Genomic DNA, 72089 nt, shown 5'->3' with positions numbered 1-72089 from the left:
ATAACATATCTTATCATCTAAAATCCCTCACACACGCACACATCCACAAATATATTACACATATGATGTTCATAGAACATGCACATATACATATAAGAAAATACATTATTAAAGAGAGGGTACCAATAAAGTTTTAGAATTTAAGTGCTTCATGTTTTGTTAATTTTCTAATCGTATTGAGTCAGTAATAACAAGTAGTACTAAAAAATTACCCCAAGGCTGAGTTCCCACAAACGTAAAATTTTGGGCGAGTCTAATAGGTATGCCTATTCATCAAATTTCTTATAATACTAGCATATATATATAAGAAAATACATTATTAAAGAGAGTACATATAATAAAGTTATACATAATTAAAGTGCTTCTAGTTGCTTTGTTAAATTTCTAATCATATGAAATCAATACGTAACAAATACTAAAAGGCTACTCTAATAGTATAATGTTTCACTACTTGAATAATTTTGGCTGAGTTTTCCACAAATGAACATTTTTGGGTGAGTCTAATAGATACGTCTGTTGACAAATTTGTAAGAACAGAAATAAATGGAGTAGCATAACAGGTGAAAGTTAAAACTCAAATAAAAAATAAACAAAAGCAAGTAATGAGAGGAAAAAAGGAACTTTTATTAGAGGAAAAAAAAAAAAACTTAACCTTAAAATTAGACATCTATCTACATGGGATTCATTTCACCAACAATTCCCCTCAGAATTAGAAAACATTAAATTAGAAAGTCATTTTTTTTTTCTTAATCCTCCTCATTTTCATCGTTCTCCTCTGCTTGAACTCTGCTACTATTATGTAAATTACCATTAGGTAATACTTTCCTTGACGACGACGACGTCGTATTATCAACAAAAGTAGCTGAACTCATCTCCATTTGACAAACCCTAACAGCACCAAACAATTTCTCCGGTAACTCCTCTTCCGTTTGTGCCTCCACTAAAAACCCCATATCGATCGTAACAGACGTTACGTAACCTAACGCCAAATGTAAAATTGCACTAGCAATTGTTGAGCTACCAATGTCAACGTCAATTTCTAAATAATTAGGACCTTTATGGTAATAACAATTTAAAGCTTTACCTAATATACAAGCTGAGTAATTCCCAACTGCTGCTTTAACAATCCATGGACCTTTAACGATCCGGTTCACGATTTTGAACCGGGAGTTACGGTACACGTCATCACCGTTAATGAACCGGTAGAGTAATGAACCCGGTTCGATCGGTTCGTCGTTGTTTGTGGCGAAGTAGAAAACCGCACTGTGGTGGTCCCTACCTGGGACTTGTAGATTAACAGCGATTATGAATGTTTTGAGAGGCGCGTGGGATTTGCGAAGCGCGTGCATGACGCGGTTGTCGGGTCGGGCGAGGACGTGGTCGAGTTTGGAGTTGGATCGGAGCCAATCGACACCAGCGGGTTGTAAGAGCCACGCGCCGGAGGGTATTTTTGTCTTTTTGGTTAAGTAGTTTGGGCCACGTAGGTTGAATAGGTTTCCTGGGGGTGATGCCCAGCCGTTTTTGCCTTTGTCTAAATCTACATGTTTTAAGGATCCGCCGGCGATGGTTTCTTCACGCCAGTCGCCGCCGTTGTCGGCGGAGCGATTTTGCGTTTGTTTTTGCTTAGTGGAGCACATTTTTTTTTCCGGGACTGCTATGCTACAGTTAGCGTATTGTGAATGGAATGTAGTAGTAGTAGCAAGTAATGGGAAAATTCTCCGATGAGAAAGGGCAATTGAGTACTACTTTTGGGTGTGTTTATATGTGAGAGTAGTGGAATACAAGTGCCCTTGAGTTTCCAAGAAACTACAATAAAGCCCCTTTTTTTAATGGGATTGACAAATCACAGCTTAGGAAAAGGATGTAGCAAATATTTGCGCAATTGTTTTCCTCTTTCAGCAAAAACTCTTTCTAGCATGTATTCTTTCCGTCCATTTTTACTTGTCCGGTTATTATAATTAAATGTCAATTATTACTTGTTTACTTTGAAAAATTAAAAGATAATTTATTATTTTTTACCTAATTATCCTTATTATTAGTTATTAAATTGAAAAATTCATAAAATTATTAATGATGCATAACTTTTAAAGTATATTCTATTAATTTAAATTATTTTAAATGATTTAAATAATTAAGAATAATATAATAAATTTGACATATTATTTATTACACCTTAATCTTAACGGGGGTGTTAAGTCAAGCAGAGATAAGTAAAAATGAACAGAGGAACTAGTATTTTGGAATATATTAATGAAAGGTCCCTCACCTTTATGGCAGCCTGACCGACCAGCCTAGCCTAGAGATTGGAGCATGAGCCACCGGTCGGGGTTGACGTAAGTTGTTTAATTGCGTGGTCCAGGGTCCCGGGTTATTTTGGGAAGAGGTTCAATTTCACCATATCCCATTTAAATTATAAGTTAGGGGTGGTTTGTTTTAAGTTTTAAAAGATCTAATCTCCACATACAAATTATCATAAATTTATAATACAATGTTTTATTAGGATTCGAGGAGGTTTAATTTCCTTATAGAAATAACATTAATTAATACTCCCTCCGTTTCAATTTATGTGAACCCATTTGATTGGGCACGACATTTAAGAAAGAGGGAAGACTTTTGAAACTTGTGGTTCAAAATAAGCCTTGAAAATTTATGTGGCTGTAAATCATTCATAAAGTGAATTTATTTCCAAATTAGGAAAGAGGTCATTCATTTTGGCACGGACTAAAAAAGAAATAGGTTCAAACAAATTGAAACAGAGGGAGTATAATATTTGATCACTCCTTTTTTTTTTTAGGAAAAGGGTCAAAAATACCCCTTTACTTTTGGAGAGGGGTATTTTTGAAAACTTTAATGACGGGAGGAGTATTTTTTACCCAAATTTGCAATGGAGGATATTTTTAGCCTTTTTCTCAGAATAGAGGGGCAATTTTGACCCTTTCCCCTTCTTTTGTTTTCCTCATAATAGTATGTGGATAAGTTACGATGCAAAAAGTTATGTAGTATTATTTTACCAGAGATTAAATCTATATATAATATAAAGTTAGGCATAGATAAGGTGATGTGACACCTCTCTCTATGACCACCATTCCTATTTATCTTTTTTCTCATTTTTTTTAGAATTTTTATACATAATTTATTAACTAAATGGCTTTAAAAAAGCCTCACATGATATATGTTGAACTAAAGCCCACGTATCTGTTTATCAATAATGTCATTTAATCATATCAGTTACATGTGTTCTTTTGTTTTCCAGAATTAAATAATATCATTTAATCACTAACTGTTTTGGGTTTGGTAAGTAAATATCCGAAAAAATAAGAACTAAGCATTTTGCTAATTCCAGCATCTTCAACAACTTCCTTCTTCTTGGTGCAAATTTCAAGAAGAATTGAAGCTTTGCGGCATATAAGGCATGGGGAATGGGAATGGGATTGCTTGGATGAGAAGATGCCTACTCATTCAAGTAGTTTCAAGGATATCTATTTGTTTTATGAGTTGATGGATACGAAGCTTAATCATATGATTAAGTCGACGTTGCCTTTATCCAATGACCATTGCAAGTATTTTCTTTTTCAGGTATTGGCTAGCTGTGAACTCATTTCTATTTGTTGGCTTCTTCTTTTCGTCTTCTTTTCCCCTCATCACATGTAAAATTCTTCATTTCTTCTTCAATATTTTTTAGTAACAATGGTGTGACGTGTTTTTGTTAGTAGTAATTCGACAATATTATAACACTTTTAGTATGACGTGTTCAATTTGTTATGGTTGTTATTATAAATTCGAGAAATTTTATAAAGAGGCAAATTGTTTTCTTATTTATGTTTCAAATTTATTGGAGACAATTTGATGTCTATTTTGCAGGGACATCGACGAATCAAATATTGAATCATGATGAGTATTTATCTCAAACACGTCATGTAAATATTATTATTTGTATTTTGTGTGATATAATACACTTTTTTCCTTTTCCTCAAATGCTTGAACACTTCTATAATAAGGGAATGATGTGTGTGTGTATATATATATATATATATATGTGTGTGTGTGTGTGTGTGTATACTGTTTTTATTTGTAATTATAAGTTCAAAAATTTTGAAATTCATCGGTGAGAACTTATTTCTTACTAAGTGCATAGAGTAATAGTGACAATAATGTTTTTTCCAATAAGTCATCCTTTTGATCCTTTTTTCTCTCCTTTCAATTCACTTCTTTAAAATAATGGAGTAACTAATTCTCAATCGCGTCTTACAAACATTGTGCGCCCTCCCCCCCCCCCCCCCCCCCTCTTTTTGGTAATCTCTAACCGTTTTAAGGCTCCTATAATTTTATTATGTTATTAACATCATACAGATTTATTTCTACTTCAGCTACATAATTGGTGATCAGAGTAATTAATTGAGATACAGAAGTAGTGATTTGCAATATACATATATCAAGACTTTTTTGTAAAAAAATTATATAAATTAATTACGTATGAATTGTCAAACATTATTATCCTTTTTTGTCAAGCCATTGTTTTCTTATTTGAATGGAAATATCATATGCGATTGCCGTGTCTTTTTTTTCCGTGATGTCATTTAATTAATTTTGGGTGTTATTATTCTTATGAATAACTTTTTTATTCTCTTATACTTTTCGTTTTCAAAGGCTCTGGGTACTCTATATGTCTTGGAATAGTTTTAAATTAATAAAAAAAATCACGAGATACGAAATATATGTATTGTTCAGTTGCCTTATATATTGTCTTTAATTTGGTAATTAAGCATCTTATATTATAAGAAGTTTTAGATAAATGAGAAATTTCATTACATGACTTTCTTGACTAATGCTGTATTAGACCGCGCAAAGCGCGGATAAATTCACTAGTATGGAATAAGAATGTGCATATAAGTGATACATGTACTGAAAATGTTCAAATGTCAAAACTAACATGTTAAAAAGGAAATTCTATTCTGTTTAAAAATAAGTGAATGTGTTAAATTACACACTATATATTATAGGTTATCTATCAAACTAAACATCTAATAAGAAATATTCATGTTGACTTGAGAGGGGTTTGAATTTGGTTTATTCAACCCCGGTGTTGTAACTTTTCCCTGGTAATTAATAAAATCGTTCAATTGCCCAAAAAAAAAAGAAATATTCATGCATTTTAGAATCCATGCATTACTAATTTCTACCTTTCTAATCTCTGCATCATTAATTCTTGCATTGCTAAGTCCTACATAACTTCTTGTTTGGTTGTTGGTCAGTAAGTAAACTATTCATGTATTAAAAGCAACATAATTAGTACCATGTTTCGTAGTATTTTAGTTGTTATGTATAAAATTCAGCACACCAAGTACGGTCATTGGTTACCAACTTACAGTCCCACATGACTAAGAGCCCGTTTGGATTGGCTTACAGCTTAAAGCTGTTTGCAGCTTATAAGCTGAAAAAAATAAGTTGGGGTAGTCCAAACAGCTTATAAGCTGCTTTAGATAAACTAAGTCAAATGGGTCCAATTATTTTTTTGAGCTTATTTTAAGCATAAAATGACTTTAAGCTGGCCAGCCAAACACTCAAAAAAGTTGAAAACAGCTTATAAGCCAACTTATAAGCCAATCCAAGCGGGCTCTAATACACTTTGATAGACTATGTAATAACTCTACGTAAATATTGTAAATATTCTCTTCCTTATGTATAGTAATTAGGTCCTATAATTTAGCCTAGTATTATGTTGCTAGTGAGATACCTACTTTGTATATAATGAATTTCATACATCAATACAGATCACGGATTGATTTCCTACATGGTATCAGACTAGGTTTCTCCTAAAAACCCTAGCATCCAAAACCCTAGCCGTCCACCTCCCTCTCTCCTAACCCTAGCTGTAGCCCCCCCCCCCCCCCTCCTTTCTCCTCCCTCTTCTCTCTTCAATGGCTGACAACAAAAAATTTCATTCTGCTTTAACCGTCACGAATGTGAAATCTTTAATCCCAATCACTAGACATGGAAACCGGCCATTATCACGAATGAGCGACACTATTCAAAGTTCTAGCCCGTGTCCACTCCGTACTTGAGCACATCATACCACCAACTGACACCACTGAACTCACCGCATACAACGCAACGAAGGCGGCTAATCTTCCGCTCTGGAAACGGCTAGATGCGGTGGTCCTTCAATGGATATACGCCACCGTATCCCATGATATTCTTACCTCTATTCTTGTGGCGGATGATGTTGCGGAGAAGGCTTGGAATCGAGTTGCTCAACTTTTCCAAGACAACAAGCACTCAAGGGCAGCGTACCTTGAAACCGAGTTCACCACCACAAAAAGGGCCGACTTCGGCTCAGTTATGACCTATTATAATAGGCTCAAGTCTCTCGCGGATCAGCTTGCCAACGTGGGGTCGCCGGTGTCCGACCAACATCTGGTCTTGCGCCTCCTAGCAGGCTTACCGGAGACATATGCACACTTTGTCACCACTATCCAGCAGAACGATGTGCTGCCCTCTTTCTCTGAAGTGTGCTCCAGACTCAAGCTCGAAGACACCGCAGCCAAGGAACGTGCCCGCGATTCTAGTCCCGCGGCTCTACTTATTGATAATGATACTCCCTCCCCGCCACCTGGCGGCAACACTAATTCAACTAACCGTCGTGATAATAATCGTGGCAGGAATTCCAACAGGAACAAGGGAAAGGGGAACAACAACAACACCAACCGCGGGAAATCCAGCCGCCGCCGCGGCGGATAGACCAGCCACGGTCAGTGACCGACGGGCCAGCCACCGGCAGGGGGCTACTATTGGCCATCCTAGCCGCCCCAGCAGTGGCCACTACCCCCTTGCCCGTATCCGACCATACCGTGGCAGCAGCGTCCCACCACACCGCGGCCCGGCAGCGGCATTCTCAGTACGGGTCCACGGCCTCAGAAGGCCTATTCCATGCATGGTCCGACGTATTCTGGGTACACTCCAACAGACGTGGAGGCAGCCATGCACACTCTGTCCATGCATCAACCGGATGATAATTGGTACATGGACACCGGAGCGACTTCCCACATGACTGCCAACTCAGGTACTCTCACGTCTTATTTTAATTTGAGCAATAATTCTGGAATCATTGTTGTTAATGGTAGCACTATTCCAATTCGTGGCTATGGTCATACATCTCTACCCCCACCTAATCCCCAATTACGTCTCCAACATGTCTTGCATGCTCCAAAACTCATTAAAAACCTTATTTCCGTACGTAAATTCACTAAGGACAATAATGTTTCTGTTGAGTTTGATCCTCTTGGGTTTTCTGTGAAGGATTTACCGACGGGGAGCCACCTAATGAGATGTGAGAGCACCGGGGAATTGTATCCTATCACTGCCACAAAACGGACCACTCCACCATCCACCTTTATTGCCGCATCACCTAGCTTGTGGCATTCCCGACTCGGCCATCCGGGAAATGCTATCCTTAGTTCTCTTCGTAGTAATGCCTTAATTGAATGTAATAGGGCCTGAACTTCTTTTTGTACCTCTTGTCCTTTGGGGAAACATGTTAAATTGCCATTTTATGATTCATTTTCATCTACTACTATGCCATTTGATATCATTCATAGTGATTTATGGACATCTCCTGTTTTAAGTTCTAATGGGCACCGCTATTATGTTTTCTTTCTTGATGATTATAGTAATTTTCTTTGGACTTTTCCAATTTCTAACAAGTCCCAAGTCTATTCCACTTTTCTATCTTTTAAGGCATTAATACGGACTCAATTCGAAAGAGACATTAAAAACATTCAATGTGATAATGGGCGGGAGTTCACCAATGGGCATTTTCAATCTTTTTGCACCTCCAATGGTTTAAATTTCCAATTTTCTTGCCCCATACCTCTCCTCAAAACGGCAAAGCGGAAAGAAAAATTAAATCCATTAACAACATAGTGCGCACTCTTCTTGTCCACTCTTCCATGCCCCCTCCTTTTGGCATCATGTTCTCCAAATGGCCACATACCTCCTTAATGTCCTTCCCACCAAAGTCCTTGGGTATAAATCACCAATGCAAGTTCTCTATCAACGAAACCCCTCCTATTCTCATCTCCGGGTTTTTGGGTGTCTATGCTATCCACTTTTCCCATCTACAACTATTCATAAGTTGCAAGCAAGATCCACCCCGTGTGTATTTTTGGGTTATCCGTTGAATCATAGAGGATATAAATGTCATGATTTATCCACCAACAAAATCATCATATCAAGGCATGTCATCTATGAGGAAACTCAATTTCCCTTCTCAAAGTTGCACTCCCAACCCAAACTTCTTATGATTTTTTGGACCATGGGATTTCTCCATACACCCTGCATTTTCTATCGCAGCCTACTCCACCCGTCGTTCCCTCGGTACAACCCGACCCCCCCCCCCCCCACTGCCCAGCAGCTCCCCCCTCCTGCTCCACTCGTGACTACTTAGCATCCCCCTCACTGCCCAGCAGACCACCCGCACGGCCACTGCCCAGCAGCCTCTCCCCACTGCCCCACCCGTGCCTGCCCAGCAGCCCATCCGCATGGTCACTAGAAGCCAACATGGGATTTTCAAGCCCAAACAACCATTTAACTTAAACACTGCCACCATCTCGCCTATCCCACGAAATCCTATAAGTGTTTTAAATGACTACAATTGGAAAGCTGCCATGGTTGATGATTATAATGCTCTAATTAAAAATAAGACGTGGGAGTTGGTTCCACGTCCCATTGATGTGAATTTGATTCGTTCTATGTGGATTTTTCTTCATAAAAAGAAATATGATGGTTCTTTTGAGAGGCACAAACCCCGTCTTGTCTGTGATGGCAGGTCTCAACAGGTTGGAGTTGACTGCGACGAGACTTTCAGTCCGGTTGTCAAACCGGCTACTATTCACGCTGTCTTGAGCATTGCACTCGCACACTCTTGGCCCATTCATCAGTTGGACGTAAAGAATGCCTTCTTACATGGTAATCTTAATGAGACTGTTTATATGCACCAGCCTATTGGGTTTAAGGATCCAAATCATCCCCATCATGTCTGTCTTTTGAAGAAATCGTTGTACGGACTTAAGCAAGCTCCCCGTGCATGGTTCCAACGCTTTGCAGACTATGTCTCTACTATTGGTTTTTCACATAGCCGATCTGATCACTCTCTCTTTATTTATTGTCGAGGTTCTGACACTGTTTACATTCTGCTATATGTTGATGATATTATTCTCACAGCTTCTTCAGATGCCCTCAGAAAATTCATCATGTCTCTGCTTAGTGCCGAATTTGCTATGAAGGATTTGGGTCCTTTAAGCTATTTTCTGGGTATTGCTGTTACCCGGACTTCACACGGCATGTTTATCTCTCAGAAAAATTATGCAGCAGATATTATAGAGCGTGCGGGCATGACTGCCTGTAAGCCTAGTCAGACACTGGTCGACACCAAAGCCAAACTTGGTGCCATGGCCGGACCTTCTTGTGATGATCCCACACAATATCGCAAGTTGGCCGGCGCGTTGCAGTACCTTACATTCACAAGACCAGATATCTCCTATGCGGTTCAGCAAGTATGCCTTCACATGCATGATCCAAAGGTTGCACATATGCATGCTCTTAAACGCTTAATCCGATACATTCAAGGTACTATTGCGTTTGGTCTCCATCTGTACAAATCCTCCATTGCCTCTCTAGTTTCTTATACAGATGCAGATTGGGGTGGTTGTCCGGATACTCGCCGATCCACATCCGGTTACTGTGTTTTCCATGGCGATAATATCCTCTCATGGTCATCGAAACGGCAACCTACTATGTCTAAGTCCAGTGCCGAGGCCGAATACCGTGGCGTCGCTAATGTCGTCTCTGAGTCCTGTTGGCTTCGCAACCTTCTGTTGGAGCTCCGTTGTCCCATCCGGACAGCTACATTTGTTTATTGTGATAATGTTAGTGCCATATACCTATCAGGTAACCCAGTTCAGCACCAACGCACTAAACATATTGAGATGGACATACATTTCGTACGTGAGAAAGTTGTCCGTGGAGAAGTCTGTGTTCTTCATGTCCCGTCCCGTTACCAGATCGCAGACATCTTCACTAAAGGTCTTCCGCGCGTGCTCTTTGATGATTTCAGGGACAGTCTAAGCGTACGACAACCTCCCGCTTCGACTGCGGGGGTGTGATAGACTATGTAATAAGTCTACGTAAATATTCTCTTCCTTATGTATAGTAATTAGGTCCTATAATTTAGCCTAGTATTATGTTGCTAGTGAGATACCTACTTTGTAAATAATGACTTTCATACATCAATACAGATCACAGATTGATTTCCTACACATTTATAAGTTATGTGGAAATCTATGTATTATATTATGCAAGGTAGAAGATAGAATAACTAGTACATGAATAACTAAATCATGTATGACTAATCCTTGCATTACTAATACATGCATAACTCTAACCATCAACCAAACGATCCTATGGTTCGTTCTTTAACGAGTAGGCTTCTATAGTTTTTAGTTTAATGTAATTTCTTAAAGTTAAAATATAATCTTTGCAAAGTAAATATAAAAAGTAAAGTATTGGATGCACAAATGTGAAAACAAAATCTCAAGGTTGATTAATCTTCAATATATTTTTGCATTTTGATTTTCACCTGGCCATTTACAGTCTTATAACATTTGAAATTAAAAGTAAGAAATATTACAACTTACTACACAAAAATAGCAATTGTGTTCTGGCTAATTGTGTGATTTCAAAACTTCCACTTCACATATTGATACTTGATATCAAATTCAGTTCCTCCTTCTACTTCTCTTTTCAGACTTTTCGAAATAGCATATCCTTCTTCTGCCTCCACCTCTGCTGCCCCCCCCCCCCCCCCCCCCAAAAAAAAAAAAAAAGGCCTATTAGAAACTAAAAGACATTAGAATGACGAAATTGAGACGAAATTTTATTTCAAATAGCAAAAGTACCAAATATTTTATTAAAAGAAGAAGTAGGAATAAATGGTCTAACATTTTATACTAATTGATGATAACAATGATACGTGGCACTAGCATATTTATTTATATTAAACTTAGTAGCTTCAACGTCTGATTATACCTCTGGCTCAACTTCTAAATATTGATAGAACATATCAATTATTTATTCTACATACCTTAATTTTAAAGTAAGACCTAATAAACCATCAATTTAGAAAATAGGTGAAATTGCAAAAAGATTAATTATTTTCATCGAGAGGCCACTGACGCAGTGAGGCCCCTAATCAATCATTTTTTTGACATTCTTGTCCTGTTTCAGTCACCATCACGTAAGATCCTAAACGTTTTTTTCTGAATAAGAATTTAGTTCTTCCATTAATATATATTTTTTTAATAGAAGTGCTCAACTCAATTTTCAATTAGAGCTGTAATATTGAAATTAAGCTGTTGTCTAAATAAATTTAAAAACATTTAAATACGAAATAGCCTCAGATCAGAACGAAAAGACATGTTATTAGTGCACGCTACAGTTTTGTCCCAAATTTGTCTTTTGCCCATTAACATATATCGGGGCAGACCCAATTTGGATAAACTTGTAATTTGATGAAATAATAGGGGCAGAAAAAGAATTTGAGGACGCACGGAAAGTAAAGAGAATCCTCGGTGACGTAGTTATAAGTTTGAGAAATTGTTTGACTTCAGCGTAATGCAATTCATAGACACGTTGCTAATCGACAGTGACTCTTCGCGGGTATCAGTGGATTGAACAAAATTTGAGCAGGTCAAAATTAATTTTAATAAGAAAAATTTATGCAAATCGGATTGCATTAATTTTGACCTTAATTTGAGTAGGTCAAAATTAATTTTATTATGATAACAAAAATTTATGTAAATGTACCTCTTTGGCCATCTAGCCTATCAAACATGGTTGAAATAGGAAAACTTACAAAAATGACTATATAATTAGAGTTGTTAACAATCCGTATCTACGTTTTGTGCATCTATATTTCGTAGCTAGTTTTCAGGTGTATTCGCGTGTATTTGAATATACTTTTTAGTTGTATTCGTAGCTAAGTTTTAGGTATCCGCATGTATTTTTGAGTGTATTTGAATGCATTAGAATACACTGCTCGGTCATATATATATATATATATATATGAAACAAACAACAAATAAAATCAAAAATTTAATTCATTTGGCACATACAATCATAATATGTGTTCAGCGATATACATATGTATATAAAATACACATACAATTGTATTCAACTTTTGCAATACGTAACTAAATACATTCAAATACATATATACAACTGTATATAGCTACGAAATGTAATTAACTCAAATAACATTTATTACCCATAAATACCTCTTCGAGTTAGTTATGCCATGTAAATTTTTCATTGAAATATACACAGCTTATATTCTTGGGAAAATAACACTCTATGGCATTTTGGGTAAAGTATTTACCTGAAATGGCCATAGTTTTTTTTTATATATATATATTTTGTAGCCTTCATCCCATTTTTTTTAAAAATAATTACCCGAGACAGCCACCCCCTTCCCCCCATATCAAACTCCAAGATGCTATTTTTCCTTCCAAATCTCTTTCTAATGTTGGTGTTTTTTTTAAGGATAAAGTGTGTATAAAACACATACATTATGTTACACTTTTAACACTGTATAAACACTGTATAACACTGCATAACACTATAGAAGTGTGTATAAACAACTCTTATACGTTATTATACATTTTTATATAAGGTTTATACATTGTCTACAGTAGGTGTATAAAGTTGTATATTGTTGTATAAAGTTGTACATTGTTGTATAATGCTGTATATACAAGCTGCGGCCATAATTTGTTGGGTCATAGGTTTGTGATTTAAAAATATGGCTACACAAATGTAATTTTGTGTGCTAAATTGTACATTACTGAAATTCTCCCTATATTCTTAGGTTGTATAGGTATATATAGGGGTGGGCATGGTATGGTAGATACCGATTACCATACCGAAATCAAAATTTTTTATACCGCGGTTTCGGTATTATGATATTTGGTATGGTATTTGGTAAGAATTTTTAAAAAGTTTGGTATTCGGTACGATATTCGGTATAGATACAGAAAATACTGAAAAACCGAATACCATACCGAAGTATATAATTACATATACAATTCATATATCTTAGTATTATAATACTAACAAATATATAAACTAGTATTATTAGAAAACTAGTGGTTTAAACATTGGAACTTTGATTACTCTATCTAGATTTAAATGTATTTTTTGTGTAATTAATTTACGAAGGGGATTGCTTGTACTTTCTTTTGAATATTTTTACATGAGTATTGCTTGTACTTTCTTTTGAATATTTTTACATGAGTAAGGTGTTTAATACATAATAATTGAGACGTTTCTTAAGTAGCGTAAGTCATAATTCTCCACGATATGAGTATATGTAAGTCGAAGTCGGACAAACTATGATACCGATTTACCGTACCGTAAAATACCCAAACCGAACTTTAAAATACTGAACCATACCGAATTAATTTGGTAGAAACGGAAAACCGAAATTACCGGACCGAAGTTTCAAATACCGTACCATGCCCACCCCTAGGTATATGTGTGTGTATGTATAGTATATGTATATTTAGTATAAACTATACAGTATGTATATTTGACTGTAATTGTCCCTTATAATAAATGGGCGGGTCAATGTGAATTTGAACTTTATTAATAAATGAGCAGGTCATTGACTCGCCCAAAAGTTACTTAAACTGATTTGTTGGGCTCAAATGAGTTAAGAAACGAGTTATAATTCATCTGCGTAACTATACTAAATTTTAATTTTTTTGTTTAGTTTGCTATAATTTATTTAAGTACTGCTATCTAGTAATTTTTTTTCTTTATTATGGCTATATAACACAAATAAAAAAAGTCTTTTTAAAAATATTTTGACAAGATTACTCATGAGTTAATTTGAACTACATATCAGTTAAATTTTAAGTAATTTAAAATGAACGGGTAAAAATGAGTTAAGCTAACAAATGAGCTAGTGATATGCACAAATTTCAACATGTTAGGGAGTCATGTTTTCATGGATTATGACACCCTTACTCTCCGGTCCCTATGTGGTCATTTTAATTTAATGGTGCAATACAATGTCATGCATAGAGGTTAAATTCATAAAATGATCAATTTATAATAAACGTACATGTTATATTAAGTTACTTTAATTTAATGACTAAGTCATCGGACGTCCCTTAAAGTTGTCCAGAGATTCTACTTAGGCACCTCAAACCAGGCTTGTACCTATTGAACACCCGTACCACTTCGAATATGAACCATTTAGACAGTTTTTTGACAACCAACAAAAAATATAAAATGAGTGTGATACACTCGTGGTGATGTGGCAAAATGACCAATTAAATGACGACATGTGGCAGATGATTCCAAAAAAAATCTTAAAAAAAGAATTGAGTTTAAAAAAAAAAAATTAAACTTAAACCCTAAACCTAACCTAACCAACCGCCGCCACCCCTCCATCAGCCGCTACATTAGCGCCGTCGCCACCTTCATCGATCGTGGGCCGAAGCATCTTTCCTCCCACTTTCATTCATGTCCCCTTTATGTCTTCTTTCCATTGTAGATCCGTTTTTTTTTTGTTTCAGATCTTTGATGTGCCGTGAAATTATGGGATATTCGATGCTAATTCCTTAAGCTTTTGTGACTCTTCAAGCACTTTTGGTGTTACTTTTCGTGTATTTATGTCGTTTTGTAGGATAAGATATCCGGAGAGCATAACGGAGCAAAATGGAGCAAGAATAGCTGAAATGCGGCACATGCTAGTAGCACATGCGAGTAGCATGTTGTGCATGCGAACAACACTTGCTGTAGCATGTGCTGACAGAGATGTTTGCACAACATCCTATAGTTTGGTGCAACATGCGACTGGCATGTTGCAATGCGACACCAAATGCGAGTAGCATGTTGTGCACGTAGGGTATTTTTATCCACAATTTGTTCCCGTTTTGGAATGTTGTAAATACTCTTTTAGGGTTTTGTAAAACTCATCTTTGGCATAAAACACAAGTTCTTAGAGGCTAGGGTTTACACCACACTTTGAAGTTGAAGATTTGATTGAGCACTTTCTTGAACCCTTACTTCATTTTTCTTTAATTTCTTGCTTTGTAATGAATATCTAAGTGTGTAGTATTTCATTTCTATGCTTGAACCTTGTTTATGGAAGTATATATTGTTAAATTTTGGATTGAAACTCTTGTTTTGCTTATGTATTGAATGATTTTTATTTCTAATGAAGTGGGTCTTTCTTTCTTTAATTAATCTCGTTTTGAATGATTCTTAAGGGAGTAGCTAACCTTAAGACTCGCCCATTTACTTTGATTGAGCTGGGAAGAGGAAATCTAGGTTGGGAAAGATTAATTAACAAGAATTTGGGTTGTTAAACCCATCTAATAACTTGAGCTCGGAAGAGAATAGTTACTTGAGGTTAAATTGATTGTGCCTAATATCACACTCTAAGGCTTGGAAAAGCTTAGAGTGAAATTCATTGATTTGGTTGGAAGATTTTCAATGAGATTTTAGAAATCATTATCTATTAACATAAACCCGCTCATAGTTGTAAAATCGTGAAATACATTGGATCGTTACTTGAGCGTAATTTCCTTTTTATCCAAACTTGTGGCCATTGATCATTTTACCCGCTTTCTAGTAATTTTATCTTTTACTTTTTAAATCAAAAAACCAAATATTGAAAAAGTGTTTGGCTTAGCTTAGTTGGTGATAATTCCTTACTTGTTGAAATTGCCTAGTATATTGTTCCCTGTGGGATCGACCTCGACTCATAGTTAGTTAAATTATATTGCATAAGACCATGTACACTTTCTCTTTGAGGATTGGATTTGGACGTTATCAATCTTCTTCTTTTCTTTCAGATTTTGTTTTGTTGGAAAGACGAGAGACGGGAGGTGCTATTGGCTAGGTTTGATTCGCTAGTCGAGATTTAGGTGTTTGAGATGATGATTATAGCCGAGAAAGGTAGTTTACGACAGTTTAAGGTAAAGATCATTTGTGTAGATGAAGAAAAGGGGTCACAACGCACCGGAAACGATGGTGGTGCTGGACGGAGTCCTGATGATGGTGCTATGTTTTGAGTGTGAGTCCTCCGTCAAAAATGCGACCTGCTTCTATCAAGAAGACAATCCCAATCCCCTCTTTTTTCTTCTTTTTGGCCCTGTATCCCTCTAATGCTCCTATGTATCTTCTGTAGCTAATTCCTTCATTTTTCCGGCAAAGAAGGTGGTAGAAAGAGTGGCAAGAAGAAGAAGACAAAAAAGAAAATGGAAAATTGGGCAAAAAAGACCTCTCACACACCTGTGTTGTGTGCATTACACACATTTTGTCATGTCAGCAAAAAGTGTTTAATTGGTTTAAATCCGAAATAGTATAGGCGTTAAATTGGTACAAGTCTAGGTTAAGGTGTCTAAGTGGAATCTGTGGACAACTTTAGAGGACGCCAAATGACTCAAGCCTTAATTTAATAATATGAAAATATTGTACCTATACGACTATGCTACTGCAGCATTGTTACATTCCTTGAAGTAGCTCTCCGAGGAGCGAAGTTATTTTCGAAAACACTCTCATGTGAATAAATGCATTTCACCCTCCTATTCACTTCAGCCCACATCTCATCGTCACCAACCCCTACACCATCTCTCTCACCCTCTCCCCTACCACCCATTCCCATGCCCAAAATTTACTGAATTTGTCATCTTATATTTTTGGGAAAATTTCATAAATGACTACCTTTTAAGGGTTATTGGTTGTGCGTAGCTACATTTATGGTATTTACATCTTGTAGCAAAGATTTAGCAAAATCCAGCTTATGATTTCGGTGTATTCAATTTGTTGTGTCGCTGTATTCGTGAATACAGTAAGTAAAATCTGCTGAAATCTTGGGATGAAATCTCCTAAACATGGCAAACAAAGTAAAATCTTCCTACAATCACTCTCAACGACCTGGCTTCCTAATTCTATACGGGTCTTTACTAATCCATCAATTCAAATTCGAATTCAAAAAATCGAAATAAAAAACATTAAAAAACAGAGCACTTCACCAAAAACGATTCAAAAAAATCAATTCAAATATAAAAATTACATTCAGAATAATTTCATAAAAATTCAATTGCGAATCTATTTCGTTCCTCGGAATCCATTTTGCTGTTGTTCGTATTGGTTTCTACAGAGTTGTATACATAATTCATTGATTCGGTGGCATTAGATGTGTATATTGATTCTTCATTTTGAAGGTAAAAAATAAGTTCAATTGATGTTCATGATCAAACATGTTGTTTTACGTTGAATTTGTTGATATTCACTTGCGTTCGTGAATTAAAAAAAAAGTCAAACATAACGACAGTAATGCGACATTCCAATTTTTGGAACGATGAAAATTGTTTTGTGAATTACACAATCGATGCAATAGTGTTCATGGATTATGCTTCTTATGAGGAGTTGGTTGATGTAATCGCAAAACAGTTGAAAATAGATACGAGTAGCAAAACAATTAAGATCAAATACATGATCGAAGGTGATTCTATGCCTCGTGAAATACACAATGACATGAGTGTCAGTGTGTATGTTGAACTAAATAAAGATAGTAGACAATTCGGGATGTATCCTCTGTGTATCGCTACAGCTGATAATGTGAGTGAATACACTGTATCGGGTGAAAGTGTTGTTGAAGGTGAAATACCGCAAATAGAATACAACCGTCAATTAGAGATTATGAAAACAGATGATTTGATAGCACTAGCAACATCAACTTTTGGTCAGCGAATAGTTTTGTACAATGATTTCATCATTTCAAATCGTAATCAAAAGAAGATAATGGTAAATCAAGTATACAGTGATAAGGATACTTTGAAGGCAGTGATGACGAAATATGCAATTGACAATAGGTTTCAATTCCGTACAGAGAGGTCAAATTCTATAAGGTCAGTTCGTTAATAGTATTTTTAACGTATTTATACAATTCCTTTCGTGTATCCAAATATCTATTATTGATTGGTATATGAATTCTAAATTCAATTTTCGCATAATCATTTGATATGTCTTGGCGACTGAATGTATACATCTATAATTGCGGATTTGCAGCTATACAATTGTATGTCTATCGGAAAAATGTGAGTGAAAATTGAAAGCTTCGAGCATTAACAAATCAGCAATGTTCAAAGTGAGAGAGTTTGTGGACAAATATACATGTCCGTTGAAGGATAAGGTGTATTCTTGTAATCAAGCAAGTAGGAGGTTTATACCAAGCATTATTAAACCAAAAATAACAAATTATAAGAGGAAGTATACACCAAAGGATATAGCAGATGATGTCAAAAATGAATTTGGTGTGGATGTGAACTACATGAAGGCATATCGTGCTAAAGAAAAGGCTATGACTAAGTTGAGGGGAGAGCCAGCAGATTCATACAAGAAGTTACCTGCATATGTATATATTTTGGATAAAACGTACCCAGGCTCTCGTATAAGAATGCACAAATCGCCTGAAAACGAGTTCTTGTGCCTGTTCATAGCACTGTATGCATTTATAAAAGGGTTCTACTGTTGTTGACCCATCGTGGTTGTAGACGGCAGCCACCTCAAACAAGAATACAATGGTACATTTGTTTCGGCAAGCACATTGGATGGTGCAGGTATTTTATATCTCTGTATTCATTTATTTATTTTTTGCATACAATGCTTGCAGTTTTAGAAAAAATCATAATTTTTTTGCACTCAGTTCTTACAGTTTTTGATACAATCAGTAACTTTTTGCATATACTGAATTAAATTGCAGGTAATATATTGCCTTTAGCATATGGCGTGATAGATTCAGAAAATGATAAGTCTTGGTCATGGTTCTTTCAACGATTCAAGGAAGCGTATGGGGTAAGGGATAACGTGTGTATTGTTGATAGACATGAAAGCATTATCAAGGCTATATGTAGAATTTATCCTAATGTCCCGCATTTAGCATGCATATGGCATCTTTGGAAGAATGTATACAATAGATATAGGAAGAGTCATGAAGTGTTGAGTGGGGTGTACTATAAATTGGCAAAAGCATACACGCAGAATGATTTTGATATGCTAATAGAAAAGGTTGAGAAAAAGGATATTCGTGTGAAGGAGTACTTGGAGTTAGCTGGAAGAGAAAAGTGGGCTAGGCTCTACTGTCCAGTTAATCGAGCATGGACATTGACATCAAATATTGTTGAGGCCATCATTGTGGCAGTTGTATCTGGAAGAAGTTAGGTTGATGTATGGACGGTTGAATTGCATCAACTGACAGAATGGTTCTTACACATTCACAACACTTGGGAAAAAATTTCAAGAGTTTCTATCTATCAATGAGCATAAATCTACGCGCATGAGGGTTTGTTTCCGTGTATCTGTTTATGTGTTTAATTTTTTTGGTTGTATACCTTAATCTATATAATTATTATACTTATAGCTTATACATATACGCATAATGACTTGATGAAAATCTGTTTGAATTTTGTTGTTTAGGTAATTCCATCAACCGAATACTTGCAGACGGTTATTGATGAAGGGAAGCGTTTCATTGTTTGTATTGAAAATAAAACTTGCAGTTGCAAAATGTTCCAAATGGATGAGATACCCTGCCCCCATGCTTGGGATGTTCTTAAGAAAAAGAATCTCACTGCCGACAACTTCTTCTCAAATTTGTACAAGCCAGAAACTGTGATGAAGACTTATGATGTCCCGATTTATCCTTCACCGGATGAGAGTGAGTGGAATGTGCCTGTACACGTTTCAGAAGAGGTGGTTTTCCCACCAAGGAACAAGAGACCTCCCTGAAGGCCAAAAAAAGAAGCGCGATAAGTCTTCATCTGAGTTGTTTTCAAATACATGTACAAACTCGTGCAGTAGATGTAGACATGCCGGACATAACACACGCTCTTGCAAGAATGAGCCTCGAGGAAAGTAGCTGATGTTTTCTTTTCCAGATGTACTGTTTTACTGGTTTCTTTATTGGACCATGTCGGCTTTAAAGCACCATGAAATTTCTGTGCCTTTATGTCTATTTTGGATCACTGGTTCTGTTCTTGCATACATGTTTGGATCACTGATAATAAAGGAATTTTACATGAATACTTTGGAAAAATTCCGCTGTTTTATGTTGCATTAATTATGAAAAAACAGCAATGTATATCTCCGAATACAAATATCTAGTAATTATGAATACAATGGGGTAAAAGCATTGTATATAGTAGTGCAGGATTTCTGAATACAGCAGTTAGTGGTTCCCAGTAACCAAAGATATACCAGACTCTGAAAAAAGAAGTGATAAACTGAAAAATGTATTCATTGAACATATTTATCCAGTGTCCAAGTCACAACACATGCAGGGACTGTTTCGTTCCAGCAGTCGCAAGTTCAAGCAGTATTTTATTCATACATGGGCTATTTCTACCTCTTCAGTTCATAATTAAGCAGCAGACAGAAGTAGCAACTGTACTTAGTTGAATGCTACACCCACAATCCGTCAAACAATAAAATGATAACCAACAACAACATTCAAATGTGTATTCATAACGATAAAAATGAATAACTACACAATGTATTTCCTCTGAATAAGCTATGTAGAAAGAAAAAAAAAGGTATAAATGATTAACTGCACCGCACAATGTATAACACAACGATAGAATTCATAAAATGTCAAACTGAACATTGTATATTCTGTTCATCATAATACCAACAAAATAGCCTTTTAGCCATCACAATACCACCAAAAAGGGATGATAAAAACAAACATATCCAGTTGCTACTTTTGTTTCGCATATCCAGAAAACTTTAAAAAAAAACTAAAGCATTATTATCTTTTCAACTTGATCAAAATCAATCTTTGGCCTGGCTGGCTTTGGAGGTGCCTCGTTATCGTTTTCGGCATCGGCTTCTAACTTTCGCCGAGTGTATTCCCGCAGAAGTGCACCATATCTCATACGGATTAATTCAGCATCAAGGTCTCCGGTTGGAATACTTTCTCCTTGACTCAAATACTCCGCGAATGCAGCCACATACATCTTGCAATCCTTACACACAGGAAAGAAAAAAACAAAAATGTATATGAAAAAGATGAATTATCTGAATATATGTAACTGTAGAAAAAAAGAGAAACATCAGCGAATGCTCCCCGACCTTTGTTGTGGCAGATTGTCAACAAACACGACATCTAATTTATCAGCCGGTGCTTTGCCTTTGTATGCAGGGTGATGATTCCAATCAATTCCTTACATTTATTGATAGAAATCTGTGATATGTAAGAACAATGGCAATAGCGAGGTGAGCTTGTCAATTTCAGACGTAACAGCTGCATCGTAACCTGCAGCTCTGTATGAGTCATATACATATATCCGTTTGTCCAATAATGACAGAACTGCCAACAACCAGTGATTTCTTTCTTCAATGTTGACTGGAATGAATACATGGTCAACCAAATGCCACGGGAGAGTGCATAGCAACCGGTGGCCTTTAACGTATTCAGATAAAACGTCTTTTTATTGACCAAGGCTTAAGGCACCACCCGGGTCGGCATACGCTTTGTGAATAGCAACAATCTTTGACTTGAAAAGGCATTTGACGGTGGTAAACTTGTATGTGTTGTTTGTATCATACTTGGATTTCATTCGGAAGTAATAAAACATGTCATCAATGTGCTGCAATAACAGAGACTGCAAACAGTTATTATTGAATACATACAACTTTAAACTGTACGTGAAAAAATAAGGTATATCGGACCTCGTCGTTTCACATTTGACCATCCATTGCTAAAAGGTAGAACCAATTTTTGTCATTGATTTTCTTTATACCACAATCCAAGAATTTCGACAGTGTTGCCTTGCCCTTCTTGTAATGGTCATTTTTGTTCTTTCTATACAATACATAAAAAAAACCCGTTATCAAGCATATTCAACGCTATGTAAGATATATCAAAAAACAAGTCATGCCTGAATCTGCGATAAAAAAAAACACCTATTCTCATGCCTTACAAGCAGCCCCTCCCTAATCCATTTTGAGAAATTATCGAAAAGCTTTGAATCATGTGGCCCGCTGATACAGTTATTCTCAAATGGGTGCTTTTTGTCAAATATTTCCGTCAACTTAACTGAACTACCTGCTTGACAAAAACTAAATCACATTGAATACAATCTTAAAATGAAAAGTAACTCAATACTAACCCGAAGCTGACCCAAAATTTGTCCTATAGGGAGAAACTTGCAAAAGGTCGGGGCGCCTATCGTAACGCAATGTCATCACAATTTTTGCAATAGTTTTTTGAGTTGGGAGCAAGTCATTAGCCAACTCAAACTGAGAAATGTGTTCCGTTTCCACTACAACTTCCCCGTCCTCAAACTCAACAAGGTAATTACCTTGTTAAATGTCAACTTTGACATTGTGCAGCGTCTCTCGATTTGAATCGGCTGCAAGAACGCCCTTTGAGATAGAAGATACAACTTTAACACTTTTATCGGCAACTGACTTGGGGCTTCCTTCATTGGTAGGCATGACACCATGAGCTGATTCTTGATATACCTCGACGGGAATCTGAGATCCAAAACCCTATAAGCAAAAACATGGAACATTCAATATTATTCCCATTTTGAAATGCATTAAAATCTTTGAACAAATATTTGCACCAGCGATTGTATTCATTTTAATACTTTTGATTCAACATGTTCACTTGAAATGTCGCATGCTTCCTGAATCTCTTCAGTGGAAGCTCTTAATGTATCGCCACTAGAATTAAGCTTGTTGACATCAACATCCTGTAAGAATAAAAATCAATGGAAAATATATCACAAAACAAAATTAGTGTATACGGTTGCCATATATGAATAGACAGATATGAATACAATATTCATATGTGAACTAGTCACTTCACTAAGTACAAAAATTCATATGATATGAACAACACATATACAGTGATATGAATACAGTATTTTATATGAATACAGTCTTGTATACAGTTGGCACATATACAATCTTGTATACAGTTGGCATATATGAATACATAGATATGAATACAATATTCATATATGAAGTAGTCACTTCACTAAGTATAAAAATTCATATTTGTATACAGTGATATTCATATATACAACTGGTTCAACTGAAACAATACATATACAGTGATATGAATACAGTCTTTTATAATACCTCTATTTGAAAATGAGCTGTATTAGTATCATTTTGTACAGGTGATTTGTGGAGTGTGTTCTGATCAACTGTACGGTCAAATTCAGCAATATGTCGCTGAAATGGAGATTCGCTGGTGGCACACTATTGAAAAAAAATCATTTATGTATGATTATTTCACTTGAATATAGTAGTGTGTTTAATTACTTTATTTTACCTTTTCTAAATGATTATTCCCTTTTATTGCTTGAAGGACCTTTGTCAGGTTGTCGTTGATCAATATGCGGAGATCCTTGAACTCGTCCGTCAAGTAAAATTTGAAAGAAATAACAATATATCATGCTTACCACACAATATCAAGAACAGCAGCGAAAAATGGAAAATATGTATATAAATTACATATACCAACTTCTTAAAATCATCAAGCTCTTTCCTCATGAGAGACAACTCGTCTTGTTTGCTTGTTGTCGGGACATCACGCTGCACAGATGGTTGGGTTGGATGAACTTGTTCAGTTGTATTTGTAGGAACTAACTGTTGTGTCTGAATATCAGGCCTCTTAGACAACGTCTTCCTACGGGGAGTGATGTTGGAAGTTGAAATTGTTTCGGGCTGTATATCAACTTTCATTTGTGATGAAGCCCTAGCAGACGTCTGCCTACGTTTCTTAGCAAGTTGAGAGTCTGATGCAACAATCTCTAATGGGTCCCACATGCGGGAGCCTTTAGGGTAACATTAGGCAGTGTTTTAAAAGGCATTTTCGGGGCGAGCCTTGGGGCGGGGCGTACCAAAAATGCCCCGGGGCGATGGGTCGGGGCGAAAGTCTCCAAAGGCGTACGCCCAGCAATTCGGGGCGTACGCCCGGGCGTTTGGGGATAGTTTTTTTTGTTGGGGCGTGTTGGGGCGTAAGCCCAGAAAGCTTCTTCAAACTAAAACGAAATTTGTTAAATAAGTCCTTAATATGATGCCCAAATTCTCAAAAGTCAACATGTAATTACTCAAATGTTTTAAAATGGAACTGAAACATTAAATTTAAAAGTCAAGACCTTTTTTATTGCTAGAATGCCTAATATATATTCTTTTCCAATTATTTATCTTGTCTTCTACTATCTCAAAAATTAACGAGCAGTCACTTGAACTTGTAAGTAGCGTATAATAGATTGTTCTAATTAGTTTTTTTGTGGGGGTGGAGCATATATATATATATATATATATATATCACTTATTTATAGTTTTCTTCAACTTTTTACGCTATTTCACCTATTTAAAAATATTTATTATAATTATATCATTTTATAAAATACTAAAAATTAAAACCCCATGGGGCTAACGCCCCGTGCCTCGGGGCTTACGCCTCACTGAGGCAGACATAAAATGCCCCGCCTTACGCCCTCGCCTTTTAAAACACTGACCTTAGGTCCCACATGTGGGAGCCTTTAGAGTAACATTAGGCCTAAGGCGATCCCTACCACCCCCACCGTCCTCACCATCATCTCCATCTCCCTTCTTCCTCTTAATAATAGGATGCTCTATGTCATGATCATCATTCCTTCTCTTCCTTGCGCACCTGAGCATAATTTGCTTCTTCTTGGATTTACGTGTGCTATTTACGGTCAGAATCTTATCAGCATCAGGAGACGGGTCCATCTCATTAGGAGACGGGTCCACAGGCGCAAAAGGATGAACATGAAATAATATATAAACAATTAGTATTAATTTTAATTTAGATTTAATCAATACATTATCTTTTGGTAAAAAATCAAACTTGTGTGTCGACGCGCTCCTGAGGGGGCTTTTGGGATGGTTAATGAGAGGGCTCCTGAGCTGGATTTTGGGATGGCTGATAAGAGGGCTCCTGAGCTGGCTCCTCGGCGGTGATGGTGCCGGATCCTAAGAAACAAAAAATTATATAATAATCAGTACAAGTATTTTAATTAATTAAAATAATTATTTTAAACACTTACATCTTGGCTCTGAAACATGTCGAAGTCTATGAATGAGTGGTCGTACTCTAGCTCCTTGTCACCATATAGATCACGAACTGGCCGTTTTGCGCAGACACTGCTGCCTCTACTGATCCCCAGTCTATGTGATCTGAATACAGATGCGCCGGCGTATATAGAGGTGTCGACGGTCAGTAAGAAGTCAACAGGCGCTCTAAAGTCGATGGGAGCTCTGAAGCCGACGGATGTTGTTGGGATAGAGCATGAACAGTAACATGCTCGTCAGGCTCATCTACTAAATGGAGGCCACCACCTCGGGCACCAGCCCCTCGGCTACCAACCCCTCTGTCCCCACCCCTATGTCACCAGCCCCTCTATCCTCACCCCCTCGGCCACCAGCCTATCTGGATGACACGTCTTGGGGTTGCCAATCAAGCTGCATGTGATTTGTCGGTATGACTTCATGTACTCTAGGATCGGAGTCATATGTTCGACCACCACTAGTGTCCCCATCCTATGATCCCAATGCTAGATCTGCTCCTCATAAAGGCCAAGTATGCAAGAGTGACGGTCCCACGCTCGTTAAGCGTATAGTGGTCCTGCTCCCAAAGAACCGGCTCAGGTATATCCCGTACATACCTAAACTGTCGTAAGACGCGTTGGGGCGCGTGATCCTCAACGATATCCATGTGTATCAATGGACATTGCAACCTCCACATGGGCTCCCCAGCCCTAAAAAACACGGGCAGCTGATTCATAATCTGATTATATGGCCTCCATATAAAAAATTATAAAAAAAATGAATTAGTAAACAATAAAAGACAAAAATAGTAAAAAAATAAAATAAGATAATAATGCAAAATCAAAAAACCTTACCATGTCTGTCGTTATACGATCTAGCTGATCCCTGAACGAAAGAAGTATGTGGTGTGTATCCACATCTCAGATTACGCCTCCCGTCCATCTCTGCGCGTAGGGCATGCCCTCAGCAATGAAATCAGGCTGAGGGTGCGTAGCTATGGGCTGAAAAGGCCTCATCCTAGACCACACCCATATTTGAAAGGGTCATTAAAAAAATGTTTTATTAGTCGTCGTTCAAAAAGCTATATTTAGAATAAAATTACATACACTTACCTGGAAGAGCGTGTGAAATCCAGAGACATCCTTCTTATTGCCCATAAATTCTTGACATAATGCTCGATACAAGTAAGCCAGAACGGTAGCGCCCCAGCTATAACATCCCAACTCACCCAGATCCTCCAGAAATAGCAAATACTTTAAGTTCACATGGGAACCCGATGTGTTCAGGAACAAGATGCCCCGAATATGATGAGTAAGTACAGACGGGCATGACGATCAACATCTACCTGAGGTGAGCCGTCTGTAAAAGGATGCTCGATGTCTAAGAGGCGCAAGTGAGTACAAAGTGCAAGCATTGACATCCGAATCTTTCCATGGATCTCACCCTCCTGAGGCACGTAAATAGTGAGCTTAGTCAACTCATCCTGACACGGAGGCGGTGGCTGAGGCTCCTCAATGTATAACAGACGTCCATCTATCTGTAGTCCATACATGACCTCCACATCCTGAAGCGTGACAGTGACCTCGCCAGTTAGGAGAAATGTGTAGGTATTTGGTCGCCATCGCTCAACCATGGCTGTCACAAGAGCCCTATCATAATGTACCCGACCAGTAGCGGCGCAATGGTATATACCTCCCCGATAAAGCTTTGTCACGTCCTGAACCATGGCCTGGGTAACACAGTTGTGCCTGACTACATGTGACCGAGCGAACTACATGGCTTGGTGAATCAACATGGGGTATGAACTGAATATGGAATATAACTTAAAACATGGATAGTCTGAATTACATGAGTTATCATCATACTAATGAAAATACTGTTTAAACATGATGCGGAAATAATCTACAAATATAATAAATGATGAGCTAATACTGGCTATATGACTCTAAACATCTGACATGACATAACTAACTAGTCTGTGAAACCTCTAACATGAGTCTGACTACTAAACTGTTTACTGGGACAAGACCCCCAGCATACTTTTAAAGCATAAATGAAACAACCATAAATAGAGCTAACACCTTGAATAGAATGGGTCTCACCAGTAGCTAATTCATGTTGAGTCCTAACGAGCTGATCTGTCGTCCTACAAATCTGCATCGTGAAATACAGGCCCCCAGAAAAAATATGACAGGTCTGTTATCAGCTTTAAACTTGAGTACAGGAACTTGAATACATCACAAATATACAATTCATATGGAAAAAAAGCAACAGATACAAGTAAAGTTAAAAAATGATATAAATAAGGTTGATTAAAACAAATTACCGGGTTGTTATCTTCTTTAAACATGCCATCCATCAGATCTTTGAAAGTTGGCTGACTTTCTATGGTCCTCCAATTTAGCATTCTAGGAATGTCGTTGCCCGACTTGACTGCAAGAGTCTCGTCAACATGTGAACAACACTCGTATAACCAAACTTGTATCGCAAGGGCATTCCGTGAAGCCTATAAAACCTTTTCTCCAAATTCATCTTGTGTGTCATACTTTTAACCAACTCTGTGAATGCTTTCTTACCCCATGGGTAATCTGCGTATCTTCTGGTCTCTACTAACTCAAAATGTAGCCTTGGTATCTTTATAACATTCTTCTCATTGGACAAGATGTAAGTATGTATGAAATACAATATCGCAATCTTAACGGCTTCAGCATCATTGAGGCCTCAGTTTTTGTCTTTGAAACATTCCATCAAAGCTGCCTTATAAGGCATGGTTTTAGAACCACCAAAATATTTCTCCAAAATTCTGTTTTTTCCTTTTCGGTTAAATGGGAAAGCATTCTCATCGCCAATGCACTTCAACCCAGTTATGAGTGCAAATTCCCTGATAGAAAACCGCAATTCCTTACCATTTATATCAATCAAAAATGCATCTGGAGTACTTTCCATAAGCTCTCTCACCATGCAACACCTCAGGATCTGTGCTTGAATGCCACAGTGTTGCATCCGAAGGAATACACCAAAGCAAGTTTCCCCAAACATTTTGTACTGCTTGTCAGTTAGTTTGTCCTTTAGTTGTTTAAATACTTCGGTAGTGGTGTAACAACTCATTTCGGGTGAGCAGGAGCATCTTTCACAAAGAAGTTACTCCGCATAATTTCATTAAATTCAGCTATTATATCATATACACCAACACATCTACTGGTACACTGTATTCATAAATATAATCAGGTATACAATGTATCAAAAAAATAAAATGTATGTGTATATATATTTATGCTATTGTCAATAACAAAAGTTAGCTCTTTTAAGTGTATCCAAAACAAATCATTCTAGTCACATTGTTTCCACTATTAAAACCATATACAGGTAATCAAGTGCAGTGTATTCAAATAAAATAATCAAGTATTCGTTGTAAGCTATTCTAAGTGTATCCAAAAAAGGCATTCTAGTCACATTGCATTCACTATTAAAAACATATACAGAGAATTTTGCAGTCTGAGTTCAAATAAAATAATCAAGTATATAGTGTATCAAAAAATAACTGTATGTGTATATACATATACTATTGTCAAAACAAAAGTAAGCTATTCTAGGTGTATCCAGAACAAATCATTCTAATCAAATTGTATTCACTATTAAGAACACATACAAGATTCCTAGAGAAAAACTGAAATACAGTACCTTCAATTCTTCAGAAGGGTCCATCTTCAACAACATTTTTGCCCTTGCTAACTGAACCGCCATCGATGACTTTTCTTCGCTTTTCAGTACTTGGTGCGGGGGATTTGGAATTCGATGGATGAATGACCTCTTTTCGTTTGATAGATTTTGAACCTTCCTTATCCATTGTTTCCATACTTACAGGGTCATGTCGCATCATAATACTACTCTCTGTAACCATTCTAGCAACTGAGCCTGCAAATTCTTCTTCATCTTGAGTTATACACAAATCAAAAGAAGGACCATCATCAAAATTCTGTACAAAATTGGGTATACATCTAGTAACTCTGATTGGAGTGCTTCCGTCCGCCATTAAACCCAAAATTCAAAATTGAAATTTGTTCAAAAACCCTAACAATGGCAGAAACCCTTTTGCTTAAAATCACAAAAATGGAAGATGATATTGATAACGTCCAAATCCACCCTATTAATTAGAATGAGCACGGTCGTATGCAAATATAATTTACCCAACTATGAGTCGGGGTCGAATCCCACAGAGAACAATATATAGGTGATTAGGAAAAGTAGGAATTATCACCAATAATAGCTATGCCAAACAATAGATAATATTTTGGTTTTTGGAGAAAAGTATAACTAATGCAAAAATGTAAACTAACCTAGAAAGCAAGTAAAATGATCAATGGCCACAAGCATGGATACAAGGGAAACTACGCTCAAGTAACGATCCAATGTACTTCATGATTTACAAATAATGGTGAGTTTATATTACTTAGCCTCGGATAATGACTCTAAATTAGCTTCTTCCGAAGACTAACTAGACTACCTAATTGAATATCCCTAAAGCAATTAGGAGCAGCATTAAGAACACCCGAATATGGCTACAAGTGGTGTCGCCTATCCCTAGGTCGATTTCCATTAGATGAGGGTTAACGCCCCAAATTCTTGTTAATTAATCTTTCTCAATCCCGAGTTTGCCTCTTCCAAGTTTAAATCGAAATAAATGAGCAAGTCTTAGGGTTAGCTACTCCCTTAAGAATCATTCAAAATGAGATTAATTAAATAAACAATAACCCACTTCATTAGGAATAAAATCATTCAACACATAAGCAAAACAAGAGATTCAATCCAAACTTAAACAATGTATACTTCCATAAACAAGGTTCAAGTATTGAAATGAAATACTACACACATAAATATTCAATACAAAACAAGGAATTGAAGAAAGGATTAAGAAATATCTCATTAAAGTGCTTCCAATCTTCTCCTCCAATGGTGTTGGTGATGAAACTCTAGCCTCCAAGATGATAATGTTTTTGCCCTAAGCCTCTCTTTTATGCCCCATATTTCAGATTTGCAATTCTGCCCGTTTTTGCGAATCTGTCCCGTTTTTGCAAAACTGTCCAGTTTTGACAGTTTTGCAAATCTGTCCAATTTGGCCTCTTTTTGACTTTATTTTCACTTGGTTTCTTCCGATCACTTCTAAATCATATAAAACCTGTAAAATAGATGTAAATGATATTAAATGCACTATTTTCTCAAGCAAAAATATAAGATTAAAGAAGAGATAAGTTGGTAAAATACCAACTTATCAGATATTTAACAAACTAACCGTATAAAACAACTCAAAAACTTACCTATTAGCGCACAACTAGTATTTAGGTAAAAGAAATCTAATGGAAAATCGTGGAGAATGAAAAGGGAGAAAAACATGGAAGAGATTGGGGTCAATGAGAGAGAAATTGGTTTGAATGGGGGGTGATTTGTGCATACAAACCTTAAGTTACGGTTAGTTTTACTAATATCCTTATTTTTACTATATTGTTATTGAGATACACTACTTTGCTATGAGATGTAATTTAGGCAAAGTATAGCTACTAAACATAAATAATGCCTAATGTTCTCTATGCCATGTAGATTTCCCTATATTTTTTGAAAATATTCCCTCCAACAAATTAAAGAGCCATCGGTCACATCCCTTAGAAAACAAATTCCACAATCTTTTCCCCACCGTTGTTTCAGCATCTGCTACAGATGGGAACCTTCATATTGTGAACGGATTCATGAGTTAAGAGATGTATGTAATATTCTTTCCAAGATTTTAGTTTTCTTAGGGTAATTGCAATTGTGTTCTACATTTTTGATGACCAACTTTATTAATTTATTTAGGAAGCACAACAAATTATTTGTTACATGGAATTCATCCTAGTTATTCTTTGAGTCCGCAACTTAAATGATCCCAAAAGTGAGATTTTGATCCAAAATAACCCACAAAAAAAATGTTTTTTGCACATAAAATTAGTGCGCAATAGGAGTTAACTGTAACGGCGACAATTAAGTCCTATTCCACATTAATTTTGTGCGCAATAGGAGTTAACTGTAACGACTACAGTTAAGTCCTATTGCGTATTAATTTTGTGCGCAATAGGGGTTAGTTTTATTTTCCCACACCTTATATAATTTCAAAGTTTCGAAATTCACGTTTTTTTCATACTTTGACTAAAGATTAGTCATGTGTCAAAACTCCGGAATATCAATATTTTATATAGAACCTGATATCTTTTTCTGCAAACAATAATGTAGGCTCAATATATTGAGTATACCTAAACATTTGGATCATCATTTTAGGTGTTGTAAAGTGCCCCGAAGCAAGTTTGTTTGGAAACTTGTTATCGTTAGGTTTAAGTGTTTCATTTTATAAGGTTTCGATTTAAGCGTTTTATTATTTAGTCAAGGCACTACTTTATTTCGAATATGTCGAGACTTTTTTCATAATTAATTTAGGACAACGCACGAGTTATTAATAAACGATAATAAAGACTAAAATAACTAATTATCATTAAGAAAATAATACCAAAAAAATATAATATTAACATAAAATGTACAATTTATTTACATATACACAATCTCTAATGGGTCCCACATGCGGGAGCCTTTAGGGTAACCTTAGGCAGTGTTTTAAAAGGCGTTTTCGGGGCGAGCCCTGGGGCGGGGCGTACCAAAAATGCCCCGGGGCGATGGGTCGGGGCGAAAGTCTCCAAAGGCGTACGCCCAGCAATTCGGGGCGTACGCCCGGGCGTTTGGGGATAGTTTTTTTTGTTGGGGCGTAAGCCCATAAAGCTTCTTCAAACTAAAACGAAATTTGTTAAATAAGTCCTTAATATAATGCCCAAATTCTCAAAAGTCAACATGTAATTACTCAAATGTTTTAAAATGGAACTGAAACATTAAATTTAAAAGTCAAGACCTTTTTTATTGCTAGAATGTCTAATATATATTCTTTTCCAATTATTTATCTTGTCTTCTACTATCTCAAAAAATTAACGAGCAGTCACTTGAACTTGTAAGTAGCGTATAATAGATTGTTCTAATTAGTTTTTTTGTGGGGGTGGAGCATATATATATATATATATATATATATATATATATATATATATATATATATATATATATATATATCACTTATTTATAGTTTTCTTCAACTTTTTACGCTATTTCACCTATTTAAAAATATTTATTATAATTATATCATTTTATAAAATACTAAAAATTAAAACCCCATGGGGCTTACGCCCCGTGCCTCGGGGCTTGCGCCTCACTGAGACAGACATAAAACGTCCCGCCTTACGCCCTCGCCTTTTAAAACACTGACCTTAGGTCCCACATGTGGGAGCCTTTAGAGTAACATTAGGCCTAAGGCGATCCCTACCACCCCCACCGTCCTCACCATCATCTCCATCTCCCTTCTTCCTCTTAATAATAGGATGCTCTATGTCATGATCATCATTCCTTCTCTTCCTTGCGCACCTGAGCATAATTTGCTTCTTCTTGGATTTACGTGTGCTATTTACGGTCAGAATCTTATCAGCATCAGGAGACGGGTCCATCTCATTAGGAGACGGGTCCACAGGCGCAAAAGGATGAACATGAAATAATATATAAACAATTAGTATTAATTTTAATTTAGATTTAATCAATACATTATCTTTTGGTAAAAAATCAAACTTGTGTGTCGACGCGCTCCTGAGGGGGCTTTTGGGATGGTTAATGAGAGGGCTCCTGAGCTGGATTTTGGGATGGCTGATAAGAGGGCTCCTGAGCTGGCTCCTCGGCGGTGATGGTGCCGGATCCTAAGAAACAAAAAATTATATAATAATCAGTACAAGTATTTTAATTAATTAAAATAATTATTTTAAACACTTACATCTTGGCTCTGAAACATGTCGAAGTCTATGAATGAGTGGTCGTACTCTAGCTCCTTGTCACCATATAGATCACGAACTGGCCGTTTTGCGCAGACACTGCTGCCTCTACTGATCCCCAGTCTATGTGATCTGAATATAGATGCGCCGGCGTATATAGAGGTGTCGACGGTCAGTAAGAAGTCAACAGGCGCTCTAAAGTCGATGGGAGCTCTGAAGCCGACGGATGTTGTTGGGATAGAGCATGAACAGTAACATGCTCGTCAGGCTCATCTACTAAATGGAGGCCACCACCTCGGGCACCAGCCCCTCGGCTACCAACCCCTCTGTCCCCACCCCTATGTCACCAGCCCCTCTATCCTCACCCCCTCGGCCACCAGCCTATCTGGATGACACGTCTTGGGGTTGCCAATCAAGCTGCATGTGATCTGTCGGTATGACTTCATGTACTCTAGGATCGGAGTCATATGTTCGACCACCACTAGTGTCCCCATCCTATGATCCCAACGCTAGATCTGCTCCTCATAAAGGCCAAGTATGCAAGAGTGACGGTCCCACGCTCGTTAAGCGTATAGTGGTCCTGCTCCCAAAGAACCGGCTCAGGTATATCCCGTACATACCTAAACTATCGTAAGACGCGTTGGGGCGCGTGATCCTCAACGATATCCATGTGTATCAATGGACACTGCAACCTCCACATGGGCTCCCCAGCCCTAAAAAACACGGGCAGCTGATTCAAAATCTGATTATATGGCCTCCATATAAAAAATTATAAAAAAATGAATTAGTTAACAATAAAAGACAAAAATAGTAAAAAAAAAATAAGATAATAATGCAAAATCAAAAAAACTTACCATGTCTGTCGTTATACGGTCTAGCTGATCCCTGAACGAAAGAAGTCTGTGGTGTGTAGCCACATCTCAGATTACGCCTCCCATCCATCTCTGCGCGTAGGACATGCCCTCAGCAATGAAATCAGGCTGAGGGTGCGCAGCTATGGGCTGAAAAGGCCTCATCCTAGACCACACCCATATTTGAAAGGGTCATTAAAAAAATGTTTTATTAGTCGTCGTTCAAAAAGTTATATTTAGAATAAAATTACATACACTTACCTGGAAGAGCGTGTGAAATCCAGAGACATCCTTCTTATTGCCCATAAATGCTTGACATAATGCTCGATACAAGTAAGCCAGAACGGTAGCGCCCCAGCTATAACATCCCAACTCACCCAGATCCTCCAGAAATAGCAAATACTTTAAGTTCACATGGGAACCCGATGTGTTCAGGAACAAGATGCCCTGAATATGATGAGTAAGTACAGACGGGCATGACGATCAACATCTACCTGAGGTGAGCCGTCTGTAAAAAGGATGCTCGATGTCTAAGAGGCGCAAGTGAGTACAAAGTGCAAGCATTAACATCCGAATCTTTCCATGGATCTCACCCTCCTGAGGCACGTAAATAGTGAGCTTAGTCAACTCATCCTGACACGGCGGCGGTGGCTGATGCTCCTCAATGTATAACAGACGTCCATCTATCTGTAGTCCATACATGACCTCCACATCCTGAAGCGTGACAGTGACCTCACCAGTGAGGAGAAATGTGTAGGTATTTGGTCGCCATCGCTCAACCATGGCCGTCACAAGAGCCCTATCATAATGTACCCGACCAGTAGCGGCGCAATGGTATATACCTCCCCGATAAAGCTTTGTCACGTCCTGAACCATGGCCTGGGTAACATGGTTGTGTCTGACTACATGTGACCGAGCGAACTACATGGCTTGGTGAATCAACATGGGGTATGAACTGAATATGGAATATAACTTAAAACATGGATAGTCTGAATTACATGAGTTATCATCATACTAATGAAAATACTGTTTAAACATGATGCGGAAATAATCTACAAATATAATAAATGATGAGCTAATACTGGCTATATGACTCTAAACATCTGACATGACATAACTAACTAGTCTGTGAAACCTCTAACATGAGTCTGACTGCTAAACTGTTTACTGGGACAAGACCCCCAGCATACTTTTAAAGCATAAATGAAACAACCATAAATAGAGCTAACACCTTGAATAGAATGGGTCTCACCAGTAGCTAATTCATGTTGAGTCCTAACGAGCTGATCTGTCGTCCTACAAATCTGCATCGTGAAATACAGGCCCCCAGAAAAAATAAAAAGGGACGTCAGTACATTCGAATTGTACTGCTATGTAAGGCATGCAACTAAATGAAATAAGCATGACACATGGAAATAATAGAACTGAAGCTGAAACTGTATGTGTAAGCTGAACATAAACATGAGTATATATATATATATACGACAACATGAATCACCACGTGGGTACGTGGAGTCTGGTACCTGGCTCGACCAGTAGAGCAACCTCATACCTTGCTAGGGGTATGAGACATAAACATGACATGAGAGGATCCAATCAATAAAACATGAAGGAATCGTCCTAACTGGGCGGAGCGATCCTTATCCTACGGTGGCAAGCGTAGTTTAAGGCTATCTGAGCCTTCTCGGTAATCTGTGCAACTCCCAAAAAACATGAACATGAAAATAGGTGATATCTGAGCCCATGGTTTTCTTAAACACGATTTATAGACCTAAATTGTAATTATAATATAACGTGAATATATAACTACATAATATACTCGTATGAAAACATAGAGACATGTATGAAAATAAGCATAATGATTCATCTCTTGTAAGAACCCATGGAATGCAAAGTATGGGTTTTCATAGATTATGGACATATTCTCAATAACCAAAATGAAATATCAAGAACACAATAACAAACTATTAACACAAACATGGTATATCATGGTACATGTACTTGGGGTTATCATGAACATGTCTAGAACCCTAGTTTCTTTTTTATGAGCTTTCGTATAATCATGGAAAAACATGGTGTGGGGAAGAAAAATGATGTTCCCACACGTAGATAGAAATCCTACATACATGTAATCGCTCCAATCCAACAAACTAAATTGTTTCTCTAACGAAGAACACCAAAACTCTAGCTTTGAATCGCTTGAGAAGGATCTACCTTGGAAATTCTATGTTTTGGTTGAAGAATCATGTTGCTAATCATGAATTAATGTTAGAATTACTTAGGAATCGTAGAGCGATCTTACCTTGACGTGGGAGGATGAAGAGATGAGGAAAACGGCTGCTTAGGGCTTTAGAACGAAGTTGGAATGTCTGATAAATAAAATTTTGAGTTAAGTGTTGAATTTATAGCATGGGGCATTCTGGAACCCCAGGCTCGCCGAGTGCGGTCTAAGGCGAGCCCTTGTCTAGCTTTAAGGTGAGCTCAGCGAGCTCCCCTATCCATTTTACACTTAGATTGTTTTCTCAATTGTTTTCACTCTTGGACCCCTACCTCGCTGAGCGCGGTCTATGGTTTTCCCCTGCCTCCCTTTGGGACGAGCCCTCCTGTCTATTTTACACTTAGTCAAAATTTCACGTTATTCTATTCGTCGACAATGTTCAGTAAAATGGGCATAACTACTAACATAGAGCTTCGTTCGGGCTCCACAATATACCTTTGGAAATCTATTTCAAAGGACTATAACTTTTATGTTTTAAGTTTTCTCAAATTCTCAACGAATTTCCACGAAATTGGGATGGAAGGCAGGCGTATCGAAAACTTAGTTGATTCTATCGAATATTAAGCGCCTTACTATTAGCCATCTTGCGACGATCATATCTTCCTGCTCCGCTATTTGATAGTCCTGGTCCTTATATGGTTAGAAAGGTATTTCTACGTACTAAAACTTTTAAACTTTTATTAAGGGTACTTTCCCAAATTCCCAACTAATCAAAGGGTTACGAGTGCCCGAAATAGGCCTGTCAACCATTTTCGCAATACGTACAGACTTTCAAATTTTCCGCTAAAATTCTAACATTACGGTAATAACCTTAGTTCTAACATACGGGGTGTAACAAGTATATGTGGATGCGAGGATGTAGGGGCCGAGCGCCTAAAAGATTCCACACATGTTCCACCTTACGGGGACGGAACAACGTACTGGAATCTATCACCTCATCCCACAGTAGCTGGGACCTACGAGTAACCAGTAGATTAAGCACTGATGGCTTGAAGGGCCCCGAATGAAGATTGGGATCCATGGAGGTGTCGTATCTGTATTAATAATTTTTAATTAATTATTAACATGTAATATTAATTATGTAATCCTTTATTGAAAAATTATACTAACTTACTAACGGGAAATTATATTAACTATCTAAATTTGCGAATTAATTACTATACTAACTACAATTAACTAACTAATAATATATTAATGATATTTTTAATCCTAAACTAAGGATTAACTATTTCTAATTAATAATTGATAATTACTTATTATACTAACTACAATTAACTAACTAATATTATATTAATGATATTTTTAATCCTAAACTAAGGATGTTCAATCCTAAACTAAGGATTAATTATTTCTAATTAATAATTGTTAATTAATTATTATACTAACTACAATTAACTAACTAATATTATATTAATGATATTTTTAATCCTAAACTAATGACGTTTAATCCTAAACTAAGGATGTTCAATTTATAATTAATAATCATTACTAATTATTATACTAACTACAATTAACTAACAAATATAATATTAAGGATTAACTATTTCTAATTAATTAGATAACTAATTAGCACATTAACACATAAAATGAAATAACTAATTAGCACATAAAATTAGATAAATAATTAGCAAATAAAATTAGATTAACACATAAAATTATATAACTAATTAGCACATTAATAATTAACATGGATTAAAAAAATTTACAAATAAATAAATTAACAATAAAGATAGTATTAAGAGATTAGTATATTTTCTTGTAATCAAAAAATTAACAAATCATTAACAAATATTTAAAAATTAACAAATCATTAACAAATAATTAACAATTAACTAATTAGATAATTAACAAATAAAAATAAATAAAAAAGGGGCTGGGCAGTGCGTGGACAGCCCTATTGCGCATAAAAAAATTGCGTAATTTTTTTCCCGAAATCCGCCACTATTAAACATTAATCATGTTTAGGATAATAATATATTTAACTATGTAATTAGAAAATTCATAGTAAAATACCTAGATTAAAGGTTGTTTTTGAGTTTTTGAAATCGAGTTCTATGGCGCTTTATTCCGAAATCCAAGCTTTGAAACTTGTTCCTTGACTTGATATACCAAGAATATTGACTTTCGGGTTAAAAAATAACACGAAAACGACACTTTTGGAACGTGGGATCTTGAGTTTTGGGTGGCCTACGTAGTTTAAAAAACAGGTGGAGGGACTGATGGTGGGGAAGAGATGATCGGCCACTTTATTAAACCCCTATTGCGCACAATTAGTGTGCAATAGGACTTAACAATGACCGTCACAGTTAACTTCTATTGCGCACTAATTTTGTGTGCAAAAGGCACTTTTGTAACTTTTTTTTTTTTTGTGGGTTATTTTTGGATCAAAATCCCACTTATGGGAACATTTAAGTTGCGGACTCGTTATTCTTTACTCTCTTTGCTTATTTAATTTTTGTGTTACGCAATTTGTTTATTTAGCATGGTTAGAGCTGCCTGGGCTGTAAAATTTAATTGGCTTCAACCTTAGTAATGGAGTTTTATACTTTTTTTTCAACATGGGTTTCCACTTAATAAGTAGAAGAAAATATGTCTGGAAAATGATCTACATTTATATGCTTGGTTATGATGCAGATTTCGGTCACGTGGAAGCTATCTCTCTGATATTTGCTCCGAAGTATCCTAAGAAGCAGGTACCTCCTAGTTCTTCTTTTCATTCAATCACATGGATAACTAATCACCTTGGATTGTTTTGGTAAATATGAGGTAATCCTATTGAAACCATGGCTTCATTTTGATTGGTGATCTCCCTACATACATACTAGTGCAAGACTGAGGAGGTGCATGTCTTCCCTATGATCGAGATTTTGAAGAAAGTGATGAAGGTTTTGGTGATAAAGAAGAACAGGAAATGAACTCAGATTCTGATATGTCTTTTGACGTGGATGACCCCTTTGCTTCTGATATATTAGCAAGTGGTGATTTTCTGATTGAGGCGTTAGTGGAGGTAATTTCTAATTCAAAGTAGTCTAGACTCTGCAACCTTTCCATTTTCAAGTTGCATTTTTTCATTTCATTGTGGACGATATATGACCTTACAGCAGATATTTCCCCTGTTGAGCTGATTCAACTTATTGAAGCATTTGAAAAGCCCGGACCGAGTTTCCTTACTGACAAACACTTTAAAGGTCGTATTTTCTTCTGCCTATTTTCTATTCTTACCTTTTCTCGCTCTGATGGTCGACTCATAGTGTATTGCTTTTACAGAGTTTCAGACTCGCATAGGTGTTCTTCTTAACAGAGGTGTCAATTTGGACCCATTAAGCAAATGGTCTAGGGTACAATTACAAAGACTAACTTTGCTATGGCATAAGTAAATAACTTTTTGTCTAAAAAATGTTTGCTTCAATTGTCTGCCATTGAATTTTTCACTATTCAGTTAGTTTTTAATTGAGAATTCTTTTGCCCATTTGTTATCTTTTCATTCTCTTTATGTATCGGTAAGACTAACAAGCTTGATTGCTGTTTGTCTGGTGATATTTGATAGTTTAGGAAAAAGCTAATTGAAAAAATTAAGCATCCAGTGTTCCTCTTTCAGTTGTAATTTTTCTTTTCTTTCATTAATCAGCAGCTTTGTCGTCCATCTTAGGTTCAAGTTATGCACTTTTAATAACTTTTCGTTTGAGAGGGCAGCTAAAACAATATCTGCCAACTTTTTACTTAGTTCAGTAAGCAGAAAAGTGGAACTTTTCGGTAACTTTGTTCTTCTAAAGAGGGCATTTTTCATGCTGTAGTGCTGCTCCTGGAGGAAAAACAACTTATGTTGCTGCACTGATGAAAAATAGTGGTATGTATTCGTTACGTAGTTAATCATGTTGTATTTTTGGTGAACGAATCCATTTTATCCACAATGCATCCATACTTTCTGGCCATAGTGGTATGTATTCACTATCCTTGCGTGCTCTTTAGGTACATTGTAATAAACTAGTTCTTTATGGAGAATGGTTACCTTCAAATGGATTGCCTGGATTTGTAAGTCAAAACTGATATCTTGTGCTTCTCTTCTACTTCCGGAGTCAAATTTATGGCCACCATGTCCATGTTTCTCCCTATTTCCCAGCAAATGTGTGAGCACTTATTTCGCGTGTAGCAGAAGTGCGAAAAAGATAGAAATTAGAGCAATGGAGCTTAAGTTTGGCCAATGTTTATAGCTCTTGGGGTTAGTGGATTAGTATACTTTATTTGTGAAGCAGATTCAAGAGTCATGTTTTCTTGGAGAAATTAGCATTCTGATTTCAGACAAATTGCTAAATCAATACTCGGCAGCTCAGTGACCTGAAAAGGTTTCAGTGCATTTATGTGGCATTCTTTTTAATCTTCTCGCCACTCTGGTAACTACTTCTTTTATCAGAAACTCACTGCTTGTTCATCAAGAAAATTCGGAACTCTTAATCCTTTGGGTATGTTACATGCTAAGACATGCTATTTTGCATTATTCAAATTTTCAAAACTTGATCTGATGTTGCAAATTCTTTTTTTTTTTTTTTTTTTTGCTCATATGCTTTCGTGGAAGACTTGAGAGTTTAATTCAATTGGCTTCACTGCAGGTCATGCATCTTCTGTCAAAAAGGAAATGATGTCTCAATGTGTTGCATTGCCTGAGAAATTCATTGCTGTCCGTTAGCCAAACTAACTTGCAAATAAATCCAGTTAACAGGCCGTCCTAAAAATTGTCTGATTCTCTTATGTTATTATTGCGGAAATGCAGAACATGAATCGGATGTTGATGGCTACAGATGTACAGGACATTAACAAAAGACATCAAGCTCAGATTATCACCTCACTTAATGATGAAGACTTTTTGTATAATTTGATGTTTGAATACATGTTGTTTGGTAGAATTCACTGCTAGTGCACATCTTGAGATATTTCTTTATTAGTATGTGTGATACAAGATATGTTGCTCTTTCAAAGCTCATTGCAAATATATACATTTCAATTATTATTTTAAGGTATTTATTAGCTAATTCAGTGCTTGAGATCATCAAAATATGATAATGATGTATAATGTAATTCTAGGATATTTACAAAAAAATTATAATTTTGTAACTAGAATATTGTGGCATGTATACTAGCATAGGCTACACTTCACATATGTTGCTTTAGATGCTACACTTCAAAAATGTGGCCTATAAGGTTTGCAAAGGGCACGCTTGAAAATGTAGTTTAGTATATGAAAAAAGTTTCCGTATGACGTACTACAAGCGTGCCTTTGTACCTTATAGGCCACACTTTTCAAGTGTGGCTTATAAAGCACACTAGTTTAGGCCAACCCTAAGAAAGCTTGGCCAAAAGTCGAAAAGTATGGCCTTTGATCAAATGCCACACTTCTTGATAGTTTAGGCCACACTTTTTTAGGGTACCAAATATATCCTTGTTCAGAGTAAATTTCACACCAAAAATAGATTTTTACTTTTACTTGTCACTTTCATATCAAGAAAAAAAAAAAAAAATCTTGTTTTACCCATAATATTAATTACTCATTTCAATTCATTAAAAATATGCACCAATTAATATGAACATCATGGTAAATGAAGCACTTCAATTATTATTTCTTAAGTGTACAAAATAAAAGTGAAACAAATAGCAGATGAAACTTTTGAGTAGTCAATTGAATTTATTGCAACAAATGTTACTAAGCCTGTCTTCATTGACTCAGCATGCACTGGCTCAAAAATATATGCAGCCAAGTGTTGTTCACGGGTTTTCTTTTTCACTGTCTTTAGAACTATCAACTGTTGCTGTACTCCATTTGTTAATAAGTACTCCATCTAATTGATAAGAAGTGTCCACTTAATCTTTTTCACACTAAAATATATTAATTCCTAGAAACAATACGTATTTCGACTAAACTATCCTTAATTAAATAATATTTCAGAGTAATTTAAAAGACTTCTTAGAGATCTGTATATGTAAATAAGGGAAAATCAGAAAAATAAAATTAATTTCTTCTAGATTATGCAACAAATTTGAATCAAAATAAAAAGGCAAAATAAAAAGGCTAGATAAATACTTAACCTATTCCCAACCTTCAATTGAAGATGTACTATGATATTTGAAGACATTTACTCAACCTATTCCCAACCTTCAATTTACTTGATTGTTTTTTTTTCCACTTTTTTTCTGTTTATATTTTATTGTAACAAAATCGGAAACAGCCTCTTTACCCATAAAGGCAGAGGTAAGGTCTGCGTACATTTTACCCTCCCCAGACCCACTTGTGAATTACACTGGGTAGCTGTTGTTGTAAACTAAAGGAAAACTGTACCTTTGTTGCGCCTAGATGAATTTCCCTGAAGCATAAGGATGATTTGCTCGTCCGGTTCAGGCCTTCTGGCCAATGCTTGATTGTTGAAAACACTTCAAAGTTCAAACCCTCATTGCATTTGTTGTTTAAGAACTGTTCAGTTTCAAATGAAATTAAGCAGGTGGAAACACTTGAAATTAGTTTCTGCTTTAAGGGTCATCTCAATAATACATGCCCTAAAACAAAAAACAAAAGTAAGCTGGCTAGCACAGGTATTTGTCATCCATTCTCACTCGAAACAGACAGGCAAGAAATCGGATGTTGAAATATATGTAGACTGTATTATGCTCCAACTTCTTCCTCATTTTAATAATGTTTGTCAATAAACACTTCATACAAACAAGACGGACGAAAATGTTGAGACTTATTCCTGAGCTTATCATGTAGGCTATAACCAACTCCAAAGTGAGCTTATCATGCAGGCTATAACCAACTCCAAAGTGTGGAAACACTGCGGAAGTTGTGGCATCTCATGGATACCTTAACGGAACTATACCATGTCGAATCGTCCTGATACTATTAACATTAGTAAAATGGAATTAACCGTTGTAGAATGGCAATGGCACGTTGGAAGACTGTTCTCTCATTTTGGAGTGTATACTGTAATTTCCCCTCTTGATCCTGTTAACGTCCGTAAAACAAATTGGCATTTGTATAATGGGACGCTCAACTTTCTGTCCCACCATCCAAAAATGAAGGCAGTTACTTTATAAGATCCAAAAACTAACCTACAAGCAGAGTGCTTGAACCCACTTCTGAGGCATAATATATGCAAATTTCTCTATAATCTTGACATTGATTTCATTCCCTAACACTCTTATTCCATGCATCTGCTGGGAAGAAAATAATGACAAGGGCATGACCACGGATATAAAAACAAGAGCACCAACCTTGCTACATCACAACACTTCACCTCCGTCTTTATCAAATACTCTATGCAGTAGCCTAGAAACACCCATCCAAAAGCCGACTGGCAGCTGATACTTGAAGTGACTGATCAATGCTGAATTTATGTCACAAGCAAATTTCTGGAACTCTGGTTTCACCACCATGCGAATCACCATTGCTGACCACAAATCCGGAGCCAATTTCATTGCACGTCCTAGAGAACGAAACCCACTCACCACCCTATCTAGAATACCACGGTCCTGAAAAAGAGAAGGAATAATGATTCTCAACTTAGCTATGCATGAAGAACCAAAAAGGGTCACCAGGAAACTAAAGTACCAAACCGAGAACTTAAAATGCAGAGTACGAAGTGGTAAACAAATAAACAAGGAAACCACAATCCGTCTGCTAACCAATTAAGAAACTGAATTCTGAAAGATAGCGAACGTGACATCACATGCAACCATTTATAATCAATAAATCACACAAACACAATCAGCAACTATGCATATGACAGAAGAAAAAAAAAAGTAATTTGTCTAGCAAGGTAATATATTTGCTTATGATCAATTAACCAGTAGGCTCTGTTTATCGTTCTTTGAGCTGAGGGTCTATCGGAAACAACCTCTCTATCATTTCAAGGTAGGGGTAAGGTCTGCTTACACTCTGTCCTCCCCAGACCCCACTAGTGGGATTACACTGGGTCTGTTGTTGTTATTGTAATTAATCAACCAGTAGGAGCTACTGTAATTTGTTTATACTAGATCGACTATTTGGAGTTCAGTGATGAAGGTTGGTTAAATTGCTTTCTGGATTGAATAATTGGAGTTCAGTGATGAAGGCTGGTTAAATGGCTTTGTCGAGTGAATAGTATCATGATTCATCTGAGATGAGAGTACAACGTTAACAATAATAAAATGCAATTCCATTGTCTTGATAATAAGCACTGCTGCTAAAGACGAGCGTAAATAACAAGATGAAATATACCTCATATCCAAATAAACGTCTCGCTCGAAGCTTCTCATCAAGAAGATTATCTAGAACTTCATCTTGATAGAAAACATCAGCTGCGTTAACTATGTCCCTGATAAGGAATACACGGACTCTTGAACCCTTGTCTGACAAAATAAATTGGAAAAGATCTTCCGTAGCAGAGACTACGGCCCGTATATCAAAAGATCCCAATGGATCCGAATAACTCTCCTGATTTTCTCCTTCTGTTTCAGAAGCCTGCTGAGATATTGCTGCAATCTGCAGGAACATACAACATTTTTAAGAATTCACATCGAAGAGTGTTCTAATTATAGGAGTCCTAAACAACCCATCACCAACTTTATCAGTCTCAGCCTAACAGATGTTGAAGTGTTAGAAAAGATATCAAGCTTCAGAGGGTTATTTTTTAATAGCAAAAGCATTGTACCCAACGAAATTTCTATTTGGACATATGAGGGGGAAGTGCTTTATACTGTTTATCTAACAAAGAAAAAGAAAAGCTGACAACTACCACCAAATACTGGTGACATCATACTATTAAATAAGATCATATTAAAGGGAAGACCAAGAAAGATCACACAAAATTTTCACATCTAACAATTCTCGAATCCAGCAGAAAAGAACTAAAACAGCCTTCTTTTCAAGATTTAGTGATTTAGTCAAGGTTCCTTTGCAGCAAAGAATAAGCCTCACTTGTATACCTGCAATTTCCAACAAAGGGTTCTTAACCCTCAAAGCGCACGCTAGCTACTGTCAGTTATTCTATCTTGAAGAATCTCAAAGGATGCTTCCTTCTTCCCATTTAGCCTCCCTCCTGCTACACAGACACGCAAACAACAACCAACATACCTAGCCACCATTACACATTTACTAATGTCAAGCTCCGCCAACTTCCCTCACATACCCCTGGTCAAAGCAGATGAATTTCTTCGGAGGAAAACAAAATACGTACTTTTAAGGATGAAGCTAATACAGAAGCACAAAGTTCCAGGAAAAGGAGACCTATTAAATAAATTCTACAAAAGGAAGCTGTAGTCAAAACTTATATTTCAGGAAAAGTAGACCTAGTGTGGGCTTACTAGGAGAGATATGGTTAGGAATGAAGATATCCGGGATAAAGTGGGAGTGGCCTCCGTGGAGGATAAGATGCGGGAGGCGAGGCTGAGATGGTTCGGCCATGTCTGGCGAAGAGACACAGAGGCGCCGGTGAGGAGGTGTGAGAGGCTGGAGATGAAGGGCTGAGGAGAGGTAGGCCGAAGAAGTATTGGGGAGAGGTGAACCGACCGGACATGGCAAGTCTTCAGCTTTCCGAGGACATGACCCTAGATAGGAGGGCTAGATAGGAGGGTGTGGAGATCGAGGATTAGGGTAGAAGGCGAGTAGTGAGTAGATTCGCTTTTTGCTTTTCCTTACCAGTAGGATTAGTATCGGTTTCATCATTTTTATTATTTTTTATTCTAGTATTCCTTTTTCTTTTATTACTACTTCCTTCATTTTTATTTTTTTATTTTTTTGATCAAGTAAAAGTATTTTCATTCATAAACATGGCCAAAGAACGGCCATATACAAGGGATATACCAAAAGATAAAGAATCTACAAAATATGATTCTCTACAAACTCCACCCAATCCACTATACAACTAGGAACTTTCTGATTACACCAAAAGAAAATAAGGGACCTTTTTGTCATGCTTTCTCTTGAGCTGAGAGTCTTTCAGAAACAACCTCTCTACCTCGCAAGGTAGAGGTAAGGTCTGCGTACACTCTACCCTCCCCAGAATCCACTTGTGGGATTACACTGGGTATGTTGTTGTTGTTGTGAGACCTAGTCAACTAAACAAATTCTACAAAAGGAAGCTGTTGTCAAAACTAATCTTGCTAATTTCCCTCCTAGAACATCGGATGCTGCCCGGTTGCCGGTTATTTCAAGTTTGGATCACATTGTAGTTGCCTCTTATGACAAGGATAAATTAGGAATATCTTCAAATTTTCACCCTACTAACTTTTCCCTTTTGGGAGCTTGGGAATTTTTATTTTACATTTTGTATAGCAAGTTGTCTATATACTTTGACAGTTTGAGAAGCTATATCCTGTCTAAGCTTGATCCTGGCTTTGCTTATTCAGCATTTTCCTGTAGTGAAAATTACTCTATTCTTCCTGCAAATCAAGAGCAACATATTTGAACCTTCCAAACAAAGTACTGACACATGAAGAGTATATCGGTAATAACAATGGTTAGGTGCAGAATGTTAGGAGCCAAATATATAGTTCTCATAGGCAGTTTCGAGACAGAGATAAAGAAATGAGAACTCAACAGCTAGTAAGGTCTTTAAGAGTAAATTAATTAAGCAAAAGGAAAGCTGTATACATGTTATGAGGAAGAAGAGCTCATCAAACATGCAGAAAACACAAATTTCAATACTGCGTAGAGAATAACAACACGTAGAAAGAATAACTGACCCACCAGTCTCTCTAGCCGACTCCACCTTATAGAACCATCATTGCGGATCAGAAGCTCTCTCAGTATTCTCCTCATATCAGGAGTTGGATCTACCAAGAGCCTTCCGATAACAAAAGGATATGCACTTTCAACAACTTTGAAATCTGGATCCAATGCTTTTGCTGTTCCTTCAAGAGATCCAAGCGCTCGTATCACCAAAGCATAGTCAGGAGGAAGAGAAAAGTTGAACTCGTACATCACATCATACAATTGATTCATTATGCCCTGAAATCATTTGAAGTACCATTTACTACTTTCAAGGTCATGAAACAGCGACTACTCGTGCCTCATTGAAGAAGATATCCATGTGGGTAAAATAAAATTGTAATTGGCCAACAGTATTTTGAAGGAAAAACCATCCTATAGTACAATGACAGGAGGTTCATCCCAGACATATTCCTTGGACAAATATTAGCTTTGAGGAGTTTATCACACAACTCATGAAATCCAATCAAGCGCTATAACCAATCCACCTGGGATTGTTAAGACTGGTAGAGAGAGAGTATAGTTGTGACGACCCGCATAAAAAAATTAACATTTGGTTTGTATCTCAACCCCCCTTTTTTTCTTAACCCCCCATTTTGGAGGATTTATAGTGTTTCCACACTTCCCCTCCAGTGTGACTCGAACCCTGGACCTACCGGTCGTGGGTGGAGGTGCTTTACCAACCGAGCAACCCTCATTTGTCTGTCTCACACCACTTAATGTGTCTTAATACAGTTCTCCTTATCTCTCACTTATTTCTCACATGGTATTAGAGCCACTATGGTTTTACTAAATACAAAGGCATTTAGTACACCTACCGGCAATGCTGTCGATGACAAGCATCAATTCCAACCTAGTTGGAGTTAACTACATAAATCCTCAATATCTATTCCCCTCCACGGGACCCATTTTATTCAGCTACTAAGATTCTATGACACTAAAAGTTTCTAGTTCCTATGGGCTATGTCTCTAAACAGACTTCAAAGTGTCTTGGCAAATACTGAGTCTAGTGTAAGTGTACTAATACACCTCAGCCTAAACCCTACTGATTGATGTCATCTATATCAATTTTTTGCTTCCATTGTGTTCTAAGTTTATATTAAGTTGGCATTGATTCTAAGAGATGGTAGGTCTTTTTATACAAGTTGTGGTTTTAGGTCTAGCTTGTCCACTTTCATGACGTCCAATTATTATGAAGTCATACATACAAACAGATCCAGATGGAGGTCTACGAAGAACAGACTAGACTAGACTAGACCATCTTAGCATCCTTCACAGAATTTATCCTCTGTCTGTGCGCTACTTGAACCTTCTGCCAGATGCTATCATTCTAATGTTTGCATAAGCGGACATTCATTTTAAAACAACACTTCTGCGAAGTTAATTCTGTGGCTATATAATATTTCTAGTCTTGCAACAACTCTATATTAGTTAAACTCCATAATTAATCCTTAAGCGGGAATCTATTTATTTATTATTTTATAGGGATAGAATGTGGAATAGGTATGTAGGTATTAGTAATACTAGATTAAAATAGCTAAAATGACAAAAGTAACCCAAACAAACTTTCATATTGTTTAAGTAAACATATTTAATACATTATTTACTATTTTTTAAATACATCAACGCAAAACCTCCATCAAGGAATAATCCATGTATCACAATCCCTAGATTACTAATTCCTGGATAACTTGTCTCTGAACCAAACAATTTCGTTGTGCTTTAAAGACTTTCTCTTTGTGGTTTTTCCTTTTGGGAGGGGGGCTCTATTTTAAACTCGATCGCAACCTTTTTTCCCCTAGCTAAACTAGATTGCAAAGGTTTGGTCATAGACTTGATTGCACTGTTTTGGTCTTTTCTAGAGTTCTACTGTGATACCTACATGTATAAATGGGAGAAGAGCTTAGTAGGAAGCATACTCAAACTAGGAAAAAGAAAAAGAAACAGAGGGCAGGTTAAGTCGTTAAGAACCTGGAAATCTTGGGATTGTCTGGTTCCATCACCAAAAGACGCTCGCAAAGCTTCTGAAACAGATTGAATGTCTACTCCATCAGGTAGAAATCCCAGTGAAAGAAAGTCATTTGCTAAACCCAGAGAGTCCCGATTAACGAAGTGAACAAGCTGCAGTGCACAGGACTTATCAACTACCAAGAATGAATTTACTACAATTACTTGCCAGCTTTTGCTTACAGAGACAATTACATTAGAAATACCAAACCTCTTGCGAAAAAAAAAAATAACAAATAAACAAATAATTGCAAAGGCTCTTGTAGTGCAGTCATCTCTAGAAACACTGGGACATGCAATAGGTCAACGAATACTTGACCATCCATGTAGACATCAAAATATGCAAAGCCTTAAAGAACCAAAGTTTCAAGTTGTAAAATTGTTTACAAACGCATGTCAATGATTATTTTCTCTTGTAATGCAGTCATATATATAACACTGGGACGTGCAATAGGTTAATGAATACTTAGACCCCATCCATGTAGCTATGAAAATATGCAATGCCTTAAAAAGCAAAGCTTCAAATTTCAGAAATTGTCTATAAGCGCATTCGATTACTGGATTTGAAGCTGTCACCTTTTCCTGTAGCAGTATTCCAAAAACTCAACAATGAAGTTCAAGGAGATAACATAACACGAGGATACGCAGAAAAGTTTCTGATTTAGGAATGCAATGCAACTGCCAAAAAAATAAATATCAAACCCGATCAGATTTGGATCATGAATAAGTGCAAAGCTAGAAAATAAAAGCTTTTGGTAACAAACCTCACATCTCCACAAAGAGACGGTAGGAACAAATAGTTAATAGCCATTTTGTGTTAAATTTTGTGGTTGCATAAAGTTCCCACATCCTGAATGATTGAGCGAAGGTTGACGCTAGTCATTCGAGACTCTTTAGTACTCAATACATGTCAACCTTTCATCATCCTAACTCAATTTATTCACTATAATTAAATCATAATAAGAAACTGATGCTCTTGCTTCTTTCCCAAATTATACTCAAAATCTTATGCTGTCTACATCATCTGACAAAAGAATTTGGACTTTGGAGAAGCCACATCTTATACAAGCAAATCTTGTTTCATCAATTAGCTCATTCTACATGATTAATATGTTTTTTTCCTTTTTATGCTTTTTTCTGGAAATCAAGAAATCATAGTTTCACACAGCTTATGCTACAATTACAAGGTCTCTACCTCGTAACACATTAGCTTAGCACTTGGCATGCACTACAGATTCAGATGCCAAATATCACACATTCATACTCCATCATCCTTTTGTTAGAAGATTGTGGTGGAGCTCAGTTGTAATTATATGGAGAACCCAGTGTTTTCACCGAGAGGCTGGTTGAGTTTCTATCATTTTTGGGGGCTTAAAATGGGTTTTAAGGCAGGCAATGGGCAGAGCTTCCCTTTGAACTGGCTTTTGGGGTTGAGTTAGGCCCAGGATCCATTTCTTTACCGGAGGAATGGGACATCAATGGATTAGAAAGTAACCATGGATCAGAAAGTAACTGTGACAAACAGGTAAGTTGGCTGCAAAGAAGCTCAAACGATAAAAGGGGAAATGAAAAGAGGAGGCGGTTTGGTTGCACAGGCAAAAGTTGAGAGGATAAATAAAATTAAAATGCTGTAACGCCTCTAGACCTGTGATTTATATTTAGAGGCCCAAAGCATTTTCTATCACAGCATTCTAGTATAGAAGCAATGCGAGCATATGGGAATGAGATTGCTTCACTATTATCCATTGTCACCTAGTCTTATAGCGTCTGTACCTTTAGTGTGAACCCATCAGTTTCAGCATTCCAAGTACAACAGATTCCTTCCTTTCTTTTCAGAGAGAAAATCTCAATCAAAGAGGGATTCTCAGACAGAATAGGAATGGAAACAAGTTAGAAGCAATATCCCAAGAGTACATGCCCGGCCTGATCCAAAAAAAAAGTCTTAGGATCCCAGGTGCCCTGAAGAGAATCCCAAAAGATGAATTCATGAGGACTTTATTGTCTTACAATGTATTGCAGGAAACTACTTTTTGAAAAAAGATATAGTAGAAGAAAGCTAAAATAAGTAAATAGAACTATTCCTTTCAAAACAGTGGTGACAAAGATCTACACGAGCAAGTATAGGTCTTGCCTTTGTCCCACATTAAATAAAGTAAATCATTCATTCTCTAACAATTTAAACTTAGATGAAATGATCGTACAACTCTATGAAAACATTCTACAAAAACTGATGGACCACAATACACGGTGCTATACAACAAAACAGGATCTCAAAGATATTCAGAAAAACTAAAGAGCCATGCCTGTCAGTAACTGCAAAAAATTAATGAATGCAAATTGAGCTACAAGTGATGACATAAGCCTAAACAGATAATAAAGTCTTTGACCACATGAAATGCATCCAAACTATAGCCCAAACGCCTATTAACACACAAGTCAACCATGAATTATGAGAATTTATCACCAGAACTAACCATTTTAATAAGTCCAACACGATAGTGACGTGGAATGTTTCCCATCATGCCAAAGTCAAAATAGGCAAGAGATCCATCCTCAGTAGCAACTAGGTTCCCAGGATGAGGGTCAGCATGGAAAAACCCCACCTCCAGCAACTGCTGCAATGAGCAGTATAACCCCTGATAAAACAAAGTTATTTTCACAAAGCTTAAGAATAGCACAGAGAGGAGTAGATAAACTCTACTAAGAAAGACAACTGCCATTTCATTTTTTTATTTTTATTTTATTTTTTGTTTTAAGAAAGACAGTTACTCACCTGGTCAATAAGTCTCCTCCTATTTAGATTTGCCTTCCTCAGACGACTTTCATTTGTCAGCTTAATCCCATCTATCCATTCCATCGTAAGCACCTCCTTACGGGTAAAATTCCAATATATTTTAGGGACCTTGATACCAACAGTTTTCTGACACCCAACATTATCAGTTGCTGCACTCCCTGGGACAGTTTTCTCTTTATCTGAACGTAAAGTCTAAGTTAGCATAAATTGAAGTGAACAAAGGTTAAGGAAATATTTACTGAGCACTCAAAAAAAAATCACACGCATTAAGTGTTCACTTACTTTAAAGTTCCCCAAATATTGATTTTAGTTCACTGTGCTCTACAACTAAGTGACACATTGTCGGAAGGGAGAAAGGAGATGAAAGAAAAGGAAAGGAACAGAAACAAATGGGAGAGAGGAGAGAGAGTACAGGAGTCAAATAGAGAGAGACCATTCACAAAGTCTTCCTCATCAATTTAAGCATGTTCAAATAAAGTGCAAAGAACCCCATCAATAGTGAGAGAGACCATTCACAAAGTCTTCCTCATCAATTTAAGCATGTTCAAATAAAGTGCAAAGAACCCCATCAATAGTGAGGGAACCAAGACCAAGCTAGACTCTTAAAACTATTGAAAATTGTATTTGTACTGAAGTGACAAAGATAAAATTAAAGATAAAGATAGAAGAATACAAAGGGCAGCCCGGGGCACTAAGCTCCCGCAATGCGCGGGGTCCGGGGAAGGGCCGGACCACAAAGGTAGGGCCGGACCACAAAGGTCTATTGTACGCAGCCTTACCCTACATTTCTGCAAGAGGCTGTTTCCAAAGCTCAAACCCGTGACCTCCTAGTCACAAGGCAACAATTTTACCAGTTACACCAAAGCCCCCCTTCAAAGATTAAAGGATATAACAAATAAAATCTCATCTAGATAATGATAAGGATAAAGGTTAACTTCAAAAGGCTTAGACTAGTCTAAATATATAATAAAAAAATCTCAAAAAAAAAAAAATCTAAAATAGAACATACTCCCAGTGTCAGAGGTAATGTCCTATTTGACTTTTATGACTTAGAATAATTTGTGGGAGGTGGTATCTGGCTGCACATCTTTTATGATTAGTCAGCACAAATGTAGAGTGATTGATTAACTCTCTGTCTCTTTAGATATTAGGAACATTAGAACCATAGCCCTTTAAGCTTTTTGGATTAGGAAAAATAGATAAATAGGTGAGACAAAATCACCGCCAGAACACAAATAAGATCATTAGAATATCCAGTTGGACTTTCAACATTATCCTGTCACGAGCCAATATGCATTACATGACATTCAATCTACATTTGTACTGACTAGTTACAAAAATGGAAAGAATAAAAGATATTCCATGATATCATCTAACTACTAAAAGCAATGTCTGGAAGACACTTACTAGTGCATGCATAAAGAGATGCGAATCTTTCAGCATTTTGTGCTTCCAGGATGTAGTCAATTTCTTCAAACATGTGTCTCACCTATCCATTCAAGCAAAACCTACAGGGTTAGCATGTATATAATAGACAACTATTCAGATAAAGTGCAACACTTTTCTCATAGTTACAGAAAATGGGGAAAATAAGAGGAGAATGAACCATTGGGAAATGAGACATATAGGGTGAGCAATAAGAAATTACTTAAATACAACTTTGCCGGTTTCCTCTGATTTAATCTCTCTAAACAAAAAATAGGTTAAAGAACTAGTGGTCAACTGATAGTGTCATCTTTAGAGTAACTTTGAGATCTTTTCATCTTCCTTGATAGCAAATGGTGGAGTTGTTCTGTTTCTAATCAGGATTTGATTTTGGTAACTGTGCCAAGTGCGCCTTGTAAATGTGACTAAGACATGCATTAGCTGAATCAGAATTCACCACACAATCATCCAAAGAATTAGCAATAGACTAGTAATATACTCGTTGAAACAAAGACAGTCTTGATGTATAACCACGCATTGGCTGCCAGATATCATCTTCTGGACAGAAACATAAGATGGAAATTTGGAATCTCACCATCTCATTGACAGCTACTAACAGATCCTTACGAGCTTTTGCGAATCTTTTTAGTTGGCCACCAATCATGTGAAATAACATAGCGTCAAGTGTCAGTAAAAGTGACATATGAGGCCTCTGGACCTTAACAGCGACTAGCTCTCCCGAATGCAAATGAGCTGCAAAAATTGAAGCCAAGAAGAAACATTAAAAGCTTGTATACCCCTTAAGCACGGCACTCACGCTTCCAAAACCCGTTACATTCCCCTAGTAGGTTTATCTTCAAAATGAATTAAGGGGAAAAAGAAAACATGAAAGGAAGATAAGCCAAAAGGTCAGGAGCAATGAAGAAAGTGACAAGTAATGAAATGCCATAGAACTAGTAGTTAGAGAACCACTCGAACAGAGTGGCAGAGAATCACAAAAAAAAAAAAAAAATCAAGCTCTAACCTTTATATACTTGCCCGAGTGATGCCGCAGCAATTGGCTCCTTGCTAATGTCAGCAAATACTTGTGAAACGCGAACACCCAACTGGGACTCAATAGATTTTCTTGCAACATGAGTTGGAAATGTGGGGATTTGATCCTGGCAAGATGTGAATGATAAATTAAAGAATTATACACTCTGTTGAGAGATCTAACCTAGCTTTCAAGAATACAACACTGCTTTACTCCCATTTTGAGTAAGCAATAAGGCCGGATTTTTTAAGGTTCTTACAGGTACATGCAGAAAAGAGGCCAGAAGGTGGAGATACAAATCAGCCATTTTAAGAATTTGAACTTTCTTTTAAATGAAAGTTTGATGTCCAGGACATCTTTTTGTAATAAAATATTAAAAGATGACATGCTTCGGACAAACCAGAAAAAAAAAATGTAATGGTAAGTTGGGAGATGACCCTAGCAGCACCATTGAAGCATTAAGTTTACCTGTAACTTTGCGAGTTCTTGACAATACACTTTTGGTAATATGTCTGGCCTTGTGCTTAAAGCTTGTCCCAGCTGTTATTCAAACAATTGCAGAATTAGCCATAAGACCTTTTTTCCCTGCTAGAGACAAGTTACAAGCCCCTGTTGGAAATAAGGGCTGATGCACCATGTACGCAATCTCAAATTACAAGAGCACTTTGGCCCATTTAACCACATAGAATTGATATCACATAGGACTACACTGTTTTAAAAGCTTATCATAGAATCAGATATGTAGCCAATAAACCAGAAGAATATCACAGCAGCAAAATATTTCTTCCATAATGTTCTATCAACCTCAACAACACCCCGCCAATCATTTGAGTACACCAACAAAACAGATGAAGAAAGCATTAATTTTCAGTCCCGTCCCAAGCAAAACCAATTGTGCCATTTTTTTTAATTCGGATACATCACGAAAGGGAAATCAGAGGGAGGCTGACTCATCCTCTTATTTTCCATCTTAAAGTACAGGAATTAAGACTACAAGCTCTAAACCATCACATTACAAGCCTCTTTTTACGCTTCATCTCACGTGACATGCTCTTTTCTAGAGTTTATCGAATTTAATGGCTCCTTAAAAGGATATCATCCATCACTAAGCCAATTTAAAAAATGGAACGTTCTTATGGGTCAATCTAGACGGTAGAATTGATAAGATTCTTTTTTGAGAAGACAAACAACAACAGCAACCCAGTGAAATCCCACAACGTGGGGTCTGGGGAGGGTAGAGTGTACGTAGACTTTCCTCCTACCAAGGTAAGACGGCTGTTTCCGAAAGACCCTCGGCTTAATAGAAAGCATAAAAAGAGGTCAGAGATGTTATGAGGGCTTTGATAGTGAATTTCTGTACAAGAAGCACAAGGGATACCATTTGACATACAGAGAAAGTTCAAAGCGGGGAATAGAGACTTCCTAAACACATTTGACCTATAAGTCGGTTATTTTCTAAGAACAGCGCAAGACCCCTATCTTTTATTGGATAGACCTTATTTTTCAAAACCTCTAGTAGGTCATCCAAATTTCAATGATCGTTTTCATAATCTTAAATGGAAAAAATTATAAGGCTTATAAGTTGGATTTTCTTCCTTTTATGTCCACGCAGACCTGCTTCACACCTTGACTTATTTCCCAGTACCTACTACCTCCTGTACTACCTCCTACTAGTACAGATACTCGGAGATGGGAAGAATTCTCCCACGTCGCCTCTAATTGGATTCGACCATTAGTTCCCGAGGTTGTTACTCCACTTTTCAACTGCCAAGCCATTTATCTCTACATTATCAAGGACATTCTATTATCTTTGAACACTTTTCTAAGCTAACCTTTTTCCTCTTAAAGGTATTTGTAATAGGGAGCTACTCTCGTATGAGCTTCCGTCTAGCACAAACATTCTAACTTGAGCCTAACTTCAGGTTGCCAGAGACTAGCACTATGATCAACAGTAACTAATAGCCAATCTTTGTACTACTCTTTACGACCAACAAAACCAAAATTCAATAATAAACATATTTACATGATAAGACATTATAATCTCACGTTTTCATGCCAAGGATTTCAAGAATCTTTAGCCTCTAGAACAATTGAAATTCCTACAGATGCAAGTCCAAACCACTACTCGTGATCCTTGTACTAAGGAGCATGCAAAACAATGAGTCCTATATATATTTTAATCATTATTTTGCCAACAAGGAAGCAGTAAATGCACTCTTTGCACAATATATACACATAATTAGTGCCACCTACACCTCCTTCTCCATACCTATTTTGCATCATTCCTCTGCCAATGAGGAAGATATAAAAGCATTTTTTGCACGAAATGCCCAGTAAGAACCAAGTTAGTTGTTCTCTAAATACGTATTTCATCTTAGTCCACTCTTCTCCTAACCCACATGTTTGTTTGTTTTTTTTTTTTTTTTTAATGTAACATCTAATCCACATGTTTGTGAATAGTATTTTCAAGGTAAGGCAATTCTACTCTGTGATTGGCTGAGAGTTTATGCAAAATGTGCTCGCACTAGGTTTACAAGACGGGATTTGTAAGACTCTGACCGCCCAACTACCCCCCGGCGCGTATGATCAATAAAGCAGGGCGGACAATTTTTGGAGCATAGTCTAATTCAACAGGAAAATACCAGAGTCTCCAACCTACACATATTACCTGGGTTAGAGTAGAATAATTCAATCAACCTCTCACAATCTACTTGAATTCTTTTGTATTTGAATTGATATCAGCATTTCCAAAAGAGCAGGCAGAGACTTATGTACAGGTAACCGGAATTCAAGATACATCACCTTGACTTCAAGGAGCATGTAAGAATGAAATTCTCTAGTAGTTTAAGATGTAGATGCTGCTTCAAACTCGGCGCATGAAATTAAATGACTAATCTATTAGCTATAGAAAGTGATATCATGATGAAAGAAATGGAAGATGACTTAATACATTAAGTGCCAGCTAAAATGCTTAACATTTTTGCGAGAATCAAATAGTAGTCAATCATTAAATGCCACATAATACATCTCAAATAAACCATGATCTCATTAAGATTCTGTTTTTCTTTTTTCTTTTTTTAAAAAAAAAACCATTATACTAATTCATTTTATTAATGACTATTTCAATATATAAGATAAACAAAAACTGATTATCTAGATACATACAAGAACTTAGTCTCATGCTAGACATTAACCGAGGAATACATGTTTTACATTTTAGTTTGGTAATTAAACTTTACATCCAGATATAACATGCAATGGTCTGACTTTATATTTGGACATTTAAAATTCAGTGACATGAAATCCAGACAGACATAACATTTCAGGTTTCAGATCTATCGAGGCAACCGCTATATTATCCAAATTTTCCTTCCTAATCCTGACAAGAGACTGATCAAATTTGGGTTTAAATTGAAATAAGTGACAATCTCACCATGCAGTTTACAGGTCTCATGATTCTACTGAAGCAACAACTATGGTCTTCTTCAACCTAATTTTGGCCCCTCAACTCTTATTCTCGTTCTTCAACCGACCCAACTAGATTGTTTCATGCTAAATGTATGCATGCCAAGAATCTTAAACGAGAACAAAGAAACCTGCTAAGTTCGATTACGAGCGCTTCTGTTGGTCAAAAGCTTTTGCATAAAAACCAGTGTTTCCTATCTATTATTGTCAATGTATAATACACAACATAGATTCTGAATAACTTGTTTCTTAATAGTCTCCAGTGGATCTTTAGTGTTCTCTTATTTATTACCTGTGTCTACTATTTAGGCAAAATACCCTCACCCATTCTTACTAAGAAACTGAAAGAAGCCTCAAAAACAGAAGAAAGGGTGGAAAGTGAGGAAGAAAGAGATGTAGAAATAGAAACTGCTTCCGAAATGAAGGGGACTAAACAGGAACAAGAGGGATCCACTGAAGAAGATCCTTATTCTTCTCCTTCCCTTTTTTCGGAAGAAGGGTGGGATCCGGTTAAACATCTTCTATATTGGTGTGTCGATGTATGCCACAACTTGAAATGAAAATTGAGAATGGAACGGAGTGCCCCTGGCCTCTCGGCAGTGTCAGCAGAGGCAAAGCCAGGATTTGAGGCTTATGGGTTCGGAATTTTAAGGTAGAATAACGACTTCAAGCTAATATATAACCCTAACTTCTTTGAAAATCTAATTTTGGATTTGAGGCTTTGAGCGTTTGTGAAGAAACAAATAGTCAGATCTCTTTTGTTTTAGAGTAGAGCGGGGTTTTTGCTTTTTTCACTTATCAATTTTATGTTTTGTTTCCTAAAAAAATAAAGTTTTAAAAAAATTTACATGCATGAAAAAGGAATATTTAGGCAGGAAAAAACTGAGGAGTGAGGAGTCTAATTAATTTTAAAATAAAGAGAGAACACGGAGCAATAAACGAAAAAGAAATGATGAAGGCGGGTTTCGAACACACACCTCAAGGGAAGAAGGGACTCACTAACCTCTTCCGCACCACTGGACTAGCCACTGGTAGTTGTAAGTGATTTACATGTAAATAATTATGTATGTTGACTAAAGTTTCTAGTAGAAATACAGGGTCTACGTAAAGGCTACTGGGTTCGGCCGAACCCCCACTTTACACTGTAGCTCTGCCCATGAGTGTCAGGCTTAACCCAAGAACCTTAACAAGCTAATTACTTTCTTCTGTTTATGCTGTAATGAGAATGAGGCACGTCATCATGTACATGCTCCTACAGCATTAGTTATAAGCATATTGAAGCATTATCGTCACCCCTCGTAAAAACAGAAATAACAACAGAAATGATAATAGACTACACCACAGCAGACTGATATGAACACTTCACAAACATTAATGTTCGTGCACCGACATGAGAACCATCAGTCAACCACACATCTAGATAATCGTAACAGATAGTGTAACTTGCCTTTATGTAGAAAGGGCCCAAACGGATAAGACTTTCACGGAACTGCAAATAAAAGATAACTCATTGTTAAGGTCAGCGTGGATAACCAATTAACCACTTGAAATTCAGTAATAGATGGAAAGAAGTAGAAATAATTAACAGATATCAGATAACTTTCCCAAAAAGCATCAAATACTTTAGTAATGACTAAGGTCAATATGAACCATAAACAGCAGTAAAGAACAAATCAACCTGGAAACGAGAAAGCCTCTGTCTTAATAAAAGCTGAAATTCAGTTTAGTGAATTAGTTTTTGAAAATACATATTTAATGAAATGAGTGGGGTAAATTCAGCTATGAGTAAAACCACAAAATTAACTATCAAACCAAGACCACCTTCCTCATTTAGCACCAAGTGCAAGGCAATTGAATCCATACTTTTTAACAAGCAAACTCATTAAGGAGCAGCAATTGTACGATTCACAGACATATAGGCGTCAACTAGCTCAAAACAAGTGCAGGACAGCATATCTTAATACTCAATTTAATAACAGGTGATACTTAACAAAAATGCATTTGAAAATTCCCACTAAAATCACTATAATAAGTAAATACCTAAATGAAGGTGTTCCCAGTTAATTTGAAAAACATATAGCATTAAAGAGAATACGCTGTCAACCATTTTCGCCTTCTTTATTCTTTATTTTTCTGTCATATCAATAAGGAGAGGCGTTTCGAGGCACTCTACCTGTTACGTGGGATAAATAAAATGTTATGGTCAAAGCATGTAAAGGTAGTGCCAGTACTCTTACACTAAGAAGAATTAGAGATGTGCCAGTACTCTTACACTAAGAAGAATTAGAGATATTCCTCCTTCTCCATTTCATCATAGGAAGATTGCTAGAAAACACTGAACAAATAATGGTAAGTAATTTCACAGCTTTCATGCTCTAAAGGTGAAAAATACACTTTCTGATCCATTTTATGCAATTGACCAAATAGATCTGTCAAAATGCTTATAGATCACCTACAGTATAAAATACCTGATCCACTGTACCGGATATACAGCACACTGTCATCAGTCAAAATGCCTACAGAACAACTACAGTAAAAAAACAAACTTTTCAGATAGCACTTCAATTGAAAACTGAATATACCTTAACAGCACGTCTTCTTATGTCATGGACAAATAAGCGCCAAATGGTTAGCTTCAACACATAGAACGAAATGACGGATGCTCTGTACAAAGCCAAGAATGGGCCGAAACGATATAGTGATGAGATGCTTTTCGACTTATAAGTAAGTGCATGACCAAATTCGCTTTCTAGTGATTCTTTCCTCAACCTTGCATACTCAGCAGTTGGCCTTTCTCCATGCACACTGGAAAAACTGGTAGAAAAGCTGCACCAAAAGTGCATTAACTCATTAATTCGGAGGTGACAAAGGAAACTCCTTAGGAGGAAAATATTCCACCACAGAATGTATGCAGAAATGTTAAACTGCAAATTAAAAATGAGGGTAGTGAAGCCAATAAGTTAATAGATAATGCAAAAGAAAAGTCCAAGGACGTTTTGGACGCAGCACTGAACTGGTTCAGTAATCAGTCACATATCAAGAGAGGGGAGAACAATCAAATATCCATTCACTCACTATTTTGGTGTTGATAAACATGATCCCGCAAAATTGTCATGCTTTCCAGCTAGAATAACCTCAGGAAAACTACTGGATGAGTATTTGTACAAAGCAGTCTCAACTGAGCAGCCAAAGCGCAGAGCTGCAAAAATGTCAGGGATGGAAGAGTGACCAATTAATTTTTCTTACTAGTTAAGTAAGTTCAGTAATAACACAGTATGAGAAACTGATTTAAAAGCTATAACTTCATCAGTAATAGGCAGAGGGTAATGACAGCTACAGCTAGAAAAGAAAAGCTCAAAGAAGGTGGTCTAAAAGCTACAACCGTCATTTTTTCACAAGCAAGGCTGGCTCTAAGGGAGGAGATACAAATCCAAATGAAGTGAGTGACTTCATAAAGGTCTCATGTAAATATGTCAAAGGTATTAAACTGAACCATGAAGAAGAAAATCCACGTAACACATGAGGCGGAGGTGGAAGAGAAGATAGAGGGACAAGTCATACCCAAAAGGGGAAGCTTCAAGTATCTTGGGTCCGTAAGCCAAGGAAACGGAGAGATTGACGATGATGTCGCAAATCGTATTCGAGCGGGCTGGATGAAATAGAGGATTGCCTCTGGGTATTGTGCGATAAGAACGTGTCGCCAAGGCTTACAGGTAAGTTCTACAGAGTGGTGGTTAGACCAACATTGTTGTATGGGGCAGAATGCTGGCCAGTCAAGAATGTCCACGTCCAGAAGATGAAGGTAGCGGAGATAATGATGCTCAGATGGATGTGTGGGCATATCCGGAGAGATATAATAAGGAACAAAATTATACGGGACAAGGTGGGAGTGGCATCAGTGGCAGACAAGATGAGGGAAGTGAGGTTGTGATGGTTCAGGTACGTGAAGAGAAGGTGCGAGGATGCATCAGTACAGAGGTGCGAGAGGTTGGTTGTAGTAGGAGTTAGGAGAGGTAGAGGTAGAGCTATGCCGAAGAAAAACTGGGAAAGGCGATTAGTGAGGATATGGCACAGCTTCCGCTAACTGAGGACATGACCTTATATAGGAAGATATGGTGGTCAAGGATTAGGGTAGAAGATTAGTAGGTAGTTGAGTGTTGTCGCATTCTGTATGGGGGAGGGTGGGGACTAGTCTCCTCCTCTCCTCTTGTCAAACCAAAAGCTTAAACAGTGGAGCAGCACTCTAGAAAGTAAATGTTTTAGGATAATGTAAAAGTAAGATTAAATATATGGACTGCTAGTTTAGTCAGCATTTGAAGAGTGAAAGATATCTTGGCTAGATGTTACAAGAGTACTATAAATGAAAATATTTCACAGAGAATTAAAATAGGATGATTAGCATTATAAACTAGGCAAACAATATTCTAAATGAACACACTTCCTTAAAAACAAAAACAAAAAATCACAGCTAAAATGTTTTCAAAATGCATTTGCATAGCATGAGAGGGGCAATAAGAAAAGGCAATTACATGGGGACAGCAGTGGAAGACGCCGTCGTTTGAGGCATGAAATGATACTCCTCATCGGCTGCTGATGGGATACAACGACGAAATGAAGAAGACAATTTGAGTGTTCATATAAAGCGATGTCCGGTGCATATAAGGTGTTTGATAATATGCCTCTGAGAATTGAACAACGGTAATTCAAGTGGAGCGATTGAAGCTACAACAACGGTGTCTTCCTTTTGCTGCTTTTGTTTGCTGCTTGTTGGGGACCTAAGAATGTGCCACGTTTCGCTTACGTGGCGCCCAATTAGAAGGAGTGAAAATGAGCAGACAATGTGTATAAACTGAAAAACAATATTGCAATGGGTAGACTATTTGGGTTAGTCGTGTGATTCAAAAATGTGCTACCAGTCTTGCCATTAATAGTAAATACTAGAGTAATAGTGAATGTCAAGTCGAAAGGTGGAGTCTAAATTGGGTTCTAACTTGTAACTCAAGACCAATCAAAATTATACATATTGAATTGGGTTTGAGCTCAATCAAGTCTAATCGAATTCTGGTACAGTATATAATTGAGCTAAGTAATTATTTTTCGTATATATACAGCTATCTTTAGAAGAAAAAACTAATTATAGTGAACAGATTGATTGGGAAAAAACATTTTCCCATAGAAATTATTGGTTAGACAGAGATTGACTCCAAATATGATTGGATATTATGAAATACTAGTTTAAATCATAAATTATATATGAGAATGTGATTAATTAAGTTTAGAACATGGAATTGAATATGTTAAAAAAAATAAAAAAATAAAAACTCAAATATTTTATGCTAAATTGAACTTTTAGTAATTTAAGTTAAAATATTGAATTACAATCGATGTCACTCAAAGTAGCTTAAGCTACGATCTGTTTAAAGAGTTAATTACATTGGGAGAAGTTGAAAATTACATTTAATTATTATTAAATATTGTGAGAAAAAAAATATTAAGTATGAAATTAACATATTAAACATTGTGAGAAAATTTTATTGAATACTATAAATTTAAAGTAATAACTACACAATGGTCTGGCTTAGAAAAGTCAAGGTTTAAGTCTTATATCTGAATTAATAATAATTACAGATTATTAATTTTAAATTATAATTATTTATTTTAAAGTAATAATTGCAAGACTTAATCAAGCTTTAACTGAACGAGTTGAGCCGAATCAAGTTGAACTTTGACTGCAATTAAATCGACTAGCTAAGTCAAGCCAAACAATTCAAATAGACAAAAATAATATAATCAGACTAAGTTAACGCTCAAATCAACTCTCTCAATGCTCATGTATAATTACATCGATCTTTGTAAAAACATCCAAATAATTAGATTTCAATTGATTATATTGTTGTCATCCAGCAACATTTAACTCCCTAACAAGTAGTTTGATCTTCTCATTCTTTTTATGTGTTAAGTGATCAAAATTCAATGGAAATCACATTTACGATTAATGCCTCAAGGCTTCTTTATAATAACATAATCTTATCTTTGGTCCTTTGTTAATCATTTTCGAAGTGTCAAAATTCAATCTCAAACTCTTTATATATAAATATATATCTTCTTTTTAGAATTGATACAATTATAATTTTTCTCATAATTTTTTAAAATATATTTAGTGTTCAAATGAATTCAAGCTAGAGATCCGAAGTGGTATGATATAAGCTTTATTTTCTTCCTTTATGTTCTTTTTCTCCACATAAGTTATTATATATCATTAAATGGACAAAATAATTGATAAGAAATTGTAAAGTGAGGAAACAAGAAAAGTAGAACTGAAATAATAAACTATATGAGAGTTTTTTCTTATAAATTGTTATTTTCTTATTCCAATAGAAAAATTAGGAAAATTAAGCCTCCCGTTTCTACACCATAACTTAAACTCTTTTTTAAAATTTTTACTATATTAGAGGCATGAGTTGAGGGTGGTTTCGTCGTCATCCTCCTCCAACTCATGTAAAAACAAATGTGGATCCCATACAAAAAAAAAAAACAATATAAAAATAAAAAAGTGGACCCCGCCACCTCTAAACTCATTTAAAAATAACGTGCACCCCATATTAAAAAATCAAACAATATTCATGTAATACTCAAAGTATCCCCATTAAGTCAATAATGGTGGATTCATTGTCACATGCGTATCAACTCATTAGTGGAAGCAAATGAAATTATTGTACAGCAAACAACGTGGATCTCATATTATTGCTTTTCTTCAAAAGGTTAAGTAGTCAAACCATACAATTTCCTTTTTTTTCTTATATTAGCCTGAGATCTAATTTAGATATTTAACTGTTGTATTTGCTATTCCGCCATGTCATTTATTTGTTATGTTTACTAAAATAAATATACTTAAAATATTTATATTTTAAGATAAATAGAATTTAATTACTTTTTCATTTTTATTCTTACTCTAATAAATGTGAAAAGAGATTATTGTCGTAAAAGAAAAAAATAATATTAAAAGGAGATCAAATAATAAATAAGGTAAATTAGTCAAATTCTAATTCTAATTGACGTTTCCTTAAAAAAAACGTGCAAAAGACAATATGACAAGTAAAATGAGCTAAACCAAGAATATTCACCAAAAATTAAAAAATAGTAGTTATTCGTTTAAATAGAAAATCAAATTTCTACTTTGTTTCATTTTTTAAACATATAAAATTAATTTAATAATTTGAATTAGAATTATCCAAATCAAAATTTGATAAAAAAAAATAATAAGTATTGTTTAGGTCCAATCTACATACATTAACAATAGAATATTTTACACCTTTAAATTAATCGAATTAAAATTCAAATTATCAACTGATGCTTAAATATTGCTATTGTTTTGTCTCAAAGAGAGGGAAATAGTTTCCTTTTAAACAAGTCTTGTCTTTTAAAAAGTACTAATAAATTTTTGCAAACTTTGTATTCGTAGCAAACACTAATATAATAAAGTTTTGGATACAGAGCACAAACTACAATGTTATATTAATCTTGTTTTGAACATAGTGTGTGTGTGTGTGTGTATATATATATATATATATATATATATAAAAGCAGTGCAAACTTATGTATGTTTATTAGTAATATAAAATATGTATATTATCACTACCCAAACACAACTACATGCACATAGATACATTATAATCCAAAGTGTTGTGCACGGGCATACGTCATCTAGTTTTAATTATAAATAGACTAAAAATGAATCTTTGACCGACATTTAAACCCATAAATGTCATTAATCAATAGAAGAAAAAAAAACTATCATTATTTGAGGCGTAGTTTATAACAACTGTATTTTTTATTTTTAAAAAGTAAATAATCTATGAAAATAAAATTCAGATTGTAATAAAAATATAAAGTGGAGCTATTGATAATTAGGAAAGAGACCAACCAAAAGGATGTGCACAGCGAGTCTGGGATTCGAGTATAGTTAGCTCCAATACGCAGGACTGGCTCAACATTCTCGGTGGCCTAAAGCCAAATCTTGATGAGAGGCTAACAAATATAGGTTTTTCTTCCCTTTTTTAGTTAAAATTATAACTAGCTTTTTTACTTTTAAATACTACTCCATCCGTCTCAATTTATGTGATACTTTTTTCAAAATTAATATTTATATATTTGAAAACTACATGAAAATTAGTATAAGTTACAACTTTTCTTATATTAATTTGGTGAAAAAATACATCTTAAAATGTTGGTCAAAGTTAATACAGTTTGAATCTTGGAAAGCAAAAAGTATCACATACATTAAGGGTGTGTTCAATATGAAGGAAAGCATTTTTCCGGAAAATGTTTTCCAATTTTCTCATGTTCATTTGGTTAAAAATTTTGAAAAACATTTTCTTTAAGAAACAAGTTCCTTAAAAATGAGAAAAATGACTTCTCTAATTAAATTAGGAAAAACAAGTCCACAATTGACATTTCACAAACCACCCTACCCACCCCAACCCAACCCCCAATCACTGAACCCCCAACAACTCCCACAACCCCACGCACCACCCCCACCCCCTACCACCCATCCGTCCTACCCACCCCACCCCGATCTCATGGGACCCTCACCCCCTCCAAAAAAAATTTTTTTTTCTTAAAAGAAGTTTTTTCATCTGGTTTTTTACACCACCCACCCCAACACCCCTCCAAAAAAAATATTTTTTTTAAAAAAAAGTTTTGAAAAAATTTCCCTTTTAAAAATTACCTTTATAAAAATGAAAAGTTTGTTTGGTTGAATTTGGTGTGGATGGGTTGTAGTTGGGGGGTGGGGGTGCATGGTGGTGGGGTGGATAAGAAAAAAAAATCATTTCTTATAAAAGTTAAATAAAATATATCAAATAGAAAATTTGGGAGGGGGTGGGTCGGTGGGAGGGTTGGATAGAGCGGTGGTGTGGGGTAGGGGTGGGTGAAGATGAAGTGGTTGGAGGGTAGTGGTTAGGTGGGGGTGGGTTATGGGGGTTGGTGTGGTATGGGGTGGTGGGGTATGGGTGTTATTTTTCGAAAAATATTTTCTACCAACTAACCGAACATGAGAAAAATAAGTAAGAAATTTACTTATGTTCCACTACCCAACCGAACATGAAAAAATAAGTAGAAATTTACTTATTTTTTAAGAACATATTTTCCAGGAAAATATTTTGCTCCATACCGAACATACCCTAAGACAAATTGTTATACCCCATTTTAAACGGGTTAAATTAGAGTACAACATATTGGAGATTCCTAAATTGCTTATTTTAAGGAGTCGCCACCTAACTGATTTTAAGGTGAATTAGAACACTTAATTTATTAACTAAGGTAAAGCCTAACTAAACCTCTGTTAATGGTCTGCTCAATTAGCGTGATTCTAGGTAAGGGTTCTAGATTATCCTAAAGGGAAGGGGTTAGGCATCCTCTAGGATCCGTTAACTACGGTTATCCAGCCAAACTTAGGTTAATTAATTAAGGCTAAATATAGTGTTTAAATTTTAAAAATGACTTACAAATATTGTTAAAGTTTTAAAGGAAAATAATGTTAGTTAAAAATAAGATTTACAGAAAATAGAAGATCTTTAAGGGTTATTTTAAAATAAGACTTATAAAGGTTGTTAAGGTTTTGAAAGAAGAGTATAATAATGCTATTTAAATAAGACTTGTAGAATAATTTGCACAAAAAAAAAACTTCAAATGCTATTTAAAATAAACTATAAATATTGTCATGCTTTAAATAATAATGTTATTTTAAAAATGAGACTTGCAAAATATAATGATTTGCATATAAATCATTGTTTTAAAAGGCAGTGTCAGGACTCGCCCCGAGGCTCGCCTCGGGGCAGGGCAGTGGCAAAACGCCTTGGGGCTAACGTGCGGGGCTTAGTTCCTACAAGGCTTACGCCCTAAGCGCCCAACCGTACGCCCTAAACACGCCTAACGCCCAACGCCCAGGGCTCGCCTAACAGTTTTTACACAAATTATATTTTAAATTTCTTAATTAAAATCATTCACCCTCATAATTGTTTAACAAAATAATGCTACTTAATAGTTTTTCATCTATAGAAATAGAAGATTGGGTGTAACTCATATAACAAGTTGTAGTATTAGATATTTACTATTTGAGAACGTCGTGAGGGTGAATATCACTTAATGTTTTTTTAAAAAACACATAGCGGAATTGTACATTTTCACTTGTCATTGATCATAAGTCTTATGTATCAGAATTATCATATAATTTTATTTTTTGTTCATGAAGAAGTTATGTTTTAATTGTAATATTGATAAATTTTATTGATTATTTGCTTATAGGGAGATAAAATGAATAGTATGATAGTAATAGTGTTTTAAGAAACTGTGTTTTTTTTCGTGTTTGAAAGTTAAAATGTTAGAATTATTTTGCATTTCATAATAGCTTTTATTTCATTGTATTGTTTATACTTGTAAAATTATGTTATATATAATTACAAGTTATAAGCGGTGTATAATGGATTGCTTTGATCATTTTTTTGTGAGGATCAAGCGCGCGCGCGCGCTCACACACACACACACATATACATACATACATACATACATATATATATATATATATATATATATATATATATATATATTTCATTTATTTACAGTTTTCTTTTATTTTTTTATGTAATTTTACCTATTTAAAAATATTTATTGTAATTATATTATTTTAAGAAATACTAAAAATTAAATACCCATGGGGCTTACGCCCCGTGCCTCGAGGCTTACACCTCGTCGAGGCGTATGTAAAACGCCCCGCCTTTTAAAACACTGATATAAATAGAAGCTTTTAAAAGAAGGCCCAGCCAATTTAAACTTGAAATAAAATTACATTATATGTAGAAAATCTAGACTTATTTTATAAATAGAATGCAAAAGGTGATAGAGTTTGCTTTCTCTTTTTACTAACTTTGTTTAACTATATTCGGCTCAAAAATATGTATAGCTTGATAAATCTTGAAAAAAATTGTATATAAGATATATTTGGATTCATATTTGCACATTAATGACATTCTAAATTTCTAAGATATCAAGAATGAGTCATGATTCCTTTTAGCTCAAAATATATAGTCGTGCCCAATTATTCTAATGAAGATAAATACTATAGGTATTATAGACAGTTTCAACGTAAATAAAGGAGAATGAAAATTATGGAATTAATTATTAATTTCCTCTAAATTAACTACCCCTTACTAAAATTAATTCCCACACTAATCCCTTTTATGATTCACCTAAGCTAGGTAAAATAACAATAAAATAAAGTGTTAGTCCAACAATCAAATACACAAAGATAATAAAATGACGGAAATATAAAGGAGTTCAAATGGGTTTGGCCCATTTGGGACGCTGCTGTCGTTGCTGCTGTTATGGGCCTCGGCCCAGAATTCTTTTTTTTTTTTTTTTTTTGCTGCGGGTGGGCTGACTCAGGAGGAGACAATGTTGGGCTTTAGCCCAACACCGAATGCGGAAAAGGACGAGTCCCTCAGACTCGTATGCGATGGTCATGCATAAAATGAAAGGAAAGGAGATTAATGTGTGATCAAGATAATTAATAATGTAAAATTCATAACTCAAAGAAAGAAACTTCAAATACCATCACATAACAATAAGAAAATTAAATTTAATTGGGCTATCCATACACGAGCATATCCATTCACGAAATCAGATTTATGCATGTTTCATGTTTTGGACAAAAATAAAGTCACAACAGGTCCAGCAAAGGAGCAGTATATACCCAATAAATCTCAAGATATATCTAGACCCAATTAAGCAAATGTTGAGGAGTTATTTCGAAACATGGACATAAACCCACGTGGGCAAAGTATGCAAGCAGTCCTTTATCAATATGCTCACTAGCGTAAAAACACGTTCTGAGACTCATATGACTAATCAAACATCAAAACACATAAGATAGATTTTCACAAATTTGAAAGAGAGTTGTTAAGGAGTATGCAAAGGGTCTGGATTCGGCTTTAAACTAGTTTAAGCATGCTTTACATATCAACATTAGTTTGGGTAATAGTCTAGATCAAAGAGGGATTAAATATACCAACCATGCCGTAAAAAACAAAAGACTTATGGTCCTGTGCAGTGTTCATTTAGATCAACGAAGTAAAATTTAGCATTCAGTTTGACATAGATTCGGAAAACACGTAGAGATAAATGCTACTCTCATATGACTGATTCAAGGGAACAGATGCCAGGCTTATCAAGAGCACCAGAATTATTGTAGACTCAACATAGACTTCAAATAAAACCATGTCATTATATATAAATTCCTCTTCTACAAACAGAAGCACTTAACAAGTTCAAAACCTATAAAACATTCAACATAGATGACTAGCTTGAGATTAATTCGATTTTATGCGCAGACATTAGGTTCTCACGTCAACAATCTCAGGATCCGAACCTAAAGCATACTTATCAGACTATCCCATAACCAACTTAAGTATTTTAAAATCAAAAGGTATACAGTTGCTTCTACCATGATGTATCATTATCCATTTAAATAAACATTTGATCTAACTAGTCATATACCAGTCAACTGATGCTCTAAACATTGTTGACACCCAATTTTGTCCCGCCTCTCCTCCAAAATACCTATTTACGCTTTTAATATTTTTAGAAAAATTAAAATATATATATTTATTTTTTACTATAATTATTAGCCTCTTATCAATATCGGCATTTCATTATTCTATACAATTACTAGCCATTATTATTATTATTATTATTATTATTATTATTATTATTATTATTATTATTATTATTATTATTATTACTATTATTATTATTATTATTCACATCTTTATCATTTCAGCACATTTTACCAGCTTACGCACACGCATCGCATTTATCTTAGCATAATTAAATAATAGTATTTATTTTACTGGGGATTTTCGAAATATTATTGCACGGCTATTACAACGCCATTTTTTATCTGAGCATTAATGATTGCATGTCTTATATCGAGTAATATTTTAACACAAGTTATTTAAATAGGTCTTTTATTTAAAATGTAGTAGCCCAACCAACTCATACTATTTTCGGATCAATTCACAAAATCAGTCCACATTTTTTAAATTTACTAGCCCATTGTTAATTCATCCCAACCCAAGTCAAAGCCCAATCAACAACATTATTTTCGGACTAGCCCATTATCACTTAAAATAAAATCTAGCCCATTCATTTAATACCAGTCCAAAAGAAATTGACCCAGCCCACAAATTTCGGATCCGACCCGGTCCAGCCCATCCCTTATTTTTCCTTTAACCCTAAATCCCTAATCCCCTTCATTTTTGGTTTTCTCCTTCGTCTCCTCTCTTCTTTTTCCCCCTTTCCCTTTTCCGCCGCTCCTTCCCCACCACGCCGCCGCTCCTCTCTTGTCATCATCCCCACCACGCCGTTCCCTTTCCCTACCCCCGCTCCTTTCTTTCCCTTTCATCATCATCATCGTCGTACCCCGCTACCCCACTCTCCACTCACCGCCGCCCCTGCTTCCCTCTTTCATCATCACCTACGCTCCCTCCGCTCCTCTTTTTCCTTACTCTATAAAGGGGTGGGAATCGCAGGAAATGACGGAAGGATGACAGTTCCTGAACCCCAAAACCCCCCTATTTTGTAGTTTTTTGTTGTTGTTGTTTGGAGCGGCAAAAATCCCTCGAAATTAGACAGGTTTTAGAACCCCCAAAAGTGCCTTGCAAAAACAAATTTTGGAATTCAGGAAATCCCCCTAAGAATTAAGCTCTCAGCCGCACAATAACCCTTTTGAAAATTTAAGTCCTTTAGCCTAAAATTTCATAGAAAACGGAAGGTGTTCGTTTTGTTGCTAAACATACTCCAAGCCAAAATTTCGATTTTTATCCATCTCTTTTATTTCTGGGAACTAAGTTTTGAAGTGTTCGAGGGATATCGAGACCTTCGCCTCACTTCGCTGCACCCGAAGAAGGTAAAATCTCCTCCTTATTGTTTAGTTTTCAGTAGTTTTAAGGGTGTTTGTGGATTTATATGTATTTGTGTGAAATTAGTTTGTAAATTAATTATTGGTTCAGCCTGTTATTAGTTTTTCACAATAGAAATCTGCTTTGGTTTAATCTGATATGGTGTCATTTTTTTATTTTTTATGTGTTGGCTAATGGCTGCGTCACATGATTAGTTTGATTTAGTTCGATTAGTGTAATGTCAGTTCAAGTATATACTGTTTAATTAGTCTTTGCGTATGTCGAATCTAAAATTCGTATATGTTTGAGTGTCAGCCAACATTAATCTAGTTCCTTGTTACATGAACATGCCATTCCCATATCACAAAAAATGTATTGTATTAAAATGATTGGCAATGTTAAGATTAGTTTACAAGCTGCATGTTTATTTAACTCATTACCTAGGCTCTCCATTTTGTAGGAATTCACTTAAATGGCATGAAAACTGTCTAGTATAGTTTTGGCCATG

The 72089-nt window shown here is 36.1% G+C and overlaps 4 protein-coding genes across 6 annotated transcripts; 1 reads left to right on the top strand and 3 right to left on the bottom strand.

Moving 5' to 3' along the window:
* Positions 1-603: 603 nt before the first annotated feature.
* Positions 604-1773, bottom strand: LOC132635611 (protein ENHANCED DISEASE RESISTANCE 2-like). The gene has a single exon (XM_060352070.1). It carries the CDS (start codon positions 1635-1637, stop codon positions 747-749), a length of 891 nt encoding a protein of 296 aa, XP_060208053.1. The 5' UTR covers positions 1638-1773; the 3' UTR covers positions 604-746.
* A 16435-nt stretch (positions 1774-18208) lies between these two features.
* LOC132637305 (uncharacterized) lies at positions 18209-19857 on the top strand. The gene is made up of 4 exons (XM_060354416.1): positions 18209-18518; positions 18624-18689; positions 18833-19272; positions 19546-19857. The coding sequence occupies exons 1-4, from the start codon at positions 18209-18211 to the stop codon at positions 19855-19857; spliced, it is 1128 nt and encodes a 375-aa protein (XP_060210399.1).
* A 5143-nt stretch (positions 19858-25000) lies between these two features.
* Positions 25001-26887, bottom strand: LOC132637304 (protein MAIN-LIKE 2-like). Its single transcript, XM_060354415.1, has 4 exons — positions 26507-26887; positions 26274-26414; positions 26016-26046; positions 25001-25086 (listed from the first exon to the last, which is right to left on the bottom strand). The coding sequence occupies exons 1-4, from the start codon at positions 26885-26887 to the stop codon at positions 25001-25003; spliced, it is 639 nt and encodes a 212-aa protein (XP_060210398.1).
* A 15279-nt stretch (positions 26888-42166) lies between these two features.
* LOC132635610 (uncharacterized) lies at positions 42167-62708 on the bottom strand. Of its 3 annotated transcripts, XM_060352068.1 has the most exons (15): positions 62156-62708; positions 60702-60825; positions 60209-60452; positions 59074-59115; positions 54630-54701; positions 54153-54288; positions 53724-53881; positions 53111-53192; positions 51683-51882; positions 51384-51545; positions 48874-49023; positions 46882-47142; positions 44413-44676; positions 43428-43685; positions 42167-42630 (listed from the first exon to the last, which is right to left on the bottom strand). In XM_060352068.1, exons 1-14 carry the CDS (start codon positions 62208-62210, stop codon positions 43437-43439), a joined length of 2199 nt encoding a protein of 732 aa, XP_060208051.1. In that variant the 5' UTR covers positions 62211-62708; the 3' UTR covers positions 42167-42630; positions 43428-43436. The 3 variants fall into 3 exon arrangements, with proteins under 3 accessions (XP_060208051.1, XP_060208050.1, XP_060208052.1); XM_060352067.1 differs by lacking the exon at positions 42167-42630 and having other exon boundaries at positions 42783-43685; XM_060352069.1 differs by lacking the exons at positions 42167-42630; positions 60702-60825 and having other exon boundaries at positions 42783-43685.
* Positions 62709-72089: the final 9381 nt, after the last annotated feature.

The sequence above is a fragment of the Lycium barbarum genome, chromosome 4 (assembly GCF_019175385.1).
Source record: "Lycium barbarum isolate Lr01 chromosome 4, ASM1917538v2, whole genome shotgun sequence".
NCBI lineage: Eukaryota > Viridiplantae > Streptophyta > Magnoliopsida > Solanales > Solanaceae > Lycium > Lycium barbarum.
This window is presented reverse-complemented; position numbering and strand designations above follow the sequence as displayed.

Excerpts from the sequence above, each read along its gene's own strand:
- LOC132637305 (XM_060354416.1), top strand. The coding sequence starts at position 18,209 with ATGTTCAAAGTGAGAGAGTTTGTGGACAAATATACATGTCCGTTGAAG. Across the intron at positions 18,519-18,623 it reads TAAAACGTACCCAGGCTCTC|ACGGCAGCCACCTCAAACAA; the intron begins GTATAAGAATGC and ends TCGTGGTTGTAG. Across the intron at positions 19,273-19,545 it reads AGGCCATCATTGTGGCAGTT|GTAATTCCATCAACCGAATA; the intron begins GTATCTGGAAGA and ends TTTGTTGTTTAG.
- LOC132635610 (XM_060352068.1), bottom strand. The coding sequence starts at position 62,210 with ATGAGGAGTATCATTTCATGCCTCAAACGACGGCGTCTTCCACTGCTG. Across the intron at positions 51,546-51,682 it reads GGAGGAGACTTATTGACCAG|GGGTTATACTGCTCATTGCA; the intron begins GTGAGTAACTGT and ends TTGTTTTATCAG. Across the intron at positions 43,686-44,412 it reads GACGTTTATTTGGATATGAG|GACCGTGGTATTCTAGATAG; the intron begins GTATATTTCATC and ends TCTCTTTTTCAG.
- LOC132635611 (XM_060352070.1), bottom strand. The coding sequence starts at position 1,637 with ATGTGCTCCACTAAGCAAAAACAAACGCAAAATCGCTCCGCCGACAAC.
- LOC132637304 (XM_060354415.1), bottom strand. The coding sequence starts at position 26,887 with ATGGTTCAGGACGTGACAAAGCTTTATCGGGGAGGTATATACCATTGC. Across the intron at positions 26,415-26,506 it reads TTACAGACGGCTCACCTCAG|TATTTGCTATTTCTGGAGGA; the intron begins GTAGATGTTGAT and ends GTGAACTTAAAG. Across the intron at positions 25,087-26,015 it reads ATCGTATAACGACAGACATG|GATCCGGCACCATCACCGCC; the intron begins GTAAGGTTTTTT and ends TTTGTTTCTTAG.